General features: G+C 46.2%; 6 protein-coding genes across 8 annotated transcripts; 2 read left to right on the top strand and 4 right to left on the bottom strand.

Moving 5' to 3' along the window:
• Positions 1-16,904: 16,904 nt before the first annotated feature.
• On the bottom strand, positions 16,905-23,119 carry LOC124697166 (serine/threonine-protein kinase MPS1-like). The gene is made up of 6 exons (XM_047229795.1): positions 22,924-23,119; positions 21,041-21,484; positions 20,098-20,960; positions 18,761-18,952; positions 17,895-18,056; positions 16,905-17,765 (listed from the first exon to the last, which is right to left on the bottom strand). Exons 1-6 carry the CDS (start codon positions 23,117-23,119, stop codon positions 17,259-17,261), a joined length of 2,364 nt encoding a protein of 787 aa, XP_047085751.1. The 3' UTR covers positions 16,905-17,258.
• Positions 23,120-23,591: 472 nt separating this feature from the next.
• LOC124703984 (histone-lysine N-methyltransferase ASHR1-like) lies at positions 23,592-39,400 on the top strand. Its single transcript, XM_047236216.1, has 14 exons — positions 23,592-23,703; positions 23,939-24,084; positions 24,182-24,316; positions 24,435-24,489; positions 24,573-24,691; positions 25,343-25,431; positions 25,532-25,613; positions 25,723-25,821; positions 25,932-26,010; positions 26,161-26,280; positions 26,369-26,475; positions 26,628-26,697; positions 38,556-38,619; positions 38,933-39,400. Exons 1-14 carry the CDS (start codon positions 23,592-23,594, stop codon positions 39,087-39,089), a joined length of 1,434 nt encoding a protein of 477 aa, XP_047092172.1. The 3' UTR covers positions 39,090-39,400.
• A 32-nt stretch (positions 39,401-39,432) lies between these two features.
• On the bottom strand, positions 39,433-41,627 carry LOC124703985 (probable plastid-lipid-associated protein 4, chloroplastic). The gene is made up of 5 exons (XM_047236218.1): positions 41,118-41,627; positions 40,656-40,754; positions 40,054-40,128; positions 39,882-39,949; positions 39,433-39,698 (listed from the first exon to the last, which is right to left on the bottom strand). The coding sequence occupies exons 1-5, from the start codon at positions 41,586-41,588 to the stop codon at positions 39,626-39,628; spliced, it is 786 nt and encodes a 261-aa protein (XP_047092174.1). The 5' UTR covers positions 41,589-41,627; the 3' UTR covers positions 39,433-39,625.
• Positions 41,628-42,773: 1,146 nt separating this feature from the next.
• LOC124700204 (30S ribosomal protein S13, chloroplastic-like) lies at positions 42,774-44,252 on the bottom strand. Its single transcript, XM_047232371.1, has 3 exons — positions 44,090-44,252; positions 43,293-43,532; positions 42,774-43,113 (listed from the first exon to the last, which is right to left on the bottom strand). The coding sequence occupies exons 1-3, from the start codon at positions 44,186-44,188 to the stop codon at positions 42,940-42,942; spliced, it is 513 nt and encodes a 170-aa protein (XP_047088327.1). The 5' UTR covers positions 44,189-44,252; the 3' UTR covers positions 42,774-42,939.
• A 2,867-nt stretch (positions 44,253-47,119) lies between these two features.
• LOC124700203 (uncharacterized membrane protein At4g09580-like) lies at positions 47,120-50,417 on the bottom strand. The gene is made up of 4 exons (XM_047232370.1): positions 50,161-50,417; positions 48,843-49,113; positions 48,545-48,715; positions 47,120-47,409 (listed from the first exon to the last, which is right to left on the bottom strand). The coding sequence occupies exons 1-4, from the start codon at positions 50,415-50,417 to the stop codon at positions 47,278-47,280; spliced, it is 831 nt and encodes a 276-aa protein (XP_047088326.1). The 3' UTR covers positions 47,120-47,277.
• Positions 50,418-58,824: 8,407 nt separating this feature from the next.
• On the top strand, positions 58,825-67,488 carry LOC124703983 (SUPPRESSOR OF ABI3-5-like). Of its 3 annotated transcripts, none has more exons than XM_047236215.1 (17): positions 58,825-58,921; positions 59,847-59,945; positions 60,142-60,182; positions 60,386-60,562; positions 60,688-61,093; positions 61,169-61,240; positions 61,326-61,418; positions 61,507-61,586; positions 62,654-62,792; positions 63,769-63,853; positions 63,926-64,017; positions 64,098-64,166; positions 64,244-64,414; positions 64,664-64,832; positions 65,144-66,082; positions 66,378-66,568; positions 67,092-67,488. In XM_047236215.1, the coding sequence occupies exons 2-17, from the start codon at positions 59,898-59,900 to the stop codon at positions 67,272-67,274; spliced, it is 2,955 nt and encodes a 984-aa protein (XP_047092171.1). In that variant the 5' UTR covers positions 58,825-58,921; positions 59,847-59,897; the 3' UTR covers positions 67,275-67,488. The 3 variants fall into 3 exon arrangements, with proteins under 3 accessions (XP_047092171.1, XP_047092170.1, XP_047092169.1); XM_047236214.1 differs by having other exon boundaries at positions 58,825-58,926; positions 67,092-67,487; XM_047236213.1 differs by lacking the exon at positions 58,825-58,921 and having other exon boundaries at positions 59,678-59,945.
• The last annotated feature ends 1,915 nt before the right edge of the window (positions 67,489-69,403 follow it).

The following is a 69,403-nucleotide window of genomic DNA, read 5'->3' as shown; positions in this document are numbered from 1 at the left end:
GCTACCGTACCGGCGCGACACGGTAGCCGCCACCGGCGGCGGCATACCCAGAACGGGGAAGTTCCCACCCTCGATGTGCACGAGCACATTCTCGAGGGTGCGGCCAGGCGCGCTCCACCAGCGGCGGCGGCCGACGACGTTGTTCCTAGCGGGAGGAGGAGGAGACCCGTCGTACTGGACGGGCTCGCATTCGTACCTCTACCTGAAGAAGTGCGTCCACGCCTCGTAACTATCGGCGAAGAAGCGCTCCTCCGCATTGAGAGTGACGAGCACCGGTCGATCTCCGCCTCCAGGGTGGCGCGACCCATCGGCGGCGGCAGGATCGAGACACTGCCATCGGCCCATCGCTGAGTAGCCATCTCCGGGCGCGCGGAATTCCGGCGGTGCAGGGTAGCCCGCCGCGTGCAGGAGCCGCCCTCCCCATTGGTGGAGAGAGCGGCAGCCGAATCCATTGTTCGCCGTGCCGTCGTTCGCCATTGCTGATCGTCGCGCTTTTGCTCGATGAGATTGGGGAAGATTGGGGTGTGAGAACAGGGAGACTGTGTGGTGAATGCGGCCAGACGCGGTAGTTCGGCGATAAATAGAGAGCGACGTGCGTGAATTCAAAGCAACGGTATTAACTCGCCACGTGGAAGCTATGCGTCCGGCGAAGACTGACCGGCGGCAGGTTTTTACAGCGCGTGGAAGACGATGCGATGAGGACGACGATCAGACTTTCTCGCTGACAAGTCGGGGCCACCAGCCGCGCGGGAAGTTTTCTCGCTGTTTCCCGCGTTGCTTTCGTCCGGAGTCCCCGAGCGCTCCCGGAGGGTCGGGATGACCTGGGCTCCTCGGATAGATGAAAGCCCAATTTCCACACGAAAACGAGAATTCGGAAACATGACTGAACCGTTTTGCGTCAATCCGGATGAAAAAAAAAAAAAGAGTCTGAAAGCCTTCCGGGAAGATCGGCTGAAGATGGTCTAAACTTTTGTGGATTCCTCCCGCTCCGCCGGAGCTGGGAGCCTGGATCACGCGCGACGGGAGGCGAGCGGGCGAAAGCAGAATCGGCGCCGCGATTCCCCCTTCCGCGCCTACCGTCCGCGTGCATCCCGTGGCCCGGGTGGAGGCAGGTAGCTAGACGGGGGACGCGTCCGAGCTCCACGGACCACGGCACCGATCCTCGATCCTTCGATCCGGTGGTCCACCCGTCGCCACCCGCCATCTTCGATTCCAGACGGCCGCATCCGGTGCCCCCGCCGTCGGTTCCAGCCCCACTATCCTACAGTTCTACTACTATCGCTTTTGCTGCTGCCAATCGGCGTCTCCGGCCGCTGTCACCAGATGGATGCTTCCACCTGATTGCGCTCTCTGCAGCAACTTTTCGAGTAATCAATCAACTTTTGCGCGAGCTCGTTGTGGCTGCATACTATGCCGCTAACTAACCACTCTTCGTTCTTTTCCTGAGTGCGTCGTCTTTAGCACACAGCGACTTGGAGTGATTGACTATAGTTTCCTGGTTGACTGAAATTTCAGAGCAACTACCTTATCACTGTCCAAATTGTGGAGTACATGTTCTTCTAGAATCTAGTTGTTAATTAGCGGAGCAAATGCTCTTCTATATGTGGTATTTCTGTAGTATTGTTTTCAGCCGAGCCTCTTCTTGTTGTATCAATCTGAATTTCATATTTTCGAATATTAAAAGAGGTACTTCCTTAGTTCAATGCAATATGTCTTAGATTTATCTAAATTTGTATGTATATTGCTTGTTTCATGTGACCGAGGGAGTATAAATATCCTCATACACGAAATGTTCGCCAATTAGTAATGCTCTTCAAAATTGAAACACTTCCATGGCATATGAGCTACTAATACATTACGCTAAGAAAGGCTAATACATTTTTCTAAAGTAGGGTTTCCCTCTACACTAAAACATGTATAGATATATGAGTATCTGAATAAATCTGGAAAAATATTTTCGAACAGGGAGAATAGTAGAGTACGTCCTTAGTAAGATGAAATCGAAGAAGAAATGGATTGCAAGCGAAGCTCTCCTGATTCGATGCTTACAGTGGAAGTCACCAAGAGGTACTTCTGAACAAGATATATATGAAGCTGGTCAAACTGTGTACGTATTATATCTTAGAAGCCTACGTCGTCAAGTTATTCATGCATACAAAAATGGTAAGACGTGAGGGTTCGAGATAATAACATATATGTGCATAGTTTTGTGTGTGTAGCTAAGCACTTGTTTACTTGCTGCGTCTTTCCATTTACTCTGATCCACACGCGTACAACTCAGGGCCATCCTTTATAGCCAAGAGCCTTGCGAGGAGGAACTCTGCGCTGCTAAGCAAAGGAAAGGTGAAGAAAGGCAACACCAAGAAAGCACGCGATGCACATATATATTGAGCCGATGCAATCCATGACGTGAACACATGTTAATCATATTCCTACTATTGATCTTTCTATCTGTGTGATTGATAGATTGTGCGATTTCGAGAAGGGAGATAAAAGAATATGATTCTAGTGAATCGAGTATAATAGTTCCGAATTAAGCCCTGGACCCTGGACTGAATAATGAACAGTTTTACTAGGTCTCGTCCGATCGAGAATTAGCTTAGAGCTCGGTCACCTACGGGGCTGTAAGATTTGCATTGTGATTGATGCGTCATGCGAGTTGCAACCCTAGATTTTCCCATTGCAGGTGGGTTCTAACTAGTTTGATTTGCATCTCGATTCGTGTTGGCCGTGAGTTGCAAGCGGACCGAGAATTAAGCTAGTTTCCGGTAGTAGCTTGCGTGAATTAAACGAGATGGTCTAAACAAGGAAGCACATGGTGAATCGTTGATACATAAAAGTTGTCGATTTCACATTTTCAGCGGCACCGTTTGCATGTGCATTCATCATCCCAACTAAAAGCCTGTTTGATTCAAAAGATTTTCATTCGAAATTTGTAGGATTAAATCCTATGGGATTATTTTTACAACGGTTGTTTAATTGATTTGTAGGATTGATTTCCTTTGCACTAGATTTCATAGGAAATCGAATATCCACTTATACCACTTTTTAAGAATCCTTTGTTTTTAGTGTGGTGAAATTAAAAAAAATGCTTAATATGAATTGATGTCGGACTGAATATGGCATGTCATTGCAATCCTACGTTTTTGCTATTCGTGCTTTTTTCGTAACGTACAGCCATAAGATATAACTTTCGATGGAGTGGTGGGAAATGACCCCACCTTTTCTCGATAAAATAAATATATTAATATCGTGAAGATACCAAATATACAAAGTTTTGTAATAACACAATGTTCTAATAGTAACACGGATGCATCCAGCTAAAAAAGAAAGAAGCATTATAAAAAATGAAAAGTCCCTGTGCATATAGTTTATTTAGAGTTTGGTGAGACTTATGCAGGTTCCATCTATCTCTCGTAAGGAGATGTTGTCGCACGGGCATAAGGAGTATATGCGTGTTGGTTCAAACTGGTCTTCGTCGTCAACAGACAGTGGTGTCTTTTTTCTTTTTTGACGGCGTTTTTTCCGTGGGGTCTCTCCAGAACAGATGATGCCGTTCAAGTGTAATTTTCCAGGAAGTTGGAAGCGGTGCAGGTGGGGGATAGATCGATCAGGTTAAAGCTGGACCAGCTAATAATACACATATCCGTTTGCTTAGCAAAGACTGCAGGTGGAGCCTGGGAACAATCCGTATCGGATCGGCCGGACGATGCTCTTCGCAAGGCATCTTCCTCTTTCGTGTGCCATCATTTTGACCGTCCAGGACTGGAACTTGGTTCCTTGATTCGTCGCCATGAAAATGACTTGCGAGGTGTACGCACTCCTCCCCTGACTCCATGAGAGAGGCGTGTTTAAGGTTGAGGGCGTCCAAAAGCGAAAGACGATTTGGGCACACCAATGCTGAGACCTTTTTAGCTTTATTATGCGCGCGGGGGATTTTTTAGGTGGTAGCTACATCAACCTGATGTAGTTTATTCAGTGGAAGGTTCCTGCAGAAATATATTATGCTGGTTTAGCAGAGGAGGGTTGGTTAGTAAACATCGACCTCGATCGAGCGCCGATTGGAAGCATGTGCTGGAGGCTGTGGTTAGTGTTAACTGAAGTGCAGTCGATCTACAGGTGGAAACAGTGAACTTGATATGATACAGTAGTAGACAGAGACTAGAGACTGACATCGATATAACTGTGAATGGATTACTGCTACCAAAGTCTAAACCTAGCGGGACGCGGTTAATTAATCTCCCTGTCGCCTGATAGTTACGCTATCACAGGACACTATAGCTGTTTTTCTTTGAAACTCGGCCCGACAGTAAGCATACGGTATTTTAATGAACGGAACACTCGAAGTGAGTCCGTCACTGCTAGGAAAAGGGCTACGCTACCGCCAACGCACAAGCGCCGCCCGCTGGCGGTGACAAGCCAATACTAGCGCTTTACCACCGGCACACCATCTAGTGCCACCGAAGGTAGGCGATAGGCGACGGCGGGTTTTTTTTTTCAGAATTAGAAAAAAAGCCTGGTCGTCGCCGTGGAGATGCTCCACCGTGGACGTGGTTGTGGTCTCCGCCTTGGTCGTTGCCGTGGCCGTCATCGTCTTGTTCGTCCTCGTGGTCGTGGAGTATCTCGCCGGAGGAAGGTCGAGGAGGTGGTCGCCAGAGGCATCCATGGCCAGAGGGAAGTCGAGGAGGTGGTCACCGGAGGAAGTAGCTTGAGAAGGTGGTAGCCGGAGGGAGGGAGAGGAAGGAGGAGGGAAAAGAAAGAGGATGGTGAGAAGGTGAAGAAGGGGAGAAGGTGAAGAGGAGGAGAACGAGAAAGAGAAAGAGAGAAGAGAGAAGAGGAAAAAAGTGGAAGATGAAGAGAGGAACTAGAAAGAAATATGGTAGTGTGGTGGTTCGTATGCTGGTTTCAAAATAAAGTGAACGTTGCCGTCGGCGCAAGTGGTGCGCCAACGGTAAGTTTAATTTTTATTTTTTATTGAAATCTAAAAACCCTAGAAAACTCTGTAAATGTCCGTAGGTTCACCTTTTCATATAAAAAAATTTCATCGAAAATCGTATGCAACCTCTAGAGCCATTTACCAAAAATGAAATTATTTTGCAAAATTTGTTGAAGTTCATGTTTGTTAATTTTCTTAACACATTGCTATCTCGAAGAATTTTATTTTTAAAAATTCATATCATTTTCTTTTCTTTTTTGAATTTGAAAAGGCAATCCACTAAAAGTGTGTGCGTGTGCAGAGGTAAATATACCACCGGGAGCCCACTATAGCGGTGCACCGGCGGTAAGCGCATGCCACATCTGTGCCCTGATCCGGACCTGAACGACTATTTTGGCAGCACCGGTGCACATATATTTGGTTTGCAGCAGTAATATTCTAACGGAAAAGCTAGACCTATGGGATGGACCTTACGGAAATATTCTACCAGAGGACGTGGGAGCAGTTGGTTGGTTCATTTGCTTTTCCCTTGGGTGATTTTCGGGATGTAAATAAACCCTGTGCTTGCACCTCAGTCCGTAAGCAGAATCCCGTAAAAAATTCCCGTATGTGTAGTGTTACTCATTTTCTAATAGTGCATGTTGAAGTTACAAAACCATAAACCGGCTAGGAGAGTACATAGAAATCAACTTGCTGGGTTACTAGCTACAGATGAAAGCACGTAAAGCAACGAAAGACCACAAAACATGAAAAGAAAGAAGCAAAACTACACACAGACGTGATTTTTCCCCATCCATGGATGTTTGCACAAGCAGAGAACACCAGCCGGCCGGGCCGATCAATAAACTGGGTGCACGCACAGTGCAGTCACGAGGGAGGAGCAATGATCGGCCTGATCCCGGTCGGCACTGTTGGCGGTGCACGGCCAACAGCAAAAAGGACAAGCGGTCACCGGATGCGCTTTGGGAGCGACAGGCGAGGCCCGGTCGGGCGCAGCACACGCGGCGGCGGGGCCGGGCTGCCGTCGGGTAGCCCGGCCGGACACTACGGCCGCGCTCCATGCCCACGGGCCACGGCCAGGCGAGAATGTCCGGCTCCCTGTGCGCGCACGTACACCACACACCTCGGATCTCCCTGATAGCTCCCCGCCGCTCACATGCGCCCGTCCCGGCCTCGCGCCGGCCGGCCGATCGCCCACCCAGCCTCCCTGGAGCAGGAGTGCAGGACAGCAGGTAGGCCTCGGTCACCGTCCAAGCTTTAATTAGCCACACTAGCCAGCTTCGTCCCCGCCGAACATGAATATTCAAAGGCCCGCGCGCTGTCCAGCCTCGTGCGGGGATGATCGATGGCGCATGTGATGTTGGGGGGAGCTATCGCCTATCATCAGTCGGGATCAATCTGGGTCGCGTTGTTGTTGTCTCGTCTGGTTCCGGCTTTGTTGGGCAGGGCAGGAAGACAGCCCGCGTGATTAGCGGGATCGATGTACGTGCGTTGCTTCACCTGGCTGGTCATCGATAATGAGGGTTTTTTCCTTCGAAAAGGATCGATCATGCGGGTAGGGGTCTGTCTGTGTAAACTTGATGCCTGCATGTGCGGTCCTGAACTCCTGATACTACCTCCGTTTCGGGTTACAGGACTTGCATTTTATCAACACACATAATCAAAATATATATTATAAAATATATATCATTAGAAAGCTTAGATGTTCTACTTTCTAATGATATAATTTTTATACTATATAATTGATACTATGTTGGTCAAATAGATAACCTAGAGATACGCGCAAGCCTTGTGAACTGGGACGAAGGGAGTATGATGGACACAACGGGCTGATATGCAGCGTATCGCCTACAAATCATCATAATCTGTCACACTGTCTATTACATGATGCTATACGGGGGGCAAAGCTTGCAACTCCCTCCGGCACAAAATACTTCTTATATATTGAGTAAAATGTAAACTTAAATATATTTAAATTTACTGAACCTGCGATAAATATTTAGGATCGGAGAATAGTTGGGTTGTGCATCTGCGGTGGTTAATTTCATTTGAGATCGACAATTGTAAAATATTTTTTTCTATAACATGCATGTTTTATGTTGTACTCCCTCCGGTCGGATTTAATCGACGCGCCGGTTATTTTGCAAAAAAAAACCCCATCCTTTCCGCGTTGCTACCCGGTCGTCCCCGTCCTCGCCCGAACCTGGCACTCCTCCTCGCGACCCCATCCCCATCGCAACCTCCTACGCTCCTCGCGACCCCGTCCCCGTCGCCGCCGCTCCCCGTCCCCGTCGCCGCCGCTCCCCGTCCCCGACCCCTTCTCCTCCTACTCGCCGCCTTCTCCACACGCGTCGCCGCCGCTCCCTGTCCTCGGCCGCATCTCCTCCCGCCCGCATCTCCAGCACTTCATCTCCATCTCCACCCCCCCGCCGGATCGGTGAAAAAGGTTGCATTTTTTCGACCTTTGCCACGGATCGGGTGGCGGCGATGCAAGATCGGGTGGCGGAGAAGTCTCGCTCCGGTGGCGGAGAGCCCCGGCGAGGAGGGGGTCCCCGTGGGAAGTCGCGGTGGCGGGAACCCTAGCGGGATTAGGATGGCGCCGAGACCACAACGCCCCGCTCGTGTCCCCGGACGTTGCCGCACGCCGAGGCCGCCCGCGGCTCGACGGCATCGCCCGCACCGTCATCACGCCCGACCGCTACAAGATGGAATCCACGTCCGGTTCTCGCTCTTCTTCATGGCCTCGCATCTCCGGGACTAGGCTATCGGGAGGTTGGTAAAAAAATTATTGCATCATTTTATCCCGTCCCGTATTTTGATTGTTACTCCGCATTTGAGTATGAGACAAATTTCTATTGCTAATAAACAACCCCGATGTTGACCGAATGATACTCAACAGGGCTTAGCTCTTTTGCATTAAACCAGATAGTGATGTCTTGGATGTGAAAAGGGACTCTGAAGTATGGCTAGATTATGTAATGATGCAACTGAGGAGCCTCTATGTAGCATGTCGGTTTGGTCCCTATGGTTGTCTTTGTACGGCCAGAGATTGGATAATCAGGAAACCATAGAAAGATAATTTTAAAATTCCTTAAAACAAGCAGGAAGCCATGCAAAAAAGAAAGAAAGAGCAAAATATTCTAAATTTAGTTGTAAACCAGTTCTCCGCTCTTAAAATATGGTGCATGTATAAGAGGATGCCATCAATACTTTATCAAGGTGTCAATCACACAATTGCACAGAAGTAAACTAAAATGTACTCCATTGTATTAGAACGTGACGGATAACTAGCCTTGTCATCATGATGACCATTGTCTTTCTTTTTCATGAAATGTTACCACCAACTGATTATCGACTGAATTGAAGCTTTGCATGAAATATTATCACCAACTATAGTAGCTTTTCTGTTTGGTGTTTACTCAAGAATTTTCTTTGACTCGTTACATTTAATTACAATCTGAGATATATATTTTCTTGTGCTGCTGCTCGCTGTGCTATCCTCTTGGGATGTTGCTTGCTCTTGTACTGCTGCTTGCTCTGCTATGCTCTTGTGCTGCTGCTTGCTCTCGCTTCTTTGCTGCTGCTTCCTCTCGCTTCTTTGCTGCTTCCAATAACAACTGCTTGAGCTGCTCCGCCTTTTCTTCTTTGTTGCTGCTACTACTTTGAATTGCTTGTGCTTCTCTTATGAGTTTTAATGTATCTGAAACTAGCTCAGCTTTGCAAGTCAGGCAGATAGGTAGTCTTCCTTCTTTCAGCTTTTTATCTTTACCCATGTGCGGGATGGCATAGCAGATCTCTCCTTGGAACTCCATAGTCTCTCTCAAGCATGACTGTAATGTCACAAAGCTTTTAGCTAGTTTATCCACCTCATAATTTTGAAATTCTTGCTCCACAGCCTTCGATCGGTTCTCGGATATTTTTAGGCGCTCCGCGAGCCGGTGAGAGACCGAATAGACCGGAAGAAGCATAGGTCTAGAACGTTCATGTCAGGACTATTAGGAGGTTGTTGGATCAACTGAATGTTGAGGTCAGACTTTGCTACAACCTGTAGAAAAACAGGGTCATTAGGCCGAATGTGTGGTGTAGCGTTGTCTTGTTGGATATAGATTGTTCTTCATGCATCTTCGTCCGGCCACAGGTCCAGGATAGCAGGAATCACTTTCTGACGCATAAAATCCCTCATGACATCTCGATTAACTTTCAGTGATTTGAGTTCAAGTGTCCCCCTTTCCCTGTTTTCACTCCTTCTAACAGCCGCAGTCTCTGTCACGAAGGCCCAGGTCCCTATCTTCCCATCAAATGTGCAAACCCTCTTTCCATCAATGACTGCAAACCTTGGCTTAGCGACAGCTGTTAAAAACATCACCTTGCCAATACTATTCTTATTTTGCACGGTGCGAAAGGGGGTAGCTTCTCCAGGGACTAGGTAGTAGGTGTTGTTTTTTTGTGTCATGTTAAACCACTTCTCATCGATGTGGACAAAATTGTCCATTTCCTTGAAGTAATGATCACTATCTCGGGGTTGAGTTCTCATCGAGCATAAACATGCAAAACTCCAATCTTTCAATTTTGTTAGCCGGCTTTAGAAAAGGCTTCAAAGGGCTCGTGCAACGCTCCAGCTCACCCCACTCGGAACCTGGTGTATAAGGTTGTTTTGCTGACATCCAATGCCCTTGCTAGAGATCTTAGTGTCTTCCTTCTGTTGAATGGGATTGTGGTTACCCTCGACAGATCAAGATCTTTTCGCATTCGACCAACTCTGCCTTTTTTCTTGGATGAAACGTCAACTTCTTCACCTGCTGCAATTTGTTGCCGTGCATCTAGCCATATTTTCTGTTCTTATACTTGTCTTTAATAGACCAGCAACAAGCACCTTGTCTTTTTTCTCTACTTTTCCATCTCTGTTTTGTATAACTTGTAAAGCAAAATAAGCAGCAAATCTTGCTTGAGCTGACGTGTCTTTTCCCGATGGCTGCCCAACGCCCGGTGCATCATTGACTACTTGGCCATCATTTTCTTGGAGTACTTCAACTTCAACCATGATGGAACTGCGTGATAATAAAATCAGATAAGTAAAGTTACTCAAGTATGCAACTTAAGTTAAACTTTTTATTTGTATTTTGGAATCATTCACTGAATTTTAGATCAAATTTCTAGGAACTTTGTACAACAGGTCCAGAGGCGGCCACCATGGCAGTCCCGGATATGCCTCTGCAATATCACCTGCACTGAGCGCCAACAGTAGTGCCGTCACGGACGCCGGAGAGCAGTAGCGGTAGCAGTCGCGGAAGGCCAGGAGGTGCTGGTCGCTGGGGCTGCATCGCCGATTCATCGCTGCGCTACAGCGCCTCGGTGGCAGCAGTCGCAGAAGATCGGGGACATTTGCTTGTTTTTCTTGATTGATGCCATCTGCAGGTTTGTTCCTAACCGCCTTCTGTTGCAAGTTCAGTCATCTCATGCATTCACACGACACCCGCTACCGTGCTCATCATCATCATCATGCATTATTTGTCGATGTGGGTTCGTCTACCAACTCTGTTTGTCGACAGCTAAACTCATTTTGGTATTGCCACAGATCATCTCGGCGTTCGTGCGTAAAGTGAGGATACATGGGAGCCAAGAGAGGTAAACCGACTAAACTCATTCATACCCGATGGCCGGAGCTGCCGGAGGATGGAGATGGCGGACCAGAGCCCGTAGCTGGGAATCCGGCATGGTGGCAGCTCCGGCAACTCCGGCACGTTGGCGCCGGAAGCGGCACCTCCGGCAGCTTGACGGCGGGAAGCGGCAGCTCCGGCAGCCTTGACGGCGGGAAGCGGTAGCTCCGGCAGCCTGACAGCGGGAAGCGGGAAGGGGCAGCTCCGGCAGCTCCGGCATCGCGGGAAGCCGGCGCCGGATCGCCGGCGACGGATCGCAGGAGACCCGGGGCAGCGGGCGGCGGATCGCCGGCTGGATCTTTGGGAGCTTTGGCAGGCGGGTGGCGGAGCTGGATCGATCGATCGAGCGATCGATCCAGCGGACCAGTGCTGGGATCGATCGATCCAGCGGAGCCAGCTGAGGCGGAATGGATCTCGCGATGGAATTAGGAATTAGGGACTGTGTTGTCAGATTTTGAAAATGTAGGACATGAATGTAAAATTTACATTGTGAAACGTTTTTCTCCCCCCGCGTCGATTAAATAAGACCGGAGGGAGTATTATATGTTTGTGTTTTCTTCTTGGCATTTGGTTAAGCTTAGTAAGCTCTGAGTTTTGATTAGCAGGCAAGCGCGTTACTCATCAGAGATTAAGCCTTCCGCATCGAGAGAAATCGTCGCCTCCACCGTCCGTACGTCTTCATCCTTCCATTGCGCCACGATTTACCACCAAGGTAAATGTACTATGACAACACTCGTACGCATGTACTCCAGTAGCAGCATCGATCAAACGATTCCATGTCCCGCAATTATGGTGTTTCTTGCTTCCGCGAAACGGGCGCGGCGCGTAGTAGTCCATCATTGCGCGTGTGAAAACTACTAGACGCTCCCCTCCGGGAACCACCGAACCGAAGCTCCTGTTGCGGACACAGTGCATGTCACGTACGTGGACCGGCCGGCTGGCGTTTGAGAAAGGAACGGTCGAGCTGACATGGGAACAGTAAGGGGCGCGGTGGGCGGCCGGCCGGCAATGGCTTGTGGTGGCGAAGAGCTGCAGTCACCACCGAGAGGCGAGAGCGCTAGGGGCACCAGCAAGCAGAACAGAAGATGCGTCCGGTTTCTGCCCGTTCAACCTCGTTAACACTTCAACAGTGAGCCGCATTTCTCTCTCTCTCAAAATAGGTTTTCGCCCCGCTATATTAATATAGCAACCAACCGATACAAGATGGAGATCACCGCTGGGGCAAACAGCACACCAGCCCAAAAGAAACAAAAGAAGAAGAAAAAAAAAAAACAATGTCGACAAAGCCGGATCAACGAAAACGCTGATGATCCGTAGCCGCTGCGCCCTCCGGAGAATTCCACCACGAACTTAGCTCTCTGAAGCGCCGCATACCAAAGCAACACCTTCAAGAAGGGATGCGACGATGACGACGCTGCTGCCCGGACAAAGCCTAGGGTTTCCCCCGGTATGCGGGAGGGTTGTGGGGAGGAGGAACCCCGGCGCCCCTCAAGAAGGAATGGCGGCGCCCATGAGCGTCACCGCGTCGGCGCCAGCCATCCGACAAGGATTTCTCCCGTCCCCCCCAGAGAACCACGACCCCGGACACTTCATCGTGCTCCGCCAACCTCGCCACCCACCAACATGCGCCACCACGGCCTTGCAATCACCAGCGCCGTCTCACGGTGGCCGACAAAACGAGACCAGCAGGCAGAAAGAGAGCCAGCCAAGAACGAAAGACAATGGAACAGCCACCACGCAGGAGGGATCCGCCTCCACCGCCACCTGCGGTTACCATCCGGACGCAGCAACATGATCACACCAGGCCCAGCTGGCCCGGCCGAGCCCGGGGCTCGTAAAGATCTTGTCGCCGCGCTGCAGTATACAGGTTGCCGTCACCGTCGTCACCAGCTCAAGCCGCCTCTTGCACCCGCCGGAGATGGCGCAGGCCGGCATGGGGCAAGCCCGCCCCTACCCAGATGGGGCCCAAGAGGCCCAGATCTGAGCATGGAGGGCGCCGCCGCCAGGCTGTACCACCCCGCAGCCAAGCTGCTGCATCGTCGCCGCCACCCACCCGGAGCCCCGCCGTCCTGGACCGCGCGCCGCCACCGGAGCCGTCGCCGACCGAAGAGCACCGCCGCCGGCAGGGACCGCCCCGCGCCATCCCTCCAAGCGCGCGGGTAGAAGCAAGATCGCCGCCGCCGACACCGCGCGGGCTTTGCCCGGCGGCGCACGCCGGCGGCGGCCGGGGGGGGGGAGGAGGAGGAGAGGAGGGCCTGGGCGGGAGGAGCTAGGGTTCGCCCCGTCGCTCGCGGGGAGCGACAGGAGCGAAGCGTTTTTTCGCTGGTCAACCGATCGTGAGCCACATTTCTTCTCGGCCGAGGTTTTTTTTTCCTTTTAAATAAGATATAAATATTTAGCTTTAAACTACTCCCTCCGTCCTAGAGTGTAAGTCATATTCTCAAAAACTATTTGTCCCATAACCCCCACCTCTAAGGCATAATTTTATTTAATGAGGGAGAGAAAGGGATTGCATGCACCAATGAGGGAGAGAAAGAGAATGCATGCACCAATGAGAGAGAGAAAGGGCTGCATGCACCAATGAGAGAGAGAAAATCAGACCCAATCAGCTATTACCTTGGGCCAAGATATTTAAAAATTGTGACTTACAAACTAGGACGGAGGGAGTAATAAATACATACTGCCAAAGATACAAGGATGCTGTTATAACACCACGCACACCACAAGCATACAAAGATATGAAACTAGCCTATTTTGAAGCAGAGGAATATCTCCTAGCTCAAAACATGACCGGAAGAGAAAAATGCCGCAGATTAGCCAGACGACATGATATCACCACCAAATGATCAAACAGAGCACCATCCTCCTCCCTTGCCGGAGAGGCGCCCTACCCTCTCGTCATGCTCGAAGGACACTGTACCGTCAGACGAGGAGTCCTTCTAGCAGCGACGAGCACAACAATGCAGCTTACAACAGGGGAGCCGAGCGGAGACGTCAAGCACCACTAGCCCCACCACCCACAAATCCCTCTAAGCAAAGCATCACTCACCGGCTACCATCGACTTCGCCTCCAAGGTGGGCACGACACCCATGGCGCCACCGCCATCCAATCCTATGGGTTTTGAGCATTCGCCCGGGACAGAGGTAGGGGATGGGGAGATAGGACCTCACCAACGCCCTGAGGAAGGTAAACGATGCCCAAGTCGCGCGCCGCTGTGATCAACGACTAAGGATTTCTCCTGGCCCCGTTTCGGCCCACCTGCTCCCCAACCAGCATCGGCACCGGCACAAGGACACCGACATCGAAGACCCGCGTGGAGGAGAGAGCCAGAGGCAGGAGGAGATCTGATCTTCGAGATCTGACGCGAGCCGATGGAGCCACTCACGCATAGCCCACCCTTGCTCTGCCGTTCGCATGGCTAAAACTCGGGCATCAACACCCGCGAGGGTCGTCGGCTGCACGGTCGACGCCGCGACTCCGCACGAGGTTACCGCCTCGCCGCACAAACGCGGAGCGGTAGAGTCCCTACTAAGGAAAACCGTCGGTAGATACGTAAGGGCGAGCAAGAGGCTACCCATTGGATCAGGAGGAGCCCATCGAGCAGCCGCCTCGACTTTGGTGATCTCGGTGCACAGACCCTTCACCTAGAAACCATGTCGGGGGTGGGGAGCTCAGATCCCACCCCACCACCCTTTGCCGGCGTCGCGGGCCTTGACCAACGGCGACTATGGAGTGACGAGGAAGGGGTGACGGAGAAGGAGGGCGAGGGGAGCGGCGGCAGAGCTAGGGATTCGCCCCCTCGGATGTTTAAATGGGGACACGATGAGAGCGAAACGGTTTTCATGGTCCTCTCAACAGCACTCGGGATCACGGAAAAACAAGAGAAAACTCGCTCCCGTGTCGCTGCTTGCTCTTGGGCTCCGTTGATTCGGATGGGAGGTGTCGTCCAGGCTCCCAAGTTGTTTTGCCGTGCTGGTGGTTGCGCGAGGAACCACTTCTTTGCTCTGTCATCAGCCTTTGGCGTTGTGCCACTGAGCTGACGGATCCATGGCTTCGCAGTGGCGGCCATGGTAGCGACGCCGCTCCCTACCTGGGGGCCGTCGTGACGGGGTGTTGAGCTCCCTCTGTCTTGCCATCAGTTGCAGAAGGCGTTGCTCCCTCTGTACTGGTGTGCCCCATGGTTCTGCAGATGGCGGCCATGGGTGCGGTCTTCTCTCCATTGCGAGGTGAGCCGTGGCAGTGGTGGTGGTGGCTTCTCTTTGCTGGTTGCTAGGCTCTTGTGTCGGATTCTTGTCGAAGGTCTATGGCGTGCCTGGCGCGGGTGGTCTGCGCGCGTGCTCTCTGCTTGCCCACCCTTCGGGTATATCAGACCTAGGTGGGGTTGGGGTTGCCCTCGGTGGTTCTATGCTTTTCGACTACGGCGGCGAGCCCCGCGTGCGGTGAGGATGCCCCATGTGAGAGTGCTCTATGGTGTGTCTCTGCTCTGTGATGCCCTTCATCTCCAGTCGGTGGCACACAGGCGCCGTGGCGTCGTCTCTTCTGCGCCTGACCTTTCGGCCACACCCTCGACACAGGTGGTGTTGGTGCGCTGTGTGGTCTCGGATGGGCGTTGCCTTTCGACTACGTCGACGGTGCAGTGTCGCGGCTGAGCCTCGGCTGATCAAGGCCGTTCGATTACTCCGGTGATGCCTCGAGCTGGGTTGTCCCTCCCGCTGTCATGTCCTGCTGGCTCTTCCTTGTGATCCTTGTGCTTGCGTCGTGATGGGTCTTCTCATCAGTCAACTATCTCCGAGGATTCTCGGAGTGGCCCCTTTTCTCTCTCAGCTCTTGTGTGTTGTTGGCGCATGTGTGTTTCTTCTTTTATTTCTCCTCATGTAACCCTTGTAGAATCTGGTTCATTTGAACCTATCTTGTAGAGGCTGTAAAGGTTCATAGGCAACTTTGAATGAAATATATTCAGGTGGGGATTAGTCCCCCGGTGAAAATTCAAAAAAAAAAAAAAAAAGCACTCGTTCGCTGGCCCTGGTCGGTCGAGGTTAGCAGGAGGATGATGAAGCTACGAGATGGTAGAGTAGCCCCGACTGTGCCATCAGCGGAGGCGAGTCCATCCGACCCCAGTTAACGTCAGGCTACAAGTGAAAAGGCGACTGATGGACTGATGGGCGGTACATGCCGACGTGACTCTTTTAAATGTACCCTGCCGCCGTCCGTACGTGCAGAGCCTCGGTGCATGCGTGACGTGCGCACTTGGGTCCTCGGGGCCAGCGCACGGCAGAGCCGCCGCAGGGTGGTCAGCTCAGCTCGGCTAGCCGCGCCGGGGCCGGGATAGCGGACGACTGCCTACAATAGTACAATCCCCACTTGCTTCCTGCCCAGCCACTCCGACTCGGGGTCCGCCCTGCGCCGCGCCGCGACACGCTGCCTCGCGCGCCGTGCGAAGCTTTACAATGTCGCCGCGCCGGCCGGCCGCGCGCCTCCTCTCCGGAGGGACCATTATCCATGTGGATGCCTGGGCTGGCTGATCCGACTTGGCGCCACTACCGGCGAGGCGAAGCGAGTTTATGAGAACGCTGGGACGAGTGCTTTCACTGCTGCTGGTGGCGAGCTCTGGCACAGTGGCCGGCGTAACAGAGCCGGCAGCCCCACAGCTTTAACACAAGTGACGTACGGCGGTGACTGCCATGGATCGCATTATGCATGTGCTGCTGGACTGGATTTCAGTTCCCAAAAGATAGATAATGGCGTGCGCTGTTCACCTGTGCATCTGCGTCTGCATGTGGGTGGGAAGAAGAATGCACTTTGCGCATTGGCACAAATCTTTAGTTTGGACAGCTGATATGGATGGTTTAGTGGGCTCCTGCGACCAGTTCTACCGTACAGAATTTGAACAAGTGAACCATGCCCACAGTCCGCAGCGGACGGCACCTGCACGAGAGAATCCAATGCGCGCTTCAGGAACGGAGCATTCCCTCAGTTCGATCAACAAAAATAGCTCGCCCATAGAACAAACCACAAACGGATGATTCCTGCAATGAACATACAGTTAAATATCTCCAGGTTCTAACATTAGGACTCCTTTGATTCATAGGATAGGAAATTTTCTCATAGGAACCCAAATCATACACAATTCCTACACAAATCATACTATGAATCAAAGGAGCCCAAGTCCTGACATCACATTAAGCATCAACTTCCTACCACCCGGGCACCAAGAATGCCCAGAGCGCTGCCAAAAAAATCGCTCCCTGCAAACTCCCAACTCATACAGGTGCTATATTTACACAGATTACAACACACACTGCAACCTAAATTCACAACCAAACAAACATATAAAAAGACTAAAGCTCCTGTGCTGCGACCGAGCTGGGGCAGCAACTGCCTAGTTCCTGACGTAATACAGAGAATCCTACCAAGGAAACCTCGTGTCAGCAAGGGATCCTTTGATTTCTGGTGGTTTTGGGGATAAACAAATTGACCGGCTACACTAGCAACCGTCCATGCTGATGAAATACATATGGAATGCTCTAGCACACAACTTCGATATCATCAGCATGATGAGCGACAAAATTAGCGATGGTCAGCCACAGTCCAGTCCACCTCGCAGTACATCATTAAGCCGGCGCCAAGCTGAACTGAACATGTGTGTCAAACCTCCAACATGCTATCAACCTTTCTCTGGACTATGTTTAGCAGTTGGACTGCCTTGGTCCTCCTCGAGCTTCGCAATCACAACCTGAAGCTCGGAGCAAAGTCTGGAAACCTCAGGATTGGCGCAGTGCACTCTGAACCTCTCCATCAGCAAATTGCACGGATCACGATCGATGCGAGGCAAATGCCCTGGCACCAGAGGAACAAGAAACGGGTGCTGAAGCAGCTGAGGTATTCTCCACCGTTCGTCTCGGTCCCAGGCAAGGCACCTCTGCATCAGATCAATGAGCCAGGGGTTGTCGACAGGTTCGTAGCTGATCACATGGTTCCTATCTGTGACGGCTTTAAACTTGGCCCAGAATGTCTTGTAATCCGCAAATGGTGTCTTGCCATACACCATCTGGTAAAGAATACAGCCAAGGGACCAAATATCAGATGGGCGTCCACACTTGACAACATTCCCGCCTGAATCTTGCTCATTGCACATGAATGCTTCAGGTGACATGTAGTTAAGTGTTCCTACCTGATTTTTATATGGAGATCACAAGTTAGCATGGCAAACAAAAAATCTATATGAGTGGCCAGTTAGATTCTCACTAATACACAAGTAAATGCAACAATAGAAAACCCATAGCTGTGTTTTAAGTCGTACCTGGGAATCACGTTGAATGTTTGTCGTATCATTCATTATAGCTTTGGCAATGCCGAAGTCGATTAGTTTCAGAGATCCCCTCACAAGCATAAAATTGGCAGGCTTCAGATCGGAGTGCACTATCCGTTCCTCATGTATCGTATTGACTGCTTCAAGCATTTGCTACAGCACAAACAAGGGGAAATTGAGAAGGTGCTGTGGAATATTTGAAATTCTGAATACCAATATTGTGTTTCAGCATATTCATAATGCAGGTGCCAGTTCTTGCCAATAATAAAAAAATGCAGCTACCAGATACTACTTTAGTACTTACGTAACCATGCACATAAACAGATGCATGCTACAATGAATCAAGGTGCAATTCTGCACATGACATCATTGTTACTTGCTGTTCTATCATAGCTGACCACGCTACTTCCTGCTCTACAATATAAGATGTAAAGTTACATTGCACAAAAGACATTCTGGTGCTTCCTTTTATTTCCGTGACCGTGAGTTTGCTTACTAAATTGATTGTAAGAACAGGAATTCAATACAAAGTGCAGGCATTATCCTAAGCAGGAAACATACAAATGAACAACAAAAATTATACTCCAAAAGGCGATGCTATTTAGAAAAATATTCTGAGGTAAGTTAATACTGTAACAAAGTTCTGAGAAAAGTAACTCCAAACTGAAGTCTAAGATTGGTTCACTGAGTCAGCCGAAGTACTTCTTTAACATTTAATATGCACAGCTGCAAGTTGGGACGAAAACTTTAAATCAATGGAGATTTATCCACCTTAATAGATTCTAGTTACTGGTAAGCTAATTGTCCTATATTCAAGTCTTATTGTATTACCTTAAAATGAATAAAATAAAGTTTACCTGCCAATAAAACCGCAGCCAGTTTTCATCTATCTTCATAGTTGTGCTGTTCCTTTCCTTCCACTTTTGAGCAACCATATGTGCTAAATCAATTTCTCCAAACTCAAGGACCATGTAAATGTATTGGTCATCATTAATTCTTCCATCCCGAGGTGAGACACAACCTTCCTTAAGTAATTTTTTATCAGTGACCTGGTACATACCAAAATTCATAGGCAGATTAGACAATGTTTTCACCTAGAAGTGAAAAGATCATGTGCACAGAACTGCTGGTAATAACTACTACCTTTGTTCCATAATATAAGACGTTTTGGTAGCCTATTTTAGCCTACCAAAACATCTTATATTTAGGAAGGAGTAGTATTTTTCAACAACAAGATGACCGGCAAGTAATTTACAGTTGTTCATAATCGGGTTTCACACAGCAAGGTGGTAGAAGTTTTAATCATCACAGGCAGAGCAGACTTCAGATAAGAAAAGATGCCAAGTTTGCGCAAATAGAGATTTCGCAGTTCCAATCCTATGCACCAGAAATTATATCCAACAAGATTGTGAATGAAAGATACATTAGTTGGTATGAAAGTTCTGAAAGATGTTAAGCACTGGAAATCTCACAGGAGATGATTTTGTTTATCGCGCACCTGAAGGGCAGATGGTACAAGGGAACTTCTCTAACAACTACCAAGCCTGAATAATTTTGAGATATGCAAGGATAGGAAATAAACCAGGAGTAGAGGAAACAAGAACCTCCCAGATTCAACGTCACTACAAGTTCGATTTTCTGTATGGAATAGCAAATGAGTTGAAATATCTTTACATTCTGGGTATAGGGTGTTTCTAATACTATACCATTGGAAGAAAAAATATTGTTGAGGAAATCTTTAACTGGTAACTGCTCGGTCAGCTGGCAAGTAAAGGATTAATAGGCTAATCGGCCAGTTAATTAGTTAACCAGCTGCTCAGTGACCCTCCCAGCAGGGATTAATCAGCCAATTTACTGATTAATCAGCTGATTTTTGAACACAAAAATGCCTGTATTCTAAGGAGCTAAGCTATATGGAGTTTGTGAGATAGAAATATAGAAGCTTAGATATTTGCATTAAGCATCAGTCAGTAAGTTATGGATTACTAGATGAAAAAAATGTAGTCACACCAACATGAATTGGTCTCAGATGGTCAAATGGCGGATGGAATGTTAAATGATAACAAGAACAATTTTATGCTGAGAAAAAAAGATAATGTTATCTATGGAACATCAGAACACTAAAAACTAGATAGAGATATTGTGTACACAAGTATCAAGTTACATAAGCAGAAGACAATTTAATAATCCATACCTCATAATCAATTAACTGTATGATGTTACTTTTTCCTTTCAAATTGTTCAGGTATTCAATTTCTTGGCAAAAGCCATAGGCAGTAGGGTAGTCACGACCTCTAAGCTTGATCTTTTTCAGGGCATATATTGCACACTCCTTTGAAATAACTTTATGAACTTCACTGCTGCCCCCAGATCCTATTTTACCAAGTTTCTGATACATTTTCCCATTCACCTTAATGAAAAGGTTAGGATCATAATTGTTTTTTCGGCGCTCCTTCTGGCTCCCACTTGCTTGTGAAGTACCACCATCCCTGGCAGACGTAGATTGGTCGTTTGCAGGTAATCGTTGGCCTTGGGATGGCAAACCATTTTCATTGCCAGAAGTTGGTTTGTCCATGGCATAATTGGCCAGATTAGGAACCTGCTGGTTTGGGGGGTTCCAATCACCAGCACTTGATGGTATTGCATCTGCTTGCTGTTTTGGAGGGACACTGCCTGGTATAGCTGCAGATGATTCCACTGTACATTCAGGCATCTGCATTGGTGAAGCATATTGGTTGTTCCGAGGAACTCGCGTATTTTGCCCTGAATACAGTGATATAGCAGTGACAGAAGAACCAATGACAGAGCAACGGGTCGTTGGCTCTCCATGATTCTGATTAGAAGCCTCTTCGACGCCTATTTGAGACAAATTTGCTGCATCATACTTGACATCAATCTCACTTGCCGCACCGGCTATCTCAAGCTTCTGATTTTCCCCGTGTTGATCATGGGTTGCTTGAGCCACAGGAAAATCATCCCCTGCTGTCAATGAAACAGAATGCAGATAAGAGAACATACTGTCCATTCTACTGTCAGTAGTGACTCCTACAATATCACCTGCAATGTAAGCTGAACACTAAATACAGAGACAAGTCTGCATCTAACAATAAGTAGCACGGGAAAGAATGGAGTCTTACTCTGAGAAGTTAAGTGTGGATCACCAACTGAATAAAACTGCTCTTTCTTGAAACCTATGCCCACCGATGCATTTCGAGATGTCATCTGAGAAGACGAAACGTTAAGCGACGACTTATTCCTATCCACCGACAGATCGATTCCACCCTTCTGCTGGTCGTTCTGACTGCCAATCTGGTTATGGGTGTCTGTGACAGTACTCAACATGGAAGGTGTCATCAGCAGCTCGTTTTGATTTGATGCAGGTAATACGGCTGTGGTGATAACATTCTTTTGATCAGGCACCACATTCTGCAACCTGGAGGCCCGCAGCACGCCTCTTTGCTTCTGCATAGCCGTTCCTTCAGAATTCTGGGTAACAGAAGGGCTGGGACCAGCTTTTGTCGGCCCCTCGCCTCCAGACAGCAGGACACGGGTTGCCCGCGGTGGCTTGAACTGCGCTGAACCTGAGGCAAGTTCAAGTTAAACAAGTCTACAGTGCATTTTAGACAAATCCAGCTGGCTACAAACACGTATTCCAAAAAACATCATGCTAAATTCCTAAGATCTAAACTATGGGCTGAAGTCTGAAATTTTATGTGGTGAACTGTGACGCTCTTGCTTTGTTGGGCTGCAAATTTTTATACTGGGGTGTTTGGCCAACCCATTTTTTCCTTAACCAAGTTGCAAACAAATATATCGTTGCGTTCCGGAACCTCTAAGAAGAAATATGACATAACACACTGGATAACAATGCCCATCTAACTGCAAGCTGATGTACCAAACAGATTAATAGACTTATCACAACTTCCTTTTCATAGCAGCTTACAAAATAAGCACATCACAGTTCACCATCCGCAAACAATGGCAAGACTTGGTAGTAGGTAACAGTTAAAGCGTGATAAGTTTACAGGTTCGTTTTCTCGTGCTACTGCATTTTAACTAGGCTAGGTTTGCACGGAAAATCGTCAAACAGATTTCACAACTTCCTTTTCATAGCATCTTACAAAATAAGCACATCACAGTTTACCATCCGCAAACAATGGCAAGACTTGGTAGTAGGTAACAGTTAAAGCGTGATAAGTTTACAGGTTCGTTTTCTCGTGCTACTGCATTTTAACTAGGCTAGGTTTGCACGGAAAATCGTCAAACAGATTTCACAACTTCCTTTTCATAGCATCTTACAAAATAAGCACATCACAGTTTACCATCCGCAAACAATGGCAAGACTTGGTAGTAGGTAACAGTTAAAGCGTGATAAGTTTACAGGTTCGTTTTCTCGTGCTACTGCATTTTAACTAGGCTAGGTTTGCACGGAAAATCGTCAAACAGATTTCACAACTTCCTTTTCATAGCATCTTACAAAATAAGCACATCACAGTTCACCATACGCAAACAATGGCAAGACTTGGTAGTAGGTAACAGTTAAAGCGTGATAAGTTTACAGGTTCGTTTTCTCGTGCTACTGCATTTTAACTAGGCTAGGTTTGCACGGAAAATCGTCAAACAGATTTCACAACTTCCTTTTCATAGCATCTTACAAAATAAGCACATCACATTTTACCATCCGCAAACAATGGCAAGACTTGGTAGTAGGTAACAGTTAAAGCGTGATAAGTTTACAGGTTCGTTTTCTCGTGCTACTGCATTTTAACTAGGCTAGGTTTGCACGGAAAATCGTCAAACAGATTTCACAACTTCCTTTTCATAGCATCTTACAAAATAAGCACATCACAGTTTACCATCCGCAAACAATGGCAAGACTTGGTAGTAGCTAACAGTTAAAGCGTGATAAGTTTACAGGTTCGTTTTCTCGTGCTACTGCATTTTTCGTCAAACTTACTAGAACGTCCCTGAGTGGGAGCAATGGAAATACGGAAGGAGGGTAGGGTCCAGGTGAACTCACCGGGAGGCCTCTGGCGCTTGCAGGCCGCATGGATCTGGCTGAGGAAGTCCGGAGGGTCGAGCGAGAGGGAGGAGGAAGAGGAGCCCGTGGAGGAGCTCAGGTTGGTGCAGTTGGTGTCCCCGATGTTGGGGAACGTGGCGCTCTTGACGGTGTCTTCAGCGGCAGGGGGGCGAAGGAAATTACCCCTCATCTCCATCAATCCGCGTCGGGGAAGGCGGCGGGGCCCGCCGGCATCTCGCCGGAGAGGCGGCCGGGGCTGGAGGGGGGGCCGCTAGGGTTTCGTCGCTGGAGAAGGCGGCCGGTGCGTCTGCGTGGGGCCGCGGCGGGAGGCGCTCAGAGGCAGCTGCCGGGCGGTCGCTCCAGGCGCGCGGCGGCGCCGCCGCAGATGCGCCGCCGTGGGACGGGAGCTGAAGCGAATCGAAGCGAGTGCGTGCGTGGGGGGAATGGGGACAAACCCCCAAATTTTGAAATGCAGGCGAAAGCAGGAAGACGCAACAGCGGAGAACAAGAGGCTTTTTTTTTCTCCCAGAAAATAATCTTTATCCTAAATGGGCCGTGCTGACATGCTAGTAAGCGGGCTTTATTTTCTGCTCTACCTACTCGCTTCCTTCCAGTTCCAGGGCAGCAGGGCCCAACACTCTCCGAAGCATCCGGCGCGACGCGAAGCGATGGCGTCGTGGGCGGAGCAGCTGGAGCGCGAGCTCGCCGGCCGCGGCCTCGCCGTCGCCTCCGTTCCCGGCAAGGGCCGTGGCCTCGTCGCCACCCGCAGCTTCTTCCCAGGTAACCCCACCCGCCCTCCCTCCCCCTCACCCAACCCAACGCTGCTCTTTGCTCCGCGCCGACGGGCGCTTGCCCACGAACCGTTCGACGAAATGCCCAGTGGCACCCGCTCCCGATGATACTCGTGCTTCAGTTCATCTACCATGCTGTCGTGCAGTGCTGATGCATAGTTAAGCTCATCCATCTCCTTTCCACAGCCCTAATCAGCTAACGGAGTTCTGGCATGGTTTCGCAGGGGAAGTCATCATTTGCCAAGAACCCTACGCCTCTACGCCTAACAAGATCTCGGTTGGGTCTACCTGTGACCATTGCTTCGCCTCCGGCAAGATGAAGAAGTGCTCGGTTTGTCAGCTTGCTTGCTACTGTGGGAGCGGGTGCCAGGTGCCGACTCTGCCCTTCAGTTATGTGCAAAAAACATACTTCTGTGGCCGGATCATTATGCTTCAGACATATCACTACCGTTGAAACTCTTCTACAGAAAGAAGAATGGAAGCTTCATCAACCCGAGTGCCAAGCGATCTCAGCGCTTACGGAGGACAGGAAGAGGATGCTCACTCCTACAATTCGTTTGATGGTGCGGCTTATACTAAGAAGGAAACGGCAAATTGAAAAGGTCATTGGCTGGTTGGTTTGGTTGATTCCTCCCAAAAGCCATGTGAAGAATACCTTTGCGTTTTCTACGCGGCAGTGTTCGCTGCACTCAGTTAACCTGATACTGCTTGTTTACTCAGGTCATTCCATCTTCAGCAACAGATAACTACGATCTGGTGGATGCGTTGGAGTCCCGTATCCTGCCCTCTCGATACATTTGATTCATGAAAAAGAATACGATTCTGATTAAGAGTGTTGGATTGACTCCATATCGGTAGACATCTCTAAGGTTGATGATAAACAACTGGTCCTCTATGCGCAGATGGCCAATCTTGTGCAGCTGATTCTCCCTTCAGTTCAACTTGATCTTAAGGAAATTGCCCATACTTTTTCCAAGGTAATGCCCATAATATGTCCTGTTCTTAGGATCGTATAATCATGTAGTATTTGCAGACTACCATGCCACATAAAATGCTTTAACTACTACAGAAAACAAAATTTCAAATTGATCGTGTGACTCATTATGTTAACGAACACAGCTGGCTCTTGGTGTTATTCTGAGAGTATTTGGATGTGGTGGCCTGGTCAAACCCCCTGGAAAACATGTCCTAGAATTAGAATCCAGATAACCGGGGGGTCTAAGAACTCCCTTCTGTAGATATAAGCCAACAGGCAACTGGAAAAGTGACATACATTCTCTTCTTACTTATTCTCCTCTAGTTATACATTATGATGTCTTCCTCTGTCATCAGCATTAAGCTGTAGGTAGGACCAACTTGTTGAAGATTATACTTTGATAGCAAGTATGAAATTGGAGTATTTTCTGGTATAGACCATGGCCAATGTTCTGTAAGTCTGGTCCTTCAAGTACAAACAAGTCCAAGAAGGAAGCATATAAAAGATAGTTTCGCTCATCTCTAAGCTTCTGCTGGGCCTGCAACACCCTCCTGGCCCTTGCTGTGCCGATGGTAGTGGTGGCCCCACATGACACTTTATGATTGTTCATGAACTAAGCGTAAATGATTGATTGTGTGCTACATGTGTGCAGTTTGCCTGTAATGCCCATACCATATGTGATCCTGAACTGAGGCCCCTTGGGACTGGACTGTTCCCTGTCATATCAATTATTAACCACAGGTGGAATACTGGTCATTTTGTTCACTTGCTTGGCATCTACCTCAGAATTGATAATTCGTTAAATTATCATATTTATATTTATCCTTTTCTGGTATATTAGTTGTGTACCAAATGCAGTTTTGCTATTTGAGGGTCAGACTGCATATGTCCGCGCATTGGAACCCTTAAGTAACAATACTGAGGTAAGGAATTTATCTCTGCCTTCTGTCTTTATCATGCATTCCTTAGCTTGTGTTTCATGCTTGTTTTTCTTTACTCTTCTCTCATTCTGGTGAATGTTGGTCGTGTCAGGTATCGATAAGTTACATCGAAACTGCAGCGACCACTATGAAGAGACAGAATGATCTCAAGCAGTACTTCTTCAGCTGCAAATGTCCCCGCTGTATTAAGGTTTTCCATTGTGGTCACGCAATATTTTATTATCTCCAGGGAAATTGAGATATAACACAATCTCGCCAATCAGATGTTGTCTTGCTATAACATTTTCGTCAATGCTGCAGGATTCTGAGGAAGATGCTCTCCTTGAGGGATACATATGCAAGGACAGAAAGTGTGATGGGATTCTGCTGCCTGACACAGGTTGGTTATCACTCATAAGGAAAATACTAATTAAAGAAATGTAAAAAAAGTGTGTATTAAATAAACATCTCAGTAATACCTATTGAAACTGTTCATATTTTAATTCAGTTAGTACTGATCATACATTATGCCTCTGTTCAACATCTCTAGGAAAGAAGGCTTATACTTGCCAGAAATGTGGCATTTGTAGAGATGGAGAAGAGGTAAAGAATGTTTCAAGTCAAATACTATTATTATCTGATAAAGCCTCTTCACTGCTTTCATCTGGAAGTATCCTTTTCACTATAAAATTTCTATCTAAAACAGAATACTATCTAATAAGTTTGTGAGCATTTTGCTACCTTAATGAGCTATATAGATAATAGTGAGGCAGGTTCCGTGTACAAGGTCATTGAGCAGCTAGAACAGAAGCTTTACCATTCTTCCTCAATCCCTTTGCTGCACACACGTGAAAAACTCCTGAAGGTATATGTCTAGCTTGTGTGGCAGCAATAACAGCTGTGGATGTTCAGTATACTTACTAGTGCGGCTATATGAGTAACCACTACCACTACTGCCACTCGCCCATATAAAACTTAACTAGATCTACTGTCTCACTATGCCTACCACTGTTGCAGATATGTATGGAGTTGCAAGATTGGCAGACTGCATTGATGTATTGCAGATTGACGATTCCAGTTTATGAAAGTAAGACAACCTTAATCCTAATGTATTTAAATTAGAACATCTTATATTATAGGTTTTATATTTTAGTTTTTGCACTATCACATTTCTAAGATGAGAGGCCACCATATCACTCTGATGTCTGACGTTAATTTCAGGAAAATTTTGCATGTTTTAAGAAAACTTAACAATGCCTCAAATCTCATGTGGGAAAGTGCTCTTCAGTCATTAATTCGTTTTTTACCATGTTATTTAGGGATCTCCTTTTATATAGGACTTAAAAGCTAGATAGGCAGCAACCTGTGGCTAAACTTGCAAAGAAAGATACAGTGAATTTAGGGTCACCTGTAAGCTCTACCGAATAGGAATATATCTGTTTTTGTCTCGTAAAGTAATAACTCAAAAGGGTTGAAACCTGACTGTGCTTCTTTCCGTTGATATTCCAAAACAACACACATTGGTAGCACGTGCTAACCAAACATGATAATGCATATGATTTTCTATACCACTATATAGTGTACGAATAGCACAACATATGGACTGTTGGATCTATACAATCGGATGGCTATCATTGATTGGATCAAATTCCAGAATTCGTGGCGCCACACATGCCGTTGGATAAGGCCATTCTACGGTCACTATCGCGGGGATTCGTGTTGTGTGTTCTGTTCCAAAACTTTCACGAGATAGTGCCCATGCAGTGTTGGTATGTGTGATAGAAGTTGTCGACGTAGTGAGAACGGGGGTCCCCACGGCACCGGACGTCGTGGGTGGAGATCCTGTTCCAAATGATAAGGCATGGAGCGCACGATGCTCTTCCGGGGGAAAGCGCTGACAACGGGAGCGGCATGCTTGGTATAAATACCCCTGAGCTCGCTGGACTCCATCGTCAAGAAGAGCATGGAGACCTACAAGATCTACATCTTCGAGGAGCTCGCCCCAGGGGATGGCCCCGGGAGCAGCGTCTTGTCCTTGGCGGGCGGCCCGGGGACCCTTGGCGGAAGTTCCTACTTGCAGCAGCTCTACGAGATCCCATCAACAACGAACCGGCCCGAAGACCTGCCTCCTGGGAGGGGCCTTGTCTCTGCGTGTGACGTGCTCCCGGGGATCGGGGACGTGTCCACCCCAGGGAGCACATGGACGATACCTGGCGTCATCTCACTGCGATTGTCACAGGCACATTTATTGGCCGTCAGCTCACTGTCACCCTGCGCGCGGAAGCAGGACGACAAGACGGCTCAGAGATATTGCATCAAGGCCGGCGGAGCAGCTCGCGTGCTCAACGATGGCTTGGCCAGCTTGCCGCCCCGCCCGACGGTTGCTACATGTTAGTACAACTGTCTCACATGCAGCTATTCCCTGTGGTAACCCCTTGTGGTATAAAAAAGAGGTCCTTAGCTTCATAGAAAGGGGTTGGCTAGTTTGAGAGCAGAAAAGCTAAAAGGAGGAGAAGGAAGAGGGAGTCTCAGCTCCGTGTGTACTGAAGAATTCATTCATAATCAGACAAGCAGGTCGCATTACGCACCCCAAACCTGGGTAAAAATCGTGGGTGTCTTTGTGTTGTGTTGATCCAGGTCGCACCGCCTCGCGCCCACTTTCGAACAAAGACATCTGGCGCGCCAGGTAGGGGGTGTCTGTGCTGCATCCAGGATCGATCTCTCCAACAAGCATGGCTGGAAACAAGAAACGGCCAGCTGACCTGAGTACCCCAGAGGGAGTGCGCACGCGGTCTTCCTAACGAGAGACGCGCCGCCCAAAGGAAAGTCTCGGTCGGCCAGCATCGTCAAGCGCCACCAGCCGCAACAGCAGCCTATGGAGCACGACTTGCCACTGCCACCACCGGGGCCGCCCCCGGCAGGAGCGGAACGGCAAGTGCCAGCCACTAATAACGTGGCTCTAGGCACACAAGCGGAAGGAGGGCACCTCAGCGTCGGCAGGGGCTCGCCAGGGTACCAGCGCTCCTCCACACGGACAACCTCAACAGGGCGTCGAGCATCCTTCGCATGCAGGAGTGCAGCCCTAGGCAGGAACCGGAGGCCCGCAGGCCACTCACCCATGACAGCAGGGTTCCCAGGGACCGCAGTGCAGCTTCGGGCCCTAGAGGCGCCGCTTCAGCACGCTTAGGCCTGCCACACACCCGATAGGAGGCGTTAGCAACGGTGTGGGGCATGTTCCGATTTCCCCTGGCACGAGCAAATCCCTCTTTCGACAAGTGGCGGGCCACGGTGGACAGCCACAGTTGCATTTGCAGCATGGACCCGCAACAAGGGCAGTGCGGGCACCGGTGCCAGCAGTAGCCTAGAAGATCTGCATGTCCTTCACAACCGGAGCCACATGCGGCTCGCGCCGCATCACATGACTTGGTGGAATCATCTTCACCGCGCTGAACCCGCGACGCACGGGAAACCCTCAACGACCGTCCAACGAAGGATGCGCGGGTCCGCATTGAGCGCTGGTGGACGACGTGGAGCCTTGAGAGCTAGGGTAAACGGCCCTCGACTATGGTGGAGGCTGCCTTGCCTTCACTCTAGCTCTGCGCCAGGTGCAGTACAGTGGCCCGCAAAGTTTTGGGCCAACTCCTTTGGGGAGTACGAGGGAACCACTAACACCCGGGAGTTCCTTTAGCTCTACACCACCACGATGGTAGTTGTCAAGGCGGATGACAAGGTCATGGCCAACTGGTTCCCAATAGTGTTGAAACCAACGGCTTGGCACGTTCTCGGGCGGTGGAGGCTTCCTCGTCGCGCTATTTTGTTCCATCAAGTAGTCGTCCTCCGACTCAGTCTTGAGGCGCGCTACGGACTCATCTAGTTGTGCCTGGAGATCTTCCAGCTGCTTAGCCTCTCGCTCTGAGGCCAGCTGGAGTATTCCTTTTCGCGCGCCCTTCTCCAGCAGGGCGATGACAAAGGGAGCGGCGTGCTTGGTATAGATACCTCGTGAGCTTGTCGGACTCAATCGTCAAGAAGAGCGTGGAGACCTATAAGATCTACATCTTCGAGTAGCTCGCCCAGGGGTGGCCCCGGGAGCCATGTCTATCCCCGGTGGGTGACCCGAGACCCTTGGCGGAAGTGCCTAATTGCAACAGCTCTTCGAGATCCCGTCAACAACGAGACTCCCACTGTCTCCGCATGCGACGCGCTCCCGGGGATCGGGGACGTGTCCATCCTTGAGAGAGTATGGACGACAACTGGTGCCATCTCCCTAGGAGGGTCACAACGTATTTATTGCCTCGTCACCCCCGCGCGGAAGCAGGGCGACAAGACGGCTCAGAGACGTTGCATCAAGGCCGGTGGAGCGGCTCGGGTGCTAGACGATGGCTTGGCCAGCTTCCTGCCCCGTCCGGCGGTTGCCACCTGTTAGTGCAGGTGTCTTGCATGCAGCTATTCCCTATGATAACTCCTTGTGGTATAAAAGGAGATCCTTAGCTTCATAGAAAGGGGTTGGCTAGTTTGAGAGCAGAAAAGCTGTAAGGGTATCTCCAACTGGGCGACGCAAATCGGATGTCTAAATTGGTCACGCGCGTCCATTTGCGTTGGCCCGCGAACACGGTAATGTTCATTTTTACCGCATGTTTGTTTGCGCCTGGGTGCCCCCAGCGGCTCGATGCATAATATTTTTACCTTTTTTTCATTTAACCATAGATAGAAACATTACACAAACTACTACATAGTTTGAAATATGGTTCAGTGTTGGCCTCGCGCGGGTTTTGTGCTTTCGTTGGCCAAAAAAGAAGACTAAAAAAATCCAGCTAGGTTATGTGTGCCATATGTTCTTAGATGCGCAGTAAGAACATACAGAAACCTACACTAGTCGCTTCAATTGGCCGGTGGCCATCACATCTTGCGATGCCCGTCGAACAAGACCTCGATAGGCCACCGGCAAAAGCCGCATCTGGCCTCCCGTAGCTGCAACTCGGCTAGTTCGGCACCGTTGACGAACTCTGCGAACTTGTCCGGCAGCCGCCTATGTTACACGGTACGGGGATACGGATACGGGGATACGGATACGGCGATACGGGAAAACGGCATTTTGAAAAAGTAGACTTACGGGGATACGGCGAGTATATACATAAATGCATTAATAAATCAGCTGCAATAATAAATATTATAGATGATAAGAAAATGGATGTTACTGAAATAACCTGACAGGGCGACAGTGATCTGAAGAAGTAGCTGCCTTTTCAAATCCCAGCTTTTTGTATGCAGTCATCAGGTTCCTTGCAATCAGAAACACCATACAACAACATTAGATATATTAAACGTTTGGAAAAAGAACCAATCATTGTTAGTCGATAGTATAGCTTACCCAAACATCCCAGGAATGTGGCCGTCTTATTTGAATACTTAAACAGTGTTACATAATTAAAAGCAACAAAGCACTCCAATTTAAAATCAAAAAAGCACACGCAATTTAAAATCAAAGAAGCACACAACATAATTGTCTAGTAGTTCATGCAGCAACACACGGACAGTAGTTCAATAGTGCATTATTACAGATCCAAATAAAAGTAACGTGGAATAGAAAATATGAAATAAATGTTCTAGTTGAAGGCCGATGCTTCAAGCTTCAGATGCTTCGTCTCCTACCATCTCTTGCTCAAATTCTGGTTCATCAAGTGCAAGATCAGCACCTTCAAGAAAGCCAACACCATCAAAGCTATCCAGACCATCTCCACCAACATCCCACATTCTGCTTGGCCCACTTTCATAATCTTTGGACTTCCTTGAAAGGAGACGCAAGTTGTTGTGAACAAACACCAAATCCTCAGCTCGTTCAGGAGTCAGCCTATTCCTCTTCAGGCTATGAATAAAAGCATATGTGCTCCAATTCCTCTCGCAGCAAGAGGATGATGCTGGCTGCCCAAGTAGCTTCAAGGCTATATCTCTCAACTCTGGGGTGTGAGCTCCATAAGTTCCCCACCACTGCTTTGGATCAAAGTGAGCTCTATCCTCTATTGCTTCTGGGTCTTCAAATGCATTCATACAAAGAGAGAAATCAGCAAACTGTTGCTTCACTCTCCTCATGTCATCAGGATTTGTAAAGAACTTCTTAAAGAACTTGTTCCTGTTTTCAGTAATTTCGGCATCATTATGGGGACTGACACGACCAGGGACTTCCTCAATCCAGCTTGAAGTGTAGTACTTTGGGTTAACAGAGTGTGCCATACAATGCAGAGGGGTGTAACTCTTGGTCCAGCGAGCTATCAAAATATCATGAACAACATCATGAAATGGCGATTCTTCCCAATGCTCCTTTCTTTCACCACGATAGATAGCGACTTTCACCTTCTCTATCATGGTGTCCCACATCTCGTAGATCAGATGGAGACAAGACTTATCAGTGTCGGCTGCCCTTATCATTGAATAAATGGGCTCAGTGAAGGAAAGAATGAACTTGATTTTACCCCACCACACCTCATTAAGAATCATTTGCTTCACAGTTGCTGCTTTCTCCAAATCATCCTCCTTATAATTATTCCACTCATCGGAAAGAACCATTTTCTCAAGTGATGACTTGATTAACATTAACCTCTTCAACATGATATGGAGACTTGCAAATCTTGTTTCAGCAATTGCAAGGAATTTGAGTTTGCTGAACACATTGAACATGGACAACCTCATGCCATGATTCATGATATAATTTTTGATATAGAAGGCATCCTCTCCAGCTTCTTTTATCCATGTAAGTTCAGCATTGTCACCCACACTGTTCTTTGGATCACATATGTCCTTCATTGCAAGGTTGAGGGTGTGCACAACACAGGGAGTCCAGAAAATGTTCTTGTAATGCCCTTCTATTTTCAGACCAGCAGACTTGCAATTTGATGCATTATCAGTGATAACTTGGACCACATTCTTTGATCCAACATCTTCAATTACTTCCTTCAACCTATCAAAGATGTATTCCTTGCTTTTCACCTATCAAATAAAAATTAAAAGGTATGAGCAAGAAGCCAACAACAACGAGTAGTGCACAACATACACAAACAAAAGAGAATGTAAAACAACCTCTCCTTCAGTATTGATTGCCTTTAGGAACATTGGACCACCCTCTGTCATGGCAATGAAATTTAAAATAGGTCGCCTTTGAGGATCAGACCACCCATCAGTTGCAATACTCACTCCTTTGAAGGGCCAAGTGGCCTTAATAGGCTCAAGCATGTTCTCAACATGCAACTTCTCCTTTTGGAGAAGTGTGGTCCTCAATGCATCATATGATGGAGGCACGTACCCACCTAATTTGGTGTTTGCAACATAACTGTAAGAGGCACGATACTCAGGGTTTCTTGCCAAATTGAACGGAAGAGCTGCAGAATATAAGTGCACAACAATACAATAAAATTAATATTTTGAGAAGTGCACAAAAATAGTACAGTACAACACAAGTATAAGGTAAAAATATGCAAACCTCCTGTAAAGAACATTCTTGCAATATGAGAATCAGCAATGTGTCTCTCTTCGGCAGTAAAACTATCTGCAATGTTGGTCTGCTTTGCCTTTCTTTTCTTTGTTGATGGTGCTGAACTCGAATTTTCATATGGAGGAAGTTTAACTAATTGATTCTTTGGTGCACTATTGACTATAGCTGCATTAGCTTCACGATCTTCCTTGCAAAGCTGCTCATGGACAGAATAAGGAACCTTGCTACATATCTTCACACCAGAACCGGTAGTCTTCAAAAGATGTGCTCTAACTCTTGAATAACTCCCAGGGAAATCTCCATCACAAAAGTGGCATTTAAATCTTGCATTTCCCCCACGACCAGACTCACTAACACTGGTGTATCTTGTAACATGAACCCAGAGGGGGTATTTAGGATTGGTGTACTGGTTCTCCTCGGAATCATCAGCAGCACTACTCCCAGACCCAATCCCCGAACGAGCAGCAGATTGATTATTCGATCTAGATGCCATTCCCTACCCTAACATTGAGAAAAATTGATAAATAGATGCCCTAAATCCGTTCTCCCCTAAATCCCCAGTTCAAAGCATCTAGCATGGACGTTAAAAAGAAAGCTTAAATCAATGGATTGAAACTTACTTCTCTCTACAATGGACGAATGAAGAATGCTCGAAGAGGGGCGACGAGGCCCTGCCGGCGGCGCTGAGATGGAGGCAGGGAGCTTCCAGATTTCTTCAGTTCTTCCAATGCGGCAACTGCCAGTGCCAGGTGACGGCGGCTGATGGGAGGGTTCGAGGCGGAGACTAGGTCTTATATGGTCAACTTCGGCTAAGCCTTGAGATGGGCTATCGATTGCCTGGTTACAGGCCCATACGTATCCCCTACGTGTCCCAGACGTATCCTGGATTTTTTTCTTTATTTTAATTCAATAAAACGAGATACTTTGGGATACGCGTATCCCATGCGTTTTTCTGAGTATCCCCGTCCTGGTGCAGTATTCTGCACCGATACGTCACATGTGTGCCGTATCCCTGCAACCGAGGCAGCCGCTTGATGGCGAGGTGGTCCTCGTCGATGCAAAGAATGAACTCGAAGGAGCTCACCTCCTGCGAAGATGATGACGGCGCAAGCGACGGCTAGCAGTGGGGTGATGCTGCTCCAGCACGGCCCTGTCGCGGCGACGGCTCCTACGGCCTCGCCCGCCTTGTTGACCAACTGGACCAGCCATGGATTCCCTTCCTGGTTTGTGGGGGCGGCGCTACAATGGAGGTTGCGCTGGCGACTAGGGTTTGTGTGGAGGAGATGATGAGGCAGCCCAACGCGCGCCCCTCTTTATATACGCCGGAGGAAGCCGAGGGGCGCGGTACGATTGGCATCGGCATTAATTTCACTGGCAGAGGTGGGCGGCGGCCGCTCGGCTGGCGAGGCATTGCTATTAACGTGGCGCAGCCTGCCGAAGCGATGCCTTGTCGCCAACGCGCTTGAGAAGACGCATCGACCTAGGTCGCTGCCGCGAGTGGGCCCGTGGGAGAAGCGAACGGTCATGCGGTGCACGCATTCGAGGCGCATATTTGGGCTGTATTTGCGTCTCTGTGGATAGCCCAGTCACTATGCGTCGGGTCGCTGGGTCGAGGTGCAGGTGCATTTTTCGATAGCATGGTCGCTCTATGTCTGTTTACGTCAGACCGTTGGAGATGCCCTAAGAACGAGAATGAAGAGGGAGTCTTACCTCCCTATGTTAATCAGAAAAGCAGTACTTTACAAAGCCGCAGAATCCCTTGGTAGTTGTAGATGCGGGGTCTCGTCCATGCACTTCACACAGCCGTAGAATCCGTGGCCGACCTGGGCAGATACATATGCGTAACCAGGATAGTCCGTGACCGTCGTGATCAACGCGGCTCTCATATCAAAATAAGTTCTAGTGTAGGCGTCCCACGTACGGGGTGGCGTCTTCCACAACGTGTCTAACTCCTCTTTCGGCAGCCCGAGATACAAATGCATGTCGACACCTAGTTGTTTTGGCCCCTGAATGAGAATACTCAGGTGTATGTACCTTTGCTTGGTGCACAACCACGGGGTAGGTTGTAAGGCCATACAAACGCAGGCAGGTGCTGTGCGTTCTACTCTGGTTGCCGAACGGATTGAGTCCATCGGTGCTCATACCCAGCCTGATGTTCCTTACGTCGCCCCTGAACCTAGGGAAGGCGATGTCCAATGCTTCCACCGGCCGGCGTACGAAGGGTGTGTCGGCATATAGCCCATCTCCGGATCTTCTTCGGGCTTCCCCTTTCCGCGTGCCATTGCATGAGCTTTGCTTCCTTAGGGTCCACGAAATACCGGCTGCGGACGGGAGTGACAGGAAAGTACCATACCACTTTTCGAGGTACCTTCTTGTTCCCAACCTTGTACCATCCGTGGCCGCACACCGGACATGTGGTTCTATCCTTGTACTCGCCCCGATAAATCACACAATCATTGATGCAGGCGTGGTATTTTTCGTGCGGTAGGTCAAGAGGGCACACGACTTTCTTGGCCTCCTCGATACTACTTGGCAATGTGTTCCCCTCTGGGAGACGATCGTGCCGAAATTTCAAGTTCTTCGTTGAAGTTGGAATCGGTCCACTTGTTCCGCGTCTTCATCTGCAGATAATCAAGCTTTACATGCAAGCGCGTATCCTGCGAACGGCACCCAGGAAAAATCGGAGTCATCCCGTCTTTCTCCATTTGCGACAGCTTGGCTCTCTCTCTCTGGCTGCATCTCCGTCGTTGCTCGTCTCCTGGAGGAGCAGATCTTGAACATGAGAGTCCCGCAAGGACAAAATTAGCGGGGTCACGCCGGAATCTTCTTCTTCATCATGATGATCTTCTCCCCGGCATATTCTTCTTCATGATGATCTTCTCCGCCGACTTCTTCTTCATGATGATATTCTCCGCCGACATGTGGTGATCGTCATCTCGCTCGCCATGGTCTTCATGCGCACCATTTGTTGGGGCCAGCCGCGCCTGGTTGTCTTCCATGAAACCGCGCCTCAGCAGGTGCTCCTCCAGTTGTCTGGAATCATGGTTGATCCAGCGCTCGAGTTTGCATGATCGACACGGACTTCTTATCTGGCGCCTATTGTTCCGAATCATATCCTCCTTCACGTCTATCTTGTATCTAGAGATTCGAGCGGAACTCATCGAGAGGACCATGGTTGCCTGCCAGTGGTATACATAGAACAGAAAATTAGAACCGCAACATATGCACACACATGCATGGGCCGTACCTCTCCTAAAGGTATACATGGAGCGGAAAAATTCGGCATGACCTCTCCTAAAGGTAGGACGTATGGGTAGTGTAAAAATTTACCGAAACGGAAATGAATCAACGTTTCGGGAAACATCCATGCACCACACCGGCACACACACAAGCGCTTCACCTGCAACAAGCATCCATACACACCGACGGCCACACAAGATCGACACGCATATGCATGTCTCCTCCAACTACTCACCTTGTAGATTTGATGCCGAGACGAGACCGCGATCGATGAGTTGGAGAGGAGAGAGTATGGAGAGCCTTCTCTTCAACACCAATTATGTATCAACCAAAGTAAGTGCAATAAGTACCCAAGCAAGTGAAAAGTATGGTCAAAATGGGATGAGAGAGAAGGGGGATGAGCTAGATGGAGGAGGAAGAAGAATGGCTTGGGTAGCGTGTGTGGTAGGTGGGAGGTGGGCACTTTAGTAGATCTGGTTCGCTAATTCTGTGGCGCACTGAGAGAATACTCTATTTCTGTGGCGCACCACGTCCAGTGCGCCACAAAATACCTTATTTACGTAGCGCGACTGAGCGCGGTGCGCGCGAGCAGCCATATTTCTGCGTGCACGCGAAATAGCAGACGAATGATTGGAGCTGGCAGGGTGTAGGCCCCACCTTATTTCTGTGGCAAATGGGCTTGTGGTGCGCCATAAAAATAAGCGCACCGTGTTCGGTGCGCCACAGCTGTGTGGCATATGTGGCTAACGCCACAGAAATAAGATCTCGTTTATAAAAGCTTTTCTTTCCTACTAGTGATGATGCTGAGGGTGATCGAGTCTGTAGGAGGGGAGGTCGGGACCTCCTCCAGCTGCGCACCAAGCCCCCTCTCTCCGTCCCTCGCCGCGTGCAGCCGCTCCAGGAGACCAGGACCACGAGAGGAGGTGCCGGCCAGCTACCCCAGACTTGGGCAGATTTGACCCGTATTGGTCAAGGGCCATGCCTTGGCACGAGGCCAGCGCGCTTTGGCTCCCAGCCAACTGCGAATCCCCCATGGAGGAGGTAGCACAGGTCTTGGACGGCGCCTCGTTGCCCCCCGTCTTCGAGCCCGGGGCAGGTATTAAGCATCCTAAACTTGGAAAAGAATTGTGCGTATCTTTGTGCTGTGTCGATCCAGGTTGCGGCGCCTGGGCGGCCTGGCGCACACTTCCGAAAAAAAAAAAGTTGAGAACACCCGATGTACGTGTTCCCGGCTTCCCGCAGCCGCGACAGAAGTGTCTGGAAAGACGCGATGTGGCTACCAGCAATCCAGCATGTGAGTGATCATGTCCAAGGATCGAATCCCACGTTGCCCTTCATTTTAGCGCCGCGAACACACACGTGAGTGCTAACGTCCAAGGATTCAATCCCACGGACTGATTTCGTTTTAGCGCCTCTAACATATAATAGGGCCTCGGACATACACGTGAGTGCTAACGTCCAAGGATTCAATCCCACGGACTGCATCACATTTTAGTACTTTATTTAAAGACTAACAATAATCATATTTCAAAAATAAATAAATAAAATGTATAGTGGGTGTGCCATCCGGATCAAGAGTGAACAACATGTGAGTTGTGAGGATGTTGGTTGTTTAGGTTTTTGTTTATAGATGAAAAAACCAACTAGGCTAATCAGTAGTGAGAAAGTTATGATCAAAAGAAATGTGAGAACCCTGAACTGACCATGATTAATATAGTAAGTGTCTACAAACTCCTGCTGCACTGATAATGCTTATGTTTTATGGGCTTATAGTACATCGTCAGCAATTAAGCACAAAAACAGAACTTTCATAGTCCCTCCTTTTTTATATTTGAGGCTACTAAGTATTCTGATCCAAAACTTTGACTAACAATTTGATCGATAAAAAATAAGTTATATAACATAAAACATACCGTTGGAAACATCTTTCAAATATGAATCCAATCGTATACTTTTGGCGACATATAACTCATATTATATTGGTCAAATTATTAATCAAAGTTCTACTTCGAAATGCGTGATGGCCTTATATATATAACAATGGAGGGGGTATGATTTTAAAATCGTGAAAGGATGATTGCAGCTGATAAACAAACAAAATGTTGTTTATACTTACAGGAAAAAATGATTTCTCAATTTCTTGTTCTTCCATACAATATGTCAGTGTTTATGGGATTTCCGATAGAACCCGATGCTCACTAATATTGTTGCACTTTCACCAGGAGTTTATCCACCTTTTCATCCAATGACCGGATTACAGTTTTATACATGCGGAAAGCTTGAATGGTACGGATATTTCTACCTATTTTCCTGTGCATGTGTGAATTGTGATATGATTTTGTTCCCAGTACTAGCGGTGGCTATTAATTTTTTTCGATTTGCTAAATAAAGTGATACTAAATTTGACACTGGTAAGATAGGGACATCCCTTTGAAAAATTGTAGCAAATCCTGACATGAGCTTATAAGTTCTGATGATTGCTTATTAAGTAAAATTCACAACTGTCCCATTTTACAGTGGCCTCTATTTTTTATATTTCCTGATAAATATTTCCTCGTACCGCTAAGAAGTCCTGAACAGAAGCTCCTCCGTGTTGTAGGTTGCTTGAGTACACAGAGGATGCTCTAAAATCTTTAACTAGGGCAGCAGATGTACTTCAGATAACACATGGTACAAAGTCCCAGTTCATGAAGGAGCTATTAGGCAGGCTGGAGGAAGCAAGGGCTGAAGTTTCGTTTAAGCAATCTTCGAGATGAACAAATCTCGTGAGAAGATGCAACTCGCTGTGAGAAAATAGAGACTAGCCGTCGTGACACTGTTCACATAAATGATAGGATTGGGTGGGCAATGCTTGAAGATACATAAATATGACGGTGTACTTATGATGGCATTGCGATGTAATCACAGAGATTTACAGCGCTTATTTCGACGCGGGTTGGAATTTTGGATACATTAAAGGTAGTATTTCGTCGAATCACAAGAATTGTAGCTGTACAACACATGCATCTTTGTGATATCTAGAGGCACAATAGTGCGGATAAATCAGATAATATATTTATAATGCAAATATATTTACTGAACTTCAACGACAAAGTAGAATTTGGACCGATGTACCTTTTCCTTGACAAGTTCTGCCAGTTTAAAGGTGCTTTCTTCTATACGGACTATGCCCAAATCTTCATATGTACACGTCCCAAATTGCATCGGGACGGAAAAAGGTAACTATTCAAGATAGCTGGCACCTGATTTCTTGTAGCGGTACACATTAGCATCTACTAGCTATCAACTATTATTACAATGGAACTCTGTACGTTGGGTCGGCCATCTTCAGCACGAACAGGTTCCCCTTGTCTCCTCTTGAAACCCTGCAAATCCAGTAGAAGATTTCTTGCAGCATCAGTGAAAATGTTATCCCTGGTTACCACATACAGGAGGGCCATTGTTTCACCAAATAGTACACTTTGAGCACTGCAAGTGTGCAAATTACATGCACAACTGAAGTGTGACAATGCACAGAAGAAAACATTCTGAATGGGAGGTAAGCTGACCTGAGCTCTTCGTCAAGATATGTTATTTCTAGTTCCCCTTTACCTCTTCCTGGTGCTTTGATTGGAATCTAATGACGAAACAGTAGAGTACATATTAGAACTTAAGAGTAGGCTACTGAGGAACTGAAATAAAATATATAGAATGTTGTTACTAAGAGATAAAATGTCTCACCAGACTAAATATTTTGAAGTAATCAAATTGAACTGCAACTCTTCTAGAAGTGAGAGGTACCAAGTTGGCAGTAACCTGCAGAAGCAAATATTAGCACATCAAGTCATCACCACGCTCCACAGAAGCTACACTTGTAGTAACTGGTATGATTAAAAAAATGCAACAAGCTCTAATAAGAAAAATACCAACAATGTCGAGTATGTTGTTCAGAATGTGTCTACAGAACAAATATATTTTTTTGCAAAAATAAGATAAACAAATATATAGTTAAATGTTGTTGCATTAAATTTGTGCGCTAAATCAAGAAGTATGCAACATCAAAAAAATGATGCAAGAAGAAAACGAACATCTTTGCTCTAAAACAATCAAGATTTTCACCATCTTAATCATCTTTCAGCTAACACATTCCCTTATCCCCAACATTTGGGGAAGTGCAAGTGCTTACCCGTAACAAGATCAAGACCATAACACATAAAAAGGATCTCTACCATGCCAAAGCCAAACAATATGCCAATAAGGCACATCGTTCCTGGGTGAGAATCACACAAGAATGGAACGAATTACACATCTTGAGGGAGAAGACCAGCTTTGGTGGGAATTACCTGATTAAAGTAAGGCAATGTCTCCATGTTTTGAGCTCTTAAAGTGTCTGTGTTGATTGCTTGGTAGATCGTCCCATATGGCCTCAGGAACTTTGGCCTCTGCATTAGCAAGTGAACACAAAATTGGACATTCCAACAAGATAGTATGCCTCTAAAAAAAAGGTCGTATCTAATTGGAGAAGAGTCCAGCTGTCCTCAATGCTTTATCCAGAGATTATTAGCAATGCAAAAGGAGGTAGTGATGATTAAGCATCGTTTTTCAGGAAAAGGAAAAGCAATATGGATGTAGCTGCCTAGCTAGCTTAGGTGGTGGTTATTGCCAGCAACAACAATGGGGAAAACATGAACTGTAGCATCTTGCGTCAAGAAGATATTCTCGATTTTTGATATGGTACAATCCGCGCCGCATAAAATGGAGCTTACAGTACATTGTTAGTTATTAGGATAAGAAGGAAAACGAACCTGTGGCTGCAGTATGGAGGTGGAGGTGGTGTAGAGCAGCTCCCACTTCCCGTTGAGGAGATCGGACTTGAGCGGCTCCTTGGCCGGCCTCGCCTCCTCCAGCCGCCGGGCGATCTCGTCGACGCGGGCCTTGTCCTCGGGCGTGGCCTCGGCGCCGCGGTCGAGCGGCGCGATGGCGGCCAGGAGCTCCTCCTTGAGCCTGGCGGCCTTCTCCTCGTCCTCCTTCTCCTTGTTGTTGTTGAAGAAGGGCGGCAGGAAGGAGGAGAAGGACGACAGCGACACGGGCGCCCGCCACCGCGCGTCGCCCCGACGGCCCGGCGCGGCGGTTTGAGTGAGGCTGCCGTGGCCTGCAGCTGGTAGGCCTCTCCTGGTGGCTGCTGCGCAGCCGCTGCTCGGCGACGGCGACGATGCGAGGAGGCGGTTGGGAGAGGAGGCGGCGGGGGACGGGAGCGAGAGCGAGACGAGCGCCATGGCACGGCACGACAGGTGTGCGCTGCAGGTGCACTCGTGGCCTGGCCTTGTTGCTCTCCAAGGAGTCGCGTCGCGCCGTTTTTGAGTGGCTACCGGGCAGAGCGGAGTAGGAGCCACGCGCGCCTAGTGTAGTCGGCTACGTTTTAGCTTCAGGCCGGAAGATCTCGTATCTTCAGGAAGGCTTGTACCCAAGTGTACCTCGTCTACGCAATGCTTAAGAAATCGTGAATCGCTAATTTATTGGTCAGCCTCAAAAGGAAGATTAATCGCTTATCGGACGGTCATTTATCGGCTTAATTTTTTGTAAATTCTAATTTTCAACACTAAATTTTCTATAATATGCTATGCATAGATAATATTGAAGCATTGAACAGAAGTATTACCTTTATTTCTTACATTTGAATCAATAAAAATGGAAATTTTGAGCTAATGTATAGTTCTACAAGACTATAGAGCAAAAATAACGACTGCCAGACCGAATTTCGGCGAAATTTCATTAAAAATCAGCCAAAATATCGGTCATCGGACTGAAAATCGGCAAAATATCGGTGTAGCGATAAATTAGCCGAGATGACAAAATCTTATCGGTTACCACTCAATTCACGATAAATCGGTATCTCGGCCGATTTTTTGAACAGTGCGTGTACGTAGTGATCGGTGGATCTTACATTCTGACTCTCTCGGTCAGCTACGATTTGGCTCGCATACAGCCATGTGATGCTCCATGACCCTGTTTCCTCCCAGTTCTGGTAAAATTTGTGATGAGGAACTATTTTCAGAAAGCTCCTTGACCCAAGTACACAAGCGACAGCTCAAGCCTATGGCCACTCTTCAGAGTCTGTAAGTGGGAGTAACTGACTGACTGTTGCCATTACAAATCATCATCGTCTAAACCAGAACCTAACGCTGAAAAAAACAAAATCTGAACCACCCGTGTATGTATGACCAGTCGTATTATTGACCTACCACTGAAACTCATCTATCCAGCTTCTATAAATGACTGGACAACGCAGTCTTGCAACGATAGTTGAAAACTTATCAGACTCAGAGCACTGGAGCTAAATGAGCTACTACATCAGTAGCACGCTGAGTCTCTTTTGCATCAACCAGGGGTATGGCAACAGAGATGCGTACAAAAAAGATTGGCCCATGACAGAACACACATGCAACCTTTGATGATTCATGTAAGAGAAAAGATGTCATGACTATAAACTTTTGCAGCATCTGACCACATCCCGCATAATTCATCTATAACAGAATGGAAACTTGACAATGGAGCACCAAGCGGTGACGCCGCCATAGTGGAGTGCACACAGAAACTAAACGCAAGATAAATACATGGCAATGTCACTTATTCTTCGGATCCAGCGGACTTCTTCTTGGCAACTGGAGCCCTCTTTCCCTTGAGCGTCCTGCAGTTGTTCTTCGTCCTCTGGCCACGGACAGGGAGCCCGAGCTTGTGCCGGATGCCCTTGTAGCACCTGATCTCCTTCATCCTCTCGATCGCCACACGGTTGAACCGTTTCTGTATAGCATTCAGGACACTAGTCAGTACTGTCGTCTCTTTAAAGATGCTATCGATGTAAATGTAAAATGACAGATACAGTTAAGAAACAACAATACAGGTCCAAGAGAGTGAATTGTAAGCCTCTAATAAAATATATGATGACAGGCGTATTGATGCAAAGGGATCAGAGACATTACAAGGTCTCCCTCAATCATGTACTTGGTGACCTCCTTACGGAGGGTGATGACCTCCTCCTCGGAGAGGTCCTTGGTGACCTTGTTGTCAAAGCTGAGGTCCAAAAGGATCTGACGGGAGCGCGTCCGTCCAATGCCGTGGATGTACTGCAGCGAGTACTCCACCCTCTTGTGGTTGGGAATCTCAACACCACCGATACGGATGCACTCGATCTTCAGGCCACCGTGGCCAAGGCCTCCCTTCTGTAAAATCCCCAATAAACAGAAGAATCAAAACCATAAAACGGTACCGGACATGTATCCAACATATGAAGGGACATTTTCTATTTAACTGTAAGGGCATATGAAGGGACATAGGAAAAGGAACGGCAAGGAACCATTTCCTGCAACATCCACATTGAGGCACAAACAAATTACATTATCTGGCAAAGCGCTGTGGGCAGGAGATTCAGAATTCACAAGAAGACACACACATAAACACCAGTTCATCACATGGTGTCAGGAATTGCCAAACCACGGGGAGCCCGTTCTTCCAACCTCACGAACACACCAACTGAATTACACACTGATACACAAGCGCAAGGGGCTTACACGCCTAGACCTAGCACACTGGATTAGCACTATCCCTCTTCTCTCCAAGATCACCAAAACGCAAGAGGCGAACTGCGACCGCTAGAAATAACATCCGCAACGTAACTATACATTCGCTTCACGCGCAATCCCAAGAGCAGCTTGTGCGCGCAACGCAATGATGCAGGAAAGGGAGGGGGGAAGGGACGGCGGCGGGAGTCGATGCTGACCTTGGGGACGGGGAAGGGGACGGATGAGGCGCGGCGGCGGGTGGAGAAGGGGAGGGACGAGGTGGCGACGGGGCCGGAGACCATGGAGAGGGTCGCCATTTCTGCTGTGCTCTCCTGCCGAAGGTGTGTGTGCGCTTCTCCCCCGAACCTTTTTGTCGAGGATGGATAGAACCAAGGTGGGAGCCGATAAGGTGCGCGTGCGGGCTGCTACGGTGTTGGGCTTTGGCTTAGTTTCGGGCCTTTTGGGGACGAATTGTTATTGGGCTTTAGCCCTAGTAGACGTATCTGCTCGGCCCCTTTCCACATTTCCTGGGAAATAACTGGCATTTCAAATTCAAAGCAGATGGCGAATCCTAGGAAAACTCTAGAAAAAGGCCAACCTTCGCGAAGGGAAGACAACTCGCTCCGCACGCGACAAGTGGCGCGCTGTGGTGCCAGAAAATCCATGGGAAGTGATCTCCCTGCTCGCCACGTGTCGCAAGGGGAAGCAAGGTGGGGATGGGGGAGGAGAGAAGGCTGGGTTGTGTCGGTTTTTCGCTTTTTCTTCTAGATTCGTTTTTTCAAAATGAAATATCTTGAGAACCGTAAGTCCAAATTGCGAACCGTTTTCACTTTTGAGATCCTCGCGTCGAGATCTTCGAAACTAGATCCCATGTTGATAGACTTGGAGATACTTTTTTTTCGTACTTTCAATAGTAGTATGATTGTACCTGTGGTGTGTACCTAACTGTACTCGTGTTTCAACTGAAAAGTACTTCTGTTTTTAGTGTGTTTGATGCAGTTTTTCCCTTTACTCGGTAGCTGTACTCGTCCGTGTGTTACCTGTACTTACTCATGTGCGCGACTGTACTTGCTCGTGTGTGTAACTGTATTTCTGTACATGTATTTGCTCGTGTTCACGACTGTACCTGCTCGTGTGCGCGACTGTACCTGCTCGTGTGCGTGACTCTACTTCTGTACATGTACCTGCTCGTGTGCGTGACTGTACCTGCTCGTGTGTGTGACTGTACTTGCTCGTGTGCGCGACTGTACCTGTACCTGCTCGTGTGCGTGACTGTACTCGCTCGTGCGGGCAAACTGTACTCGCTGGTGTGCGTGGTTGTACCTGCTCGTGTGGACAACGCACGGCTGTACTTGCACTGTACGCGTCTTGAAACAGAGCGATTGCACTCGAGTACGTACTAGCTTGCAACTAGGGATCCATGTATGTATACGTGCTTTGCATGCTAGTAGCTAGCAGCTAGCTGATCTATGCACATGCATGGGCTTCGTCCGTGTTCAATGGCATGGATGTGTATGTACGGAATAGTAGCGTAGCGATTAGTCCGTATTCATCGCTAGCTCGCAGCGGAAGCTCAGTCGTCGGTCACGCGGAAGTACGTCCGGCCGCGTTCGGTCGCGGGGAAGTACACCCGGCCGCGTTCGGTCGCGCTCGCGTGTATGCCTCGAGCCTCCACGTGTCGAGCTAGCGCTCGTTCGCTCGTATAAACAGGCCTTTCCAAAGGTTGGTCTTTAGCCAGTGACACCCCGAATCCTATTCATCGCTTAAAGCGATGCCTATCTGGCGCTCCGCATACCTCCCTCGTATATGGGCCCGGCCCAGGAACGCAACGGTTCGACTACATCTGCTCATCTAACCACAGATGTTGTTCTCAAAAAAAAAAAAAAAAAAATCTAACCACAGATGTTCCGGTAATACTGCTCTTCCTCTTTTTTTTCGGTTTTGTTTTGGTTTTGCTGGTTTTTTCATCTGGTTTCTGATTTTACCAGCGGTTTTCTTAAAAAGAGTAAATTCTGAACTTTTTCGATTTCGAACATTTTCACTTTTTCAGATTCGAACTTTTTTGAATTTAAACATTTTCTAATTTTGAACATTTTAATCTAAAATTATTTTAATCTGAACAATTTTTATGTTTTAACATTTTTCAGATTCGACCTTTTTTGAATTGAACATTTTCTAATTTTGAACATTTTAATCTAAAATTATTTTAATCTGAACAATTTTTATGTTTGAACATTTTTCAGATTTGAACATTTTTCAGATTCGAACTTTTTTGAATTTGAACATTTTCTAATTTCGAACATTTTAATATAAAATTATTTTAATCTGAACAATTTTTATGTTTGAACATTTTTCAGATTCGAACTTTTTTGAATTTGAACATTTTCTAATTTTGAACATTTTAATATAAAATTATTTTAATCTGAACAATTTTTATGTTTGAACATTTTTCAAATTTGAACATTGTTTAGATCTGAACTTCTTAAAATTTGAAATTTTTTAAATCTGAACTTTTTTCGAAATTGAACTTTTTTTAATTTTGAAAATTTTAATTTTAACAATTTTCAAGTTTGAACAATTTTTAGATTCGAACTTTTTTTAATTTTTTTTACAAAAAACCTTCTTCATGTTTCAAACATTGCCGAACGAACTAAAAAAGTAAGTACATACTACTAGTACGAAAGTATGACTGGATTCATACATGCACCTAACATGGGCCGAGCCCATCTAACTCCAGAACGGCAGATTCCCCAAGCGGGATAGTTCCCAGTCATCGCTTAAAGCGATCTATAGGAGCTCCCAAAGCAGATGCTCTCATTACAGGAACTTTTAAATGCTTAAAACATTTTCAAACGTATTCTAAATGCTTAAAACAATATCAAAAAATATGTTCTTTTTCTCATGGAAAAATAATGTTATTTTTAGAATGTACATGTCCTGAAACATTTTGTGAAGAACAGATGTAATGTCATAGGCAAAAAAATGCCAAAAAAAAGTCTGGTGAAAAGTTATTCTGTGGCACCGAGAACTATCTTTTTTCCACACGGGTCAAAGAAAATCGTTTTTTCCCCATGAAACTTCATATGCACGCATATATATGTAGATGTACACCATAGCTTTTTCTCAATTTTTTGTTGACATTTTGAAATTTGTTTTCTGGTCCTGCAAGGCAAAGTGGATTTCCGCTCTATCCCATGTTTTATTTAAGAAAATATAATGATACCACGGCAGGTAATAGGGGAAGCAGATACATTAATAACGTCTTCTATTATTAAGGGAGGCATTCAGGTTGTTACATCTTTACAGCTAGAACAGCATAGGTATACATATATAATATAAAGAAAATAAAAGAGAGGCAAAAAAACTACTAATACACTCATCCCGTATTTAGATGCGTTCTGAGGCATCATTCGTATATTCTCTTCCTTTTCAGGATGGTTGGGACAACAGCAACAGAACCAATCAGGAATAGAACAACTAATGTCTTGAAGTCATACAAATCCCTAACTGACTTCAGATCGCCTAGAGCTCTCCCAGCCTGCATGACAGTAAAAACAATCGTTTAGCCAGTATGAACTCATCAGCTGCAAACAATCGTTTAGAAAGTAGCAAGGTTCCCTAATGCACAGCCAGATCAATGTACAAGGCTAAACATGCAGTTGCAGACCTTGCGGTAAAAGAAAACTTGAAGTAGGTTTTGTTATGAAAAACTGAACATTTCAACACAAGATAAATAAAAAACTCCATATACCATAAGTTTTGAGATTGTCTAACAGTATAAAAAATCTGTACACACTGCAATAATGATACAATAAAGACGACCGATGATTAGGACTAGAAGGAAAACATGGATTGTTACTAGTTTAGTTTTAGATACACCCAGTACTGACACGCGGACACATAAGCGCGCTCACACAACTCCTACAAAAGAGACTGGACTTGCAGCCGGCGGGTACATCCACCAACCACTGAAAGAATATTCCGTCTTGGTGACACACAGCGAGCCAAAGCTGAGATTTGATTCCTGGAAAACCGGAGGTACAACCACCTCCACTAACCATCCAAGCAACAGCTTGGTTTGCTAAAGTTGCTGCAAGTTAAAGCTCAAATAGTTTCCTGGTAATGGGCGAAGGCAGACCTTTAACACTAATTAAGTAAGATCCTGTGCTAAATTAATGCTTACATCATTACATGGATGGACTGCTAGGTTTGCTAAAGTTGCTGCAAGTTAAAGCTCAGATAGTTTCCTGGTAATGGGCGAAGGCAGACCTTTAGCACGAACTAACTAAGATCATGTGCTAAATTAGTGCTTACATTACATGGATAGTTTAACAAACTGCCGCCAGATCCCTTGGAATGCCCAGGGTCCCAGCCACCACTTGCTGATTGTTTGCCTGTTCGGCTTCTACTAACCTAAAAACCCAGCAAACTCTGAAGAACAAAATCGTAGGATATTTAAGATTGGAGTGGTCGTGTCAAGTGCAAGTGCAATTCAAAACAGGGTCTTTCCTATGAAGAGGGAATTTGACCAAAATTCTAGCAAAATAAAAATGCAAGAATAAAACCAGAACATGTAATGAAACTGTTTTACATACACCATGCAACTTAATTCAGATTATGCTTAGTTCCAAACCAAGAGTCAAATGATTCGCCAATGCATGTGTTATACTTACCTTCACAGTAATATAAGACGCTGGGATGAGTCCAACTAGTGTCGCAGCAAAGAAAATATGGAAAGGTATGTCGACAATGGGTGACGCCATATTTATAAAAGTGTTGGGCAATGTTGGTGTTATTCTCAGAAAAAGCATGTAGTTCAACAGTTTGTCTTTCCTCTTTGCAATCTGCAAGAGAATAAAAGCTTGTTATGTGAAATAAAGAACAGGTGAACTCTTATCATTTGGGGGAGGATCTCAAGAAAAAAGATAATAATGGAGAATAAGCAGTTTGTTATTAAAAGCAGAAGATTACCTCTGACTGGAAATATCTCAGCCTTTCAGGCCACAACCAGCTAACCAAAGGTCTACCAATCAACTTGGAGAGAAAATAGCAAGATGATGCCCCAGCTGTGGCAGTGAAGACGACCAAGATGCCACCTTTAACCACTCCAAAAAGTGCTCCAGCAAGTAAAGACATAAATATTGTTCCAGGGATCATAAATGTCTGCATGAAGATGTATATGGAGCAATACCCCAATACAAAATTTGCCTGATGATCTCTTGCATAGACAGCAAGATTTTCCCTGCAAGAATCAGAAGGAATGTCACCATATGGATCCAGACATCCAGTATTCTAAAATATATATCATAATACATAGATAATGCATCTATGAAATATCACTCTGTTCCATTATGTAAGCCGTTTTAGCAAACTAAAATAGTTTGCTAAAACTGCTTATACTATGGAACAGAGGTAGTAGCTAATAGAATACCACCTGTATAACAAAAATGAATGGAGCTAAATAATTCAGTCCCGATAATGCTATTTGCTATGAGTATAAAAAATAGCAAGTCAACCTTTTCAGAAGGAAAACTCATATATGCATTTAACTTATTTTGTAGAAGAATATTATCGGTAGCAACTAGAAACATAGCTCAATGTACGCAGCGTCGCTTGCCTCATCTAGAGTATGGTAGTAATTACAGTGACAAAGTTCAGAATATTGTTTTGCACAAAGTTTAACAAGTGCAGTGGATGGAAACAGTCATTCTTTTACGGAATGGTAAATAGAAATGTTGATTGTGATAATAAGCCAATCCATAGCAGTCCAGAGGTATGGCTGATGGAAGGAAATAAAATGTTATGACAAGATCTAAGGTGATCCTAAGTGATACAGATTATGGCAAAAGGAAGAAAGGAAAACCAAATGCTTCGACTAGGACCAATTCCAATTGCAACCACTGCAAGATCAACCAGGAAAGTGACATTCTATTGCTATCTTCGAAGAAACTAGTACTATCTACCTTGCTATTTAGTATTTCCTAATAGCCTCGTTCTTGCACAGACTAAGTCATGATTTCAGTTCCTCGTGATTAAAATGCACTTCGTATGTTATGGCAACGCAAATCTATAATCTCAATCTAATAATTCTTGCAAAGGTAAGGCACAGTCTAACTGATATAAATCGGCAGCGAAAATCACCCCCAAACTCTCACAGGATGAATCGACACCTTCCTTTACTTGGACGGTTCAAAAAGTACATTCCACAGACAGAGATAACTGCGATCCAAAAAAAACACACAGTCGATCCGTCAAAGCGTAACGAGGAGGGGGGGGGGGGGGGGCCTACTTGAGGAGGCGTACGTCGGCGAGGCTGCGCGGGAGGCGGAGGATCTGGCCGAACTCGCGGCGGGGCGCGGCGAGGAAGATGCAGAAGATCCCGGCGACGAAGAGCGCGAGCACCGCGGCGGCGGCGAGCCCCTCGGTCCGCGTCAGAGTGGGGCGCGCCGTGGAGGGCGAGTCCGGCTTGCTCCTCTTGGCCGCCGACGGGTCGTCCTGGCCGGCTGCCGCGGCCGCGGCCTCGATGTCGCGGCGCGCGAACAGCATGGCGGCTGCGGCGGCGGCGCGGCGGGGGGCGCGGGCGGGTGGGAGATCGTCGGGAGGGGGCTGCTGCTAGTGCTGGGGAGAGGAGGCATGTCTCTGGGACGGCCTCATTGGGGAAGTTGGACGGCGACAAGCAGGAGGGTGGTGGTGACGCAGGCAGGCAGACGGTGCCGTGTTGTGTTATGTGCCGCGTCGCGTTTTCTGGGGTTGGTGTTTGGTTTCTCGGTGTCCTTGTTTGATCGGGTGACCCTTTTTCTACTGATACTGATGATACCGCAGTACTACTACGTCACGCACTCAAAGCATCTCCGCTGTTCTCCAAATATAGTCTCCGGCGTTGCCGACTTCTAGCCCATACGGGGGCGCCAGCTTAAACAGAAAAAAGGGGGCATCCGCACCCCCATACCAACAAAATTAAACTTTGAAAAATTCATACAGTAGAAAACTTAAATTTATAGATAGTTTGGCCATAGTAGGCCATGTTAGATGTAATAAGACCTTGACACGTATATTGTATGAAGTAGTACTCCAACACGTCTACGTGTCCTACATGTACACGCTACCATGGGGCTTTTTCACCTATATAACATGCAACACGAGACCCCAACGGGTCATCGTTTCCGCCTAGGTTAATATGGTATCAGAGCCTGCCTCTTCCACCTCCTAGCCGTCGACACACACAAAAAAATGTCGCCGCCGCCGCTTACACAACTGCCGTCGCCGCCGGTCCTTCTGACCTGCTGCCACCGCCTTACACCCAATAGCCAAACCTCCAACCTACAAAACACCGCCGCCGCAGCTAGCCAAGTGCCCCTGCCGCCGCCAACACACAACCCTAGCCTCCACCGCCGACTTACTTGTCCGCCGCCGTCGCTTCAACAAAACCCTAGCCGCCGCCGATCTTTGATCCGCCGCCGCCGTTACACACCCTGCCGCTCCAATGGCGTCCTCCTCATCGTCGACTGTCCTCGGTGTGGCCCTCGGATCACCTCCGTCTCAGAAGCTGACACGGGGCAATTTTTTGTTCTGGAAAACGCTTGTCCTTCCGACGCTGCGTGGCGCTCAAGTTCTGCCCCTTGAGGGCACTGACGTCGCCCCGCCAGAGTTCATAGAAGTTGAAGATTCCATAGGTTTTTTAATTTTCGCATCAAACAATCCATGTTTTAAATCAGGAAATAGAATAAGAAGCTCATTGTTGTCCATTATGCCAAACTAGTGTAAACAAGAAACAAAAAGATGCAATTGCAGGATCTAAAGGAAATAGCTTCGAGCACACACACAACGGTAACATAAAAGTACTTTATCTGAGACCGGAGTATGAGTGCCTTTTACCTTTCCTCCCCGGCAACGGCGCCAGAAAAGTGCTTGATGTCTACGGGAGCTTCTATTCTTGTAGACAGTGTTGGGCCTCCAAGAGCAGAGGTTTGTAGAACAACAGCAAGTTTCCCTTAAGTGGATCACCCAAGGTTTATCGATCTCAGGGAGGAAGAGGTCAAAGATATCCCTCTCATGCAACCTCGCAACCACAAAGCAAGAAGTCTCTTGTGTCCCCAACACACCTAATAGGTGCACTAGTTCGGCGAAGAGATAGTGAAATACGGGTGGTATGAATAAGTAGTAGCAACGGCACCAGAAAAGTGCTTTGCCCGGGACGAGTAAACAAGCAGTAGTAATGCGGCGGTAGTAACGCGATAAAACGAGTAAACAAGCAGACAATAGCGGTATTTAGGAACAAGGCCTAGGGATTAGACTTTCACTAGTGGACACTCTCAACATTGATCACATAACAGAATAGATAAATGCATACTCTACACTCTTGTTGGATGATGAACACATTGCGTAGGATTACACGAACCCTCAATGCCGGAGTTAACAAGCTCCACAATAATGCTCATATTTTAGTAACCTTTAGTGTAAGATAGATCAAAAGACTAAACCAAGTACTAACATAGCATGCACACTCGTCACCTTCATGCATATGTAGGAGGAATAGATCACATCAATATTATCATAGCAATAGTTAACTTCGCAATCTACAAGAGATCATGATCATAGCATAAACCAAGTACTAACACGGTGCACACACTTGTCACCTTTGCACACGTGCGGGAGGAATAAAACTACTTTAATAACATTGCTAGAGTAGCACATAGATAAATTGTGATACAAACACATTGCAATCATAAAGAGATATAAATAAGCACCTCACTATGCCATTCAACGGTGAATAAGTATTCTGTGAAATATAGCCTAAGAGACCCACACGGTGCACACACTCGTCACCTTTACACACGTGGGACAAGGAGTCTCAGGAGATCACATAAGTAAAACTCACTTGACTAGCATAATGACATCTAGATTACAAGCATCATCATATGAATCTCAATCATGTAAGGCAGCTCATGAGATTATTGTATTGAAGCACATAGGAGAGAGATGAACCACATAGCTACCGGTACGGCCCCGAGCCTCGATGGAGAACTACTCCCTCCTCATGGGAGCGACGGCGGTGATGAAGATGGCGGTGGAGATGGCAGCGGTGTCGATGGAGAAGCCTTCAGGGGCACTTCCCCGCTCCGGCGGGGTGCCGGAACGAGAGACTCCTGTCCCCGGATCTTGGCTTCGCGATGGCGGCGGCTGCGGAAGGTTTTCCGTATCGTGGTTTTTCGCCTCGGAGTTTTCGCGACGGAGGCTTTATATAGGCGAAGAGGCGGCGCGAGGAGGGTCGAAGGGGTGGCCACACCATATGGCGGCGCGGCCGGGGCCTGGGCCGCGCCGGCCTATGGTGCAGGGGACGGTGCCCCCTCTCCGGTCCTTCCGGGTGTTCGGATGCTTCGGTGAAAATAGGAACACGGGTCTTGATTTCGTCCGATTCGAGAATATTTCGTTACTAGGATTTCGAAACCAAAAACAGCAGAAAACGGAAGCGGCACTTCGGCATCTTGTTAATAGGTTAGTTCCAGAAAATGCACGAATATGATATAAAGTGTGCATAAAACATGTAGGTATCATCAATAATATGGCATAGAACATAAGAAATTATCGATACGTCGGAGACCTATCATATATCAAGTAACATCAAGAGATGAAGCATCAACGTCATAATTTGTTCTAATAATAGAATCATAAGGTACCTTCATTCTCTTTCTAGGGAAGTGTTTCATACCTTTCTTGAGAGGAAATTGATATTTAATATTACCTTCCTTCATATCAATAGTAGCACCAACGGTTCGAAGAAAAGGTCTTCCCAATATAATGGGGCAAGATGCATTGCATTCAATATCCAAGACAACAAAATCAACGGGGACAAGGTTATTGTTAACCATAATATGAACATTATCAACTCTCCCCAAAGGTTTCTTTTTAGCATTATCAACGAGATTAACATCCAAATAACGAGTTTTTCAATGGTGGCAAGTCAAGCATATCATAGACTTTCTTAGGCATAACGAAATACTTGCACCAAGATCACATAAAGCATTACAATCAAAATCATTGACCCTCATTTTAATGATGGGCTCCCAACCATCCTCTAGCTTTCTAGGAATAGAAGTTTCAAGTTTTAGTTTCTCTTCTCTAGCTTTTATGAGAGCATTTGTAATATGTTTTGTGAAAGCCAAATTTACAGCGCTAGCATTGGGACTCTTAGCAAGTTTTTGTAAGAACTTTATAACTTCAGAAATGTGGCAATCATCAAAATTTAAATCATTGCAATCTAAAGTAATGGGATTATCATCCCCAAGGTTGGAAAAAATTTCAGCAGTTTTATCACAGGAAGTTTCAGCAGTTTTAGCAGTTTCAGGTAATTTTGCGCGCTTTGCACTAGGAGTAGAAACATTGCCAACACCAATTATTTTATTATTAATAGTAGGAGGTGCAGCAACATGTGAGGAATCAACATTACTTGTGGTGGTAATAGTCCAAACTTTAGCTACATTTTTCTCTTTAGCTAGTTTTTCATTTTCTTCTCTATCCCACCTAGCACGCAATTCAGCCATTAATCTTATATTCTCATTAATTCTAACTTGGATGGCGTTTGCTGTAGTAACAATTTTATTTTTAATATCCCTATTAGGCATAACTTTCGATTTCAAAAGATCAACATCAGAGACAAGACTATCAACCTTAGAAGCAAGAATATCAATTTTATTGAGCTTTTCCTCAACAGATTTGTTAAATGCGGTTTGTGTACTAATAAATTCTTTAAGCATAGCTTCAAGTCCAGGGGGTGTATTCCTATTATTGTTGTAAGAATTCCCATAAGAATTAGCATAACCGTTACCATTATTATAAGGATATGGCCTATAGTTATTACTAGAATTGTTCCGATAAGCATTGTTGTTGAAATTATTATTTTTAATCAAGTTTACATCAACATGTTCTTCTTGGGCAACCAATGAAGCTAACGGAACATTATTAGGATCAACATTAGTCCTATCATTCACAAGCATAGACATAATAGCATCAATCTTATCATTCAAGGAAGAGGATTCTTCAACGGAATTTACCTTCTTACCTTGTGGAGCTCTTTCCGTGTGCCATTCGGAGTAATTAACCATCATATCATCAAGAAGCTTTGTAGCCGCCCCCAAGGTGATGGACATAAAGGTACCTCCAGTAGCTGAATCCAATAAATTCCGTGAAGAAAAATTTAGTCTCGCATAGAAGGTTTGGATGATCATCCAAGTAGTCAGTCCATGGGTTGGGTAATTTTTAACCAAAGATTTCATTCTTTCCCAAGCTTGAGCAACATGTTCATTATCCAATTGTTTAAAATTCATTATGCTACTTCTCAAAGATATAATTTTAGCAGGGGGATAATATCTACCAATAAAAGCATCCTTGCATTTAGTCCAGGAATCAATACTATTCTTAGGCAGAGATAGCAACCAATCTTTAGCTCTTCCTCTTAACGAGAAAGGAAACAATTTTAATTTTATAATGTCACCATCTACATCTTTATACTTTTGCATTTCACACAATTCAACAAAATTATTAAGATGGGCAACGACATCATCGGAACTAACACCGAGAAAATTGCTCTCGCAAAACAAGATTCGATAAAGCGGGTTTAATTTCAAAGAATTCTCATTGTAGTAGCGAGTGGAGCAATATGTGTGCATAAGAAATCATTATTATTTGTGGTTGTGAAGTCACACAACTTAGTATTTTCAGGGGTGGCCATTTTAGCGGTAGTAAATAAAACAAACTAGATAAAGTAAATGCAAGTAAACTAATTTTTTGTGTGTTTTTGATATAGCAAACAAGATAGTAAATAAGGTAAAACTAGCAACTAATTTTTTTGTGTTTTGATATAATGCAGCAAACAAAGTAGTAAATAAAATAAAGCAAGACAAAAACAAAGTAAAGAGATTGGGAAGTGGAGACTCCCCTTGCAGCGTGTCTTGATCTCCCCGACAACGGCGCCGGAAATTTGCTTGATGCGTGTAATTGACACGTTCGTTGGGAACCCCAAGAGGAAGGTGTGATGCGCACAGCGGCAAGTTTCCCTCGGTTAGAAACCAAGGTTTAATCGAACCAGTAGGAGTCAAGAAGCACGTTGAAGGTTGATGGCGGCGGGATGTAGTGCGGCGCAACACCGGAGATTCCGGCGCCAACGTGGAACCTCGCACAACACAACCAAAGTACTTTGCCCCAACGAAACAAGTGAGGTTGTCAATCTCACCGGCATTGCTCGTAACAAAGGGTTAACCGTATTGTGTGGAAGATGATTGTTTGCAAGAAAACAAGAAAGAACAAGTATTGCAGCAGATTTGTATTTCAAGTATAAAAGAATGGACCGGGGTCCACAATTCACTAGAGGTGTCTCTCCCATAAGATAAAAGCATGTTGGGTGAACAAATTACAGTCGGGCAATTGACAAATAGAGAGAGCATAACAATGCACATACATATCATGATAAATATAGTGAGATTTAGTTGGGCATTACGACAAAGTACATAGACCGCCATCCAGCTGCATCTATGCCTAAAAAGTCCACCTTCGAGGTTATCATCCGAACCCCTCCAGGTATTAAGTTGCTAACAACGAGATAATTGCATTAAGTATTGCGCGTAATGTAATCAATAACTACATCCTCTGGACATAGCATCAATGTTTTATCCCTAGTGGCAACAAGACATCCATAACCTTAGGGGTTTCGTCACTCCCCAGATTCACGGAGACATGAACCCACTATCGAGCATAAATACTCCCTCTTGGAGTTACTAGCATCAACTTGGCCAGAGCCTCTACTAATAATGGAGAGCATGCAATATCATAAACAACACATAGGTAATAACTTGATAATTAACATAACATGGTATTCTCTATCCATCGGATCCCGACAAACACAACATATAGTATTACAGATAGATGATCTTGATCATGTTAGGCAGCTCACAAGATCCAACAATGAAGCACAATGAGGAGAAGACAACCATCTAGCTACTGCTATGGACCCATAGTCCGAGGGTGAACTACTCACTCATCACTCCGGAGGCGACCATGGCGGTGAAGAGTCCTCCCGGGAGATGAATCCCCTCTCCGGCAGGGTGCCGGAGGAGATCTCCGAGAATCCCCGAGATGGGATTGGCGGCGGCGTCTCTCCGGAAGGTTTTCCGTATCGTGGCTCTCGGCATCGGGGGTTTCGCCACGGAGGCTTTAAGTAGGCGGAAGGGCAACGTGGGGGGCCACACGAGGGCCCCACACCACAGGTCGGCGCGGCCGGGGCTCGGGCCGCGCCGCCCTCATGGTGGCGGCGCCTCGTGGCCCCACTTCGACTCCTCTTCGGTCTTCCGGAAGCTTCGTGGCAAAATAGGACCCGGGCGTTGATTTCGTCCAATTCCGAGAATATTTCGTTACTAGGATTTCGAAACCAAAAACGACAGAAAACAAGCAATCGGCTCTTCGGCATCTTGTTAATAGGTTAGTTCCAGAAAATGCACGAATATGACATAAAGTGTGCATAAAACATGTAGATATCATCAATAATGTGGCATGGAACATAAGAAATTATCGATACGTCGGAGACGTATCACAGCGGCGGAAGCGGAGCGGGTCGCGGAAGAGGAGAGGAGGAAGCGCTGCGCAGCCGAGCTTGACCAGTGTTGCCTCACTTGAACTCGATCTATTTTTTTTGAAACTAGGCAAGACTTGACCATTGATAAAGAAGAAGATGGCCGGTGAATTAACGGGTAAGCGACCAAAAACCTATACAAGTGCATCAATATCGTCATGGAACACGACCACATTGGCCACAACCACCGATCGACCTGGCCAAATGCCAACAATCGGCCACACACACCAACGAGAGAAAGCTCTGACTCAAATGAGAAGCTTCACAAGAGAACTATGCTAGGCTTGCGCCGATCGAATCCTCCACAATCCACCGGTTGCCGGTCATCGTTATCGCAACTCCGACTTCACAGCGACACAACGAAGCACGAGAGAACCCATCGGACACGCCGGTAACCAGCTAACAAAGCCCAAGCCGCGACCCAAGCTCTGCTCGACACATCATCGTTGCCAAACTGCCCGCAGCCCCCCCCCCCCCCCCAAGCAAGCCGACTCAGGAACCAAACATCCACCGGACCCCAAGTCGAAGCTAACTCCGAGACGATGCCCCCAACGAGGAGAAAGACGTTGAGACGCCTTCATCGTCCGATCCGAGGATCTGAGGTTTCCCTCTGAAGGCAAGACCACAAGATAACGAGAGGAGCCCTTGACAACGCTTCCAAGAAAGTTAGTGGCACCCACGGGTGTCGCTGTCACCACTCCTAGCCAGCATGGGGACAAGGATTTCTGCTAAGATCCTCCGCCTCCAACCGCCAAGTCCACCGGCAACGACCTGCAACCGAACTTCCTCCGCCAAGACAACACCGACATCACCACCTCGTCGCTGCCATACTCCGACAGATCGGGGCCGACAGCACATCCCCGAAGCCATCACTCTGCTGGCAGAGATGTCCACGCCAACAGCTAGCGGCGGTCCAGCAGCTGGTGCCGACGCCATCTCCTCCTCAGCAATTTCCCGATCGGTTCGGTTAAACCGAACGGCCAGGCCAAGCTGAGTCGGTCTTCCGTCGATAAATTGCCCTTTAACCTGTCGGTCGGGATTACGGTTCATCCGCCACGAGCACCTCCAGACCCGTCCCCTTCGTCGTGACTCCCGAGCCGCGTCTCGACTCTCGCCTCTGTTTGCTCTGTCACGTCTCCTCCACGAGACTCCTCTCCCCTAGGATTTCGTCGCCGCCAACCTCGTCCAGCCCCCGTCCGCCTCATCTCCTCTCTCCGCCACCCTGTCCAAATCCGGCCTCGCAGCGGTCCACCCCGACTGCGGTCATCCCGTCGTCCGCCTCCGCCCTGCCCTCTGCTCCTCCGACTGTCCGACTCCAGCCGTGGTCCGCCACGACTCCAGCCTGCTCGTCCCGTGGGCTCATTCCCGAACTCGCCTACGGCTCCCGATTCGCACGCGCGCGCGCGAGATCGTCTCATCCTCCCTGTCCGTAAGGTATTTTTTAATCAAAATTACTGCGACGCTTTGCTGTTCAATGGAGTTCTCCCGTGCCGTTAATTGTATAAGTGTGTATGGTGCTAATCGAGGAAGTTATGCTTCGTATGAATCTAAGATGTTTGCGGTGGTATTTGTATTCACAGAGCAATCTGTGTTCGTGCGTAGTGGGTCATTGTTCCGTGATGTATTGTATGGTATGACAGTGAGAATTTGGTAGTTATACCATGGCAGCATGGTTTTTGAGTTGCTGTCTAACCGCCAGCTACTCATCTAACCCGTGCAGGGTGGCTACCTGCAGCGGCTCAACTCGTCGAGCTAGGAAGTGTCTCTGACTAGGCAGCGAGTAGGAACATTGTACAAACATGCCCTGCATTTTTTCCTTTGTTTGATGCATAGGTTTAGTCTTCCATGGGAACAAGCCATAAGCTGGCGCACGGTGTTTGCAGTTGAATCTTCATGTGTAGATTTATTCCTGTAAACTAAATAACTAAATCCTTGCCTGCTAACTGCTAACTTTGTCTCGGTGGAGCTTGCTGCTGCTGTTGTAATCGTGCTGCTGAATTCCTGCTCTATATTCGCAAGATGCATATAAATTTTGTTTTTGTCCACCTATGCGTTGGCCCCATTTGGAGTATAGGAATCCCACGGAATTCTGGGCAAATTGTTCTGTTTCGTGCACAATTCATGCATTCACGGCCGGCCTGTGTATGGCATAAATACTAAAAATTCTAGCGCAATAAGAAGTAACTTGAGGAATGGGCGTATCTAGCAGCAATAAATGCCCGTGAATTGGTTAGACAGCTTGAACCTGAGATGATTGTAGTACTTCTGGTTTGTTCTGAAGATCTAGTGAGGCATGCCATTATGGTGGTTTCCTTGTTTGTGCTTAACTGCAGCGTGTCATGCTTCTCTTACAGGATACACCAAAAAATATCTACGCCCCAAAATTTGAAAGATCAGATAGAGAAATGGACCGTGGGCGTTATGGTCCACATCATGGATGGGAGAACAACAGTGTAATTGCAGCCTTTCCTTTATTAACTACCAAGGGTGCTGAAGATAGCAGATCTATTGGCAATTTGATTGGCTTCCGTGTAACAAGCGTTATGTTGTAAACAAATTCAAGAAGCGGCCGTTGCTTAAATGGAATGGATTTACCTGCCTGTTCCATAGACTTTGTTGCTGACTCAACTTATTCTGTTGAATCTACAGGCACCTGATGGGTATGGTGTCATTAATGAGCCAGACTTCAGGTAAGCATGTTGGTTCCTGTAAAAATGCGCGTATTCAGTTTTTCACTATAAGTGCTGTATATTTTATTTCTATTTCTACACTTGACTATGCTACCTTCTATTCTTTAAGTAGCTGCAATATTTGTCCATTTATGTTTGAACACATTTTCGCTTTAAAGTGCTTTGCCATATTACCATATTTCTACTGCTAACTCAATTTGCAGGGCTGGTGGTAGGAGATATGTGGATGATGGATTTCCCAGCGACCGAAGGGGTGCATTTTTTGGTCAAGATATACATGATAGGAATATGTATCCACCACCACCCTCTGGTGGCACGATGTGGTCTCAGCCTCGAAGAAATTTTGACGAGGAATTTGCAACTGCCAAAGATTACAGAAGGCATGCCTCTGATTTCTGCAGTGATGGAAAATATCATGAATTTGATTCCTGTAGGAGTTGAAAGACTATCGTGTTACTGAGAATGACTGTTAATCAGGTAGTTGTCGTGATTTTCGTGTTGATAGGAACAAAAGGATTGGAAGTAGAGACCGAGGGGAGTTCGGTGCTGAGTTTGAAGACCGCTACCAAAGCAGAGAAGACAGCTTTGAAAGAGATCATCAATACAGCCGTCGCAGCTGTGATTCAGACTATGAGAAGGGCAGGAGAGAGCGTAGCTGGAGAAGGCATGATTCGTTTGAGCATGAACGTGAAAGAAAGGGGTTAAGCCATGAAAGAGATGGTAGCCCATATGCTCTTCATAGCCGCTCTCGATCACGTGGGCGTGATAACCGATCAAGATCGCGGTCAAGGTCAAGGTCTCCGCGCGGCAAAAGTCATAGTCGGAGCCAAAGAGATGGCTTTTATGATGATAATCGCTTTGACAGAAGAAGAGAACAGGAGTGGGATGAAAGAAGGCATGATGATATAGTGGTGAGGACATACTTCTATTTTTTTTTGTCTGTTTTCAACATATAAAGCTAATTACGTTTGCATGAATACTTGCAGACACCATCTGCGACTGTTGTTCTTAAGGGTCTGTCCCAGAAGACCAATGAAGATGACCTATATCAGATTCTTGTACAAGTTCCTCGTCATAACTGTTAAACTGGTTGGAAGTGTATTGTCTCGTTCATTTTAATCATTTGGGTCTGGTCTCTTTTAGGCTGAGTGGGGCCCTCTTCGTAGTGTGCGTGTGATCAAGGAACGACCCTCTGGCGTGTCCAGGGGATTTGCTTTTATCGACTTCCCTACTGTGGTACTAACCATAAAGTGATCTGAGCTCTACATTACCGAGTAGAATGTCATTTGCTGTTATGCTCACGGAGATTAGTGTGCTCCCACAGGAAGCTGCCCGCAAAATGATGGAAAGTACTGGAGACAATGGCCTTCTAATTGATGGTAGGCAGATATTTTTCGAGTACAGGTATGTGTCCTCTTTATGACGTGTTGTAAATTATCTATCTGAAGAAATGTTAATTGATTGTAACTTCTGAGTTGCCCTATTGAGCATTCTTAAGTATTGTTAATACAATTGCTTTATAAGTGTAAGAATATCAAAGCTTGTATACTGGTAGAATCAATTAGTATGGACCCCATGTTTGTTTCTGTAGTCTGTAGTAATCCATTCTTGAGGAACCACTGATTTTCTTTTGTCCCGCAAGCATTGTATTAGTAATTCTTACTGGAGCTTGCCTTGATATGTCAAACTGTCAGATAGCTCAACCTCGTATTTTTGAGGCGGGACCTATCCACTACTTGGGAAGTAATAGAAGAGAGGATTCATCGTATCTAGCGGAAGTACCACTAGCAATGCTAGGCTCCGTGGAAAGGACATCGGCTCCTACGCATCCTACGCATTAGCAAACCTACGATAAATGAAATACGAATTATTAGCGCTATTAGGGAGCTCTAACTGGTCATTAAAACAAACTCTGTCTGCTCTGCCATCTACTGAGGCAAATTGCATATGATGTCGGTGAAACCAAACAGGGCAATAACTTAACAGTCTGTTTGACGGCGTTACAGATTGACAACGCAGACTTGTTTCACTGCCTCGTCATTTTTTCAAATGCTGTTATTGTATTTTCTCAGTTTTTATTGTTTTTGCACATAATAACTACTGCACAAAGGGAATATGAGGAAATTGAATAGAAACATCAACTTTAACTTGTACAGAAATGACTTTGTGGAGTCACTATAGTTTGACAACGCAGACTTGTGTCACTGCTTGGTCATTTTTTCAAATGCTATTATTGTATTGTCTCAGTTTATATTGTATTTGCACATAATAACTATTGCACAAAGGGAATATGAGGAAAATGAATAGAAACATCAACTTTAACTTGTACAGAAATGACTTTGTCGAGTCGCTATAGTCTCTCATTCAACTATCTTTGCTTATTATATACCGTACTCTTTTTGTGCTCACAGTTATATTCCTTATCTATTGTTTGTGCTCCTAACAATATCTGCCGAATGTCGTCACTGCAGTAGTAAGCCTACTGGTGGGGATTCTCTTGAACATGTTGCGAGGCCTGCATATGGGCGCAGGAGCATATCCGCACCATGTGACTGGATATGTACTATATGTGGCTGTATGAATTTTGCCCGCAGAATCTCCTGTTTTCAGGTATATTTTGGTCTCATTTAATTGAGTACTAATTATTTATCAGAAAGCTGCATTAGCACTCTTAATCTAGCTTGCTTCACTTTTCCCATTCAATGGTGTGGTTTACACTTTCTTCCTTCCAAATGCAATGCATCTCCTCTTAGCATGAGTTTATTAGCTGAGTGCACCTTTTCTGGTTTTTCCATTTAATCTTCACATATCTCTTGCAAAACCTAGTCAAAATCGGTGTGTTGTAGCAGTTCCATGATCTGTTACTGTCTGAACCCGCTCAAGAGTCCTGTATCAGTGTGCTGATAATATCTCCATTTGAACTTTGAATGGCCAGTTTAGAATTTCCATGTGTTTTCACTCCTGGACAAATTACTAATTACATCACTTAGATGTTGGATGGATTTTCCTATCCAGTTCAATACTTCAATTTGTACAACGACAATGCTATGTTGTGTCCACTCCAAATGAAATTATCTTCTAAATCTAAAGAAAGAAACACATTAAGTTGGACCATCCACTTGGCCAATCGTGTCCACTCCAACTGAAATTATCGTCTAAAGAAATAAATAAATCCAGTTTGACCATCCAGTTGCCCAAATCTAAACAACAGTTATGTAACACACGTATTTGCTGCTGCATGCTTGAGGGTGATGTCATATGGGGTTATAAAAAAATAGAGGCAAAATAGAGTTTGAGAACTTGGGAAAACATAGCCTTCAAAATGTGACTCCTTTTTTTGCTTTGCTTTACTGGTTTCTGGTTTCTGAAAACCTGGGAATAGCACCAATGATGTCAAAATTGAAGCCAACTTTTAGTGAACTTTTGAGATTTGAGAAAAACTCCTGTCCCATGCCGCGTTAATACATCGTAAGAGGCTAAAGGCTGACAAATAGCAGCTGTTGGATAACTACTTCTCTACTTGAAGTTCTTTGTTGCTCTCGCTTTCCTTTTCTATCTAACTGCATGTCTACTTGCATTCTCATAGTGCAATGAGCCACGCACGGACGATGCTCCACCAGCTGATGCAGCATCTTCCACTCAACCGTTTGGAAAACGGGGATCTGAATTAGGCAAGTTTATCCCTTGATTGTAGAATTATGCAGAATATGTAGTGCATTGCCTTATTATACTGTCATTTGCAGGTCCAACTCATGTTTTAGTTGTTCGTGGCCTGGAAGAAAATGCTGACGAGGAAATGCTTCGATATGAATTTGCTAAGCATGCACCAATAAAGGTGGGCAAAAGCTAACGCTTGTGACTATAATTGTTTCCTTCCTACAGAGTTACATCTCAATTTGACTCAATTCTCTGCAGGATATCCGGCTTGTTCGTGACAAATTTACTCATGTGTCTAGAGGTTTCGCATTTGTCCATTTTCATTCGGTAAGTATACTAGATAGCTAAGTTTAGGTTTTCTCTTATTTGAGTTGTTCACAGTGGCTATACACCATTTGTGTTAGGTTGAAGATGCTACGAAAGCCCTTGAAGCTACAAATGGAATTAGACACGAGAAAAATGGTCAGGTGCTACGTGTAGCCTATGCTAAAAGCACACATGGACCTGTATCGGGGTCTTCACAGTCAAGCAATCTTGCTGCAGCAGCCATCGAGGCTGCATCATTTGCCCAGCAGGTCTGTTACTGTAATGCAGTTTTTCTGTCACAATCGATAAGACAAAACCATACTACCCTGCAGCTAGATGTTTGTTCTATTCTGGTTAATTAAGAAACATTTAGCTGTTATTACATTTTGCAGATTCTAAATTTTGAAGAGTAATAATCTGACACATTTTAAGTCTGCATCTATTATTTTCAAGCATAGTTTTTATTGATTGTACACAGTCTCGTTATTTAGTCCCTTTTTTACCTTTATTATGATCAGTATGATGCTGTGGGCTGGGCTCCAAAAGAGTACAATGCTGAGGACAAACCAAACAGCAATACAGAATCTCAGAAAGATGATTCTGCTCCACAGTCAGGATTTGTTTGGGACGAAAAATCGGGCTATTACTTTGATTCTTCTTCTGGATTCTATTATGATGGAAATACTGGTAAGTATGCAAATATGCCATTACTGTCATAATCTTAGGCTTTAAAATGCTATATGCAGCTGAACCAGTTCTGCTACACATCGTTCTCCCTCCGGCCGTAAATACTTATCACAGGTTCAATGAACCTAAACATATTTTAGCATACATTTTGACTAAATCTGCGACAAGTATTTAGAGCCGGAGGGAGTATTTCTGTTGTAGTCTTTAGACCTCATAAATGCTCTGCAGCTGAACCAGTTCTGCTACACATCGTTTGCCTTTGGACATGTGCTTCATTTATGACTAAATTTATTAAATTGTTCTTGTTTCAGGTCTTTACTATGACAGCAATGTTGGAGTTTGGTATTCGTATGATCAAAAAAGTCAACAGTATGTCCCGTGTAACGAAAGCAATAACAGTAAGACAACTGGGGACACGGTGAACGGAAGTGTGAAGATCCCAGAAAGTAACAATGTTAAAAAGGTGGTGATTTCTGCACCTGCAGCTACAGTTAAACAAAGTGAGAAAACTTCATTGCCTGAGGCTGTTCAAGCTGCGGCCAATGCAGCGCTGGCTGCTGAAAAGAAAGAAAAAGAGAAAGCAAAGGAGATAAAGTTGGCTTCAAAAATTAGTCTCTTGGCCAATAAGAAGAAGATGAACAATGTCCTAGCAATGTGGAAGCAAAGAAATCAAGAAGGCCAGGCTGCAAATAGTGCCTTTGATGATAAGGAATCAACCAGGCCTGTTGCTGATAAATTGAACAGTTCAGCGAGTGGGGTTGGGTTCTCATTGAAACCCAAGCCTAAGTCTGATGCTGGAAATTCTAGGGATATGAATTTGGTTGCTGGATATAATTCTCTTGGCCGAGGATCTGCTGGCTCTCAAGTACTGGATTCTGACATAAAGCCTAGACCTGTCAGTAATAGCCTAGGAACTACTATTATGGGTGTCATAAGAGGCTCTGGCAGAGGAGCAGTCAAGTCAGATACCACATTTCATGTATCATCTGATGGTGGAAGCAATTATTCAACTAATATAAGCACAAGCACAAGTGAGATAATGACAAATGCTGAGACGCATACTACTTCTGCACCCTTCAAAACAGATTTATCCTCTCTAGGATCATATTCTTCGTCTGGAGTTTCTGGGAGTGCTAAACGTCGGTTTTCTGAGGCACCAGGACAGTCCCAGTATAGAGATCGGGCTGCAGAGAGAAGAAGTCTATACGGATTATCTTCATCGCTTCCCAATGATGATGGACTGGATACAAGTAAGAAATTTCTTTACTTCTCACCATGACTCGTACAATTTTTTTTTCCCTAGCCCTTCTGGGGCATACTTGCTTTATTTTAGATTTTTGCGATCTCATTATGAGTTCCACTGACAGTATATCCAGTCTTGTAGTATCAATTTATGCCCAGCATAGTGTGAATAGGGATTTGGTTGCCCCTACTGATATTATCTGGAATTTGTGTTTCTTGATCCTACACAACTATGCATTATAGGAATGTTTCCCTTCTTGCTTGTTAAGATCTGTATTAATTTTCTGGGAATTCCTTGTTAAGCTGGTGACCATCCGTCTCGAAAGGGTCCAAGTGAGATCGGATCCATGCCATTTCCTCCAGGGGTGGGTGAACGTTCTATTGGTGAAATTGAGAACACTGAAAATTACGAGGTGATCACTGCTGATAGAGCAATAGATGAAAACAATGTGGGCAACCGTATTCTGCGCAACATGGGCTGGCAAGAAGGACTGGTATGTTCACCTCAAACATATTTCTCAGTTTTTATCCTCTTTGGATGAATTAGCTGCAATTTTCTTCTCCTATTAGCATCAACTGCTGCCTACACTCGATCACAAGTTCTTAGTGCCTCTGTTACTGTTTCATATATATTTCTAGGACCATTCTGCTGCCCCTATTTTAAAACCACTTGCATATGACTTGTCATGTTAATTTCATTAATGTTCGTTTTGATTTCTTTGATGATTGTCTGTTTGACTTTCTGTGGGCTGTTACCTGTCATTTTGGGGTTTTTACTCTTTTTGATTCATCTTATTTCATTTCCATCTTTTGTTTGTTAGCAATGAAGAATTAGAAAATTTGCTTAAAAAACTTTTAAGTGGACATAAACTGTTAGGTCTAGATAGTTTATCTGACTGCAGATGGATCAGTTTGCCAATATTTCCTACAGAATGGGAACTGCATGACCTCTACATTCGTTCTGATGTGAGTATGTATTGGTATTTTTCCCCTTGCAACTACTTTGCAAATACCCAGGGTCTCGGAAAGAACGGTAGTGGCATCAAGGAGCCGGTGCAGGCTAAGTCTGGTGACGTGAGGGCCGGGCTTGGTAGTCAGCAGAAGAAAGCAGCCGATCCATCTCTCGAGGCTCAAGCTGGCGATAGTTATAAAACCATAATCCAGAAGAAGGCCATTGCAAGATTCAGGGAGATGTCTTAATTGTTTTTGTCTTGTAATTTTAGTTGGGCTACTCGTTCTATTGTGCATAAATCTAGCTAGTGTGTGTAAGACCTTGAGACTTCTCTCTGTGTGTTGCAGGTGTTGCACCTGCAGTTTTACTTTCATTGTTTGAGCCCAAGTGTTTTTTTCTGGTTTGACCACAGAGATTCTGAAGCTTGTGATCTTCGATGGTAAATCGCTCTCTGCAGTTAGTAGCCATCCATCAGGAATTGTACGCTATAGTGTCTGTTCTCACCTACTCAAATTCAACGGTGTGATGACTATGGAGTTGAAAACTGCTATGGATTTTTTTTTTTTTTTAACTTCGCTGGAAGTTGACGTTTGCCGTGTGAAGAAGGAAAATCTGACCGTGTAATCCTTTGGCATAGTGCGAAGCTAGTCCAAAATTATTTTTTTCTTCTGTTTTTCCAAACCCTTATAAAATACCTGACCAAATGTAGCCTGCAAACCCTTTTTAAGTTTACATGTCCACAACTATTTTAAAGTATGACTTTATTTCACATACTCACTCTGTCCATAAAAGGATGTTGGTCAATAAAAGGATGTTGGAGATTTGGCTAAATTTAGATGTATCTATACATTAAGTGTCTAGGAGAGAGATACATCTAAATTTAGACAAACTTGCAAATTTTTTTTACGATGAATGTAGTATTTTAACTTAATAAATTTGCAATAATTATTAATTGTAAAAACATCGGTAATCGTTAATTGCTCGGTCGGTTTGGGAGTAGCGTTAATCAGAATTTAAATGGTTAACTCATTTTATCGACTGGCTATTAATTAGTGCAACCTACACAAATGAGTAATCAGAGCAGTGTATATTTAAAAAAATTAGTATATGCGCCTCTATATGGCTGGTCTATTTCTCTAGAGCCTAAAAACCAAATAAAACAGGTACGCTGTCATGAGCAAATCAGGATTTACTAGGTGGTACCATGTTTCTTCCTTCTGCTTCTCCTCTAACCTTTGAAATTTCTCTTCTCCCACCACAACCAGGGTATGATTCCTCTTGCACCTCAACCACCTACCCTATTGAAGGCGGCCTAGAGCTCCCGGATGAGCTCCTCAATGTGGATGAGCTCCTCCATGCATCCGAGGTCTCGGTAATTGTGAGAAACTGGTAAGCGAGGGCAAGAAGCTGGTTGGCGACAGAGGAATCGAGCTGCTAGAGGATGGAATCAAGCGGGACTTTGCAAAATCAACTAGATTGGGGCGGGGTAGCACCTGGACAGACGATATGTGTTGAAAATTTTGCAACTTTTTTGATCAAATGTAATAGTTAATCTGGAATATAAGTAGTAATCAGGCTTTCAGAGCGATTAGTCGAACTAAAGGATAAACACAACCAATTAGTGGTAATCGACACGGTCAGGTCTCTATTAATGATTAATCTGCATATTAATGTTGAATCGACCGATTTTTTGACCAATAATAATTATTGAACGAGATATTTTTCAATACGATCAAGGATTTGAATTTCCTGATTACACGCAACAACTTTGTGGAGAACCCTTGAATAAGACCGGGAGCGTATATTTAAGGGAGTGCGTTCCCGTCCCGATTTGTCTCCTTCGTGTGCATAGCCTTCTCTCCTCAGTTCAAGCCGCATGTTGTTTGTTTTGTTTTTATGTTTCTTCCTCCAGCACCTTCTGTACCTAGTATGGTGATAAAACACTGCATTTCATCGCTTGGAATGAGCGGTTTCAGGAAAACCTTTGCACCAGAATCGAGCAATCTAGCATGGCTTCTCGAAGTTCGTCAAACCTCGTAAAGCTATAGTGCCTCCAGCTTGTTCTCTCTTTGCAGTGACAATGCTCCAGGGTGTACGTATCTAAAAGCCACGTAACTAAAACGCTGATTCTGAGCCCTAGTTTTTTCTTTTTGAGAGAGCACGACGCTCTGTTAATCAAAACGCATCATTACAAAGAGTGGTAATACTAGGGGTAACTTTGGTGGCTCTCCAGGGAATGGTGATGGATCATTTGGAGGAAGAGGAGGTTTTGCTGATGGGAGAGGGAGAGGCCGTGGTGGGTTTGTTGACTGGCGCGAACACCCGGAGAGAGTATGAGCTATGGTAGCAATTGACCCTGACCTCCTAGACACTGCTA

Source organism: Lolium rigidum, chromosome 3 (assembly GCF_022539505.1).
Source record: "Lolium rigidum isolate FL_2022 chromosome 3, APGP_CSIRO_Lrig_0.1, whole genome shotgun sequence".
Lineage (NCBI taxonomy): Eukaryota > Viridiplantae > Streptophyta > Magnoliopsida > Poales > Poaceae > Lolium > Lolium rigidum.
The sequence above is the reverse complement of the archived record's forward strand: the minus strand, read 5'-3'. Positions and strand labels throughout refer to the sequence as shown.

Excerpts from the sequence above, each read along its gene's own strand:
- LOC124703985 (XM_047236218.1), bottom strand. The coding sequence starts at position 41,588 with ATGGCGCTCGTCTCGCTCTCGCTCCCGTCCCCCGCCGCCTCCTCTCCC. Across the intron at positions 39,950-40,053 it reads ACTTCAAAATATTTAGTCTG|ATTCCAATCAAAGCACCAGG; the intron begins GTGAGACATTTT and ends TTTCGTCATTAG. Across the intron at positions 39,699-39,881 it reads TATCTTGACGAAGAGCTCAG|GGTTTCAAGAGGAGACAAGG; the intron begins GTCAGCTTACCT and ends CTGGATTTGCAG.
- LOC124703983 (XM_047236213.1), top strand. The coding sequence starts at position 59,832 with ATGCTTCTCTTACAGGATACACCAAAAAATATCTACGCCCCAAAATTT. Across the intron at positions 64,415-64,663 it reads CTGCATCATTTGCCCAGCAG|TATGATGCTGTGGGCTGGGC; the intron begins GTCTGTTACTGT and ends TATTATGATCAG. Across the intron at positions 66,569-67,091 it reads TGGGCTGGCAAGAAGGACTG|GGTCTCGGAAAGAACGGTAG; the intron begins GTATGTTCACCT and ends GCAAATACCCAG.
- LOC124703984 (XM_047236216.1), top strand. The coding sequence starts at position 23,592 with ATGGCGTCGTGGGCGGAGCAGCTGGAGCGCGAGCTCGCCGGCCGCGGC. Across the intron at positions 25,822-25,931 it reads AATGTCCCCGCTGTATTAAG|GATTCTGAGGAAGATGCTCT; the intron begins GTTTTCCATTGT and ends TCAATGCTGCAG. Across the intron at positions 38,620-38,932 it reads ACATGCGGAAAGCTTGAATG|GTTGCTTGAGTACACAGAGG; the intron begins GTACGGATATTT and ends TCCGTGTTGTAG.
- LOC124700204 (XM_047232371.1), bottom strand. The coding sequence starts at position 44,188 with ATGGCGACCCTCTCCATGGTCTCCGGCCCCGTCGCCACCTCGTCCCTC. Across the intron at positions 43,533-44,089 it reads TCCCCTTCCCCGTCCCCAAG|AAGGGAGGCCTTGGCCACGG; the intron begins GTCAGCATCGAC and ends GGGATTTTACAG. Across the intron at positions 43,114-43,292 it reads ACATGATTGAGGGAGACCTT|AAACGGTTCAACCGTGTGGC; the intron begins GTAATGTCTCTG and ends AATGCTATACAG.
- LOC124700203 (XM_047232370.1), bottom strand. The coding sequence starts at position 50,417 with ATGCTGTTCGCGCGCCGCGACATCGAGGCCGCGGCCGCGGCAGCCGGC. Across the intron at positions 49,114-50,160 it reads GCCGACGTACGCCTCCTCAA|GGAAAATCTTGCTGTCTATG; the intron begins GTAGGCCCCCCC and ends TGATTCTTGCAG. Across the intron at positions 47,410-48,544 it reads CGTCTTATATTACTGTGAAG|GCTGGGAGAGCTCTAGGCGA; the intron begins GTAAGTATAACA and ends ACTGTCATGCAG.
- LOC124697166 (XM_047229795.1), bottom strand. The coding sequence starts at position 23,119 with ATGGAGATGAGGGGTAATTTCCTTCGCCCCCCTGCCGCTGAAGACACC. Across the intron at positions 21,485-22,923 it reads CAAGCGCCAGAGGCCTCCCG|GTTCAGCGCAGTTCAAGCCA; the intron begins GTGAGTTCACCT and ends AACTTGCCTCAG. Across the intron at positions 18,953-20,097 it reads TACAGTTAATTGATTATGAG|GTCACTGATAAAAAATTACT; the intron begins GTATGGATTATT and ends GGTATGTACCAG.